This window comes from Pogoniulus pusillus, chromosome 7 (assembly GCF_015220805.1).
Source record: "Pogoniulus pusillus isolate bPogPus1 chromosome 7, bPogPus1.pri, whole genome shotgun sequence".
NCBI lineage: Eukaryota > Metazoa > Chordata > Aves > Piciformes > Lybiidae > Pogoniulus > Pogoniulus pusillus.
Genome location: NC_087270.1, coordinates 34386254 through 34458342, shown reverse-complemented (window position 1 = coordinate 34458342; position 72089 = coordinate 34386254). Strand labels below are relative to the sequence as shown.

The following is a 72089-nucleotide window of genomic DNA, read 5'->3' as shown; positions in this document are numbered from 1 at the left end:
GGGTGGTTGAGAGCCCTTCCTGGGCACTCAGGTTTCTGGGAGGCGAGTTGTGTTTCTGTATTACCTTTTTACCTTGTCTATTTCTGTCTATAACTGTACATACTGTAAATAGCTGCTTGTATATTGTGCCAGCTGTAAATATAAGCTTCATTCACATTTCCAGAGCCAGCTGAATCTAATCTGGGTGATTTCTAAAGTGTGGGAGGGCAGGGAACACCCAAACCATCACATCTATTAAAGCTTTCATTCATAATATCTGATCTAAATCTGAAAACTAAGGTCATTTTTTGCATAAGTTAAGTGAAATAAAAACAAATGAAGGAATGTGGCCTTTTCAAATGTTGTCCCTTTCTGAAGAGCTAAAACACTTAAATTAAAGAGAATTTTGAACAGTGTTTCAACTTCCTGAATTTTATCCGCTTCTATAGTTATGGGCTCAGGCCACTGATAATAATATTATGTTAAAGTCATTAAGAGTCAGTTTTACCTTGTGCAAATTAAATACAGATTATGCCATATCTCTGTGAGGGGAAAGGTATTCACTGGGAAATATCTCATCATGAATTTAGGAAATTTAATCAGGTTCACAATCTGTTACAATCTAATTCTCCTAACTGAAGAGCTTATTCATGAAATGGTGAAACCTAGATCATTTTAGCTTCTCAAATTACCTAGATTTAGCCCTATGCAATCACCAAGATTTTAAGGTCAACTGAAATAACAAAACAGTTGCACTTTTATCACTTAGTTTCACAATGGGTTAAAAAATGAAGCCTTATCAATCATGCTAACCTCATATTATTGCTATCTAAAAGAAAAGAAAGAGACCTAGATGCTCAGTGCCTTCATTGCTTCGGTCTTTACTGGCAAAGTTTGCTTTAAGCATTGCCAGATTGAAGTGGTCAAACACCGAAATAAGCTGCCTAGAAAAGCAAAATATTCACCCCTAGAGTAATTTAAACAAGGCTCTAAGCAACCTATTCTAGTTTTAAAGTCAGTCCTGATTGGAGCAAGGTTTTGGATCAGTCTTCATAACATCCCAGGCTTGAAGAAGTAAATTCATTCCAATTCCTTCAGAGAAAATAGTATAAGGACTGTTAAGGGCTAAGCTAATGACACAGGAAGGCAACAGGTCATAGAATACAGGTCATAGAATCAATTAAGTTGGAAGAGACCTCCATGATCATCCAGTCCAACCTATCCCCCAGCCCTATCCCATCAACTAGACCATGGCACTAAGTGCCTCATCCAGGCTTTTGTTGAACACCTCCAGGGACAGTGATTAACTTGGAAATGAAGCCTGTAGACATGAACAGCCAAAACTTCCCGATTAATTGTCCTTATTTTCAACATCATTGCTCTCAGAGTTAGAGTCATAAGCATAATGTAAACCAAACTGACAAGCACCAACCAGAGGACAGTGAGTAATTTTATAAGAAATGAAAGAAGGGGAATCATCCAAAAGAAAGGGGACAATATGACAAAAAGTGAGATGCAAGTTGAAGAGGATGAAAAAAGCGAGGGGATTTGACAGACAGAAAGGGAAAGGAATATGAAACTGCAAATAAATGATAAATAGTGCTCAGCTAGAAAAGAAGAATATACTGAGTTGAATGAAACTGCTTACTGTTATCACCTTTGCATTCTAATCTTTGTAGCTGCAGAACTCAGAATTACAGCACATTTCCCTACTGTCTCTATTATCATCATTCGTTTTTAATTCACCCTCTGCCTGCCTATCTTATTACCCTGTCATTCAAAAACTTGGCCTTTGACTGGCTAATCTAGCTCTGCCTCACTTAATGTGCGCCTCTATGCAGTTCTTTTTTCATCTTTTCCCATGGATCAGGTATGTCAATATATTTCTGTACATAGGAAAGCATGTATATAGTTACTGGCTTTTACCATTACCTGCCTGTTTTAAATTTACCATGAATATTTCAGAGTCTGAAATACCTATGACACCTTTATCACTGCAGTCTGGATCCTTAATGTATTCACAGAACACATATGAGATGAGATTTAGGCTGTTACTGTTCAACTAGCTGAAATATTACAAATCCTAGCATGCACTACACTAATATTCCTTACCTTGATCTCTTTGTTTTGGTCATTGAAAAGTACCAAATGCATTCCTCAGGTATATCTCCACTTGCTTGAGGATTAATCACAGTAGAAGAATATTTATTTTCTTAATAAATGTATTACTAATATGATAGAACATGCATAGAAGTAAAAAAAAAAAAAAGATATTAGGTCATGTATCTATCTGAGTAATATCTGTCATACAAGAAGCCATTTATCAGTATTACTGATATAACATATGACATCCTGACCTCAAAGAGACTTACTCATTGCACCTAATCATAAATATTTACTTGCAAAATCAGAGCTCATTAACAATATGTCTAATCACTTGAATTCTGCTTAAGAAGATGAAGTTAGTATGACTGCTACTAGAAGAGAGAGACTCATAGTAAAATTTATTTATAACTTCAAAGATACAGTACTGAGGATTTGTTGCTGCCATGTTTCTACTTGGCTCCAGCTAAGGAAGTTCCTGCACAGAATCATAGAACTAACCAGGTTGGAAAAGACCTCTGAGATCATTGAGTCAAACTTATCACATAACCCTTCTAATTAACTAAACCATGGCACTAAGTGCCTCATCCAGTCTCCTTTGATTCATCTCCAGAGATGGTGGCTCCACCACCTCCCTGGGCAGCCCATTCCAATGCCAATTACTCTCTCTGACAAGAACTTCCTAATGTCTAGCCTAAATCCACCCCGGCACGACTTGTGACTGTGTCCTCTTGTTTTGTCACTGGGTGCCTGGGAGAAGAGACCTACCCCCACCTGCCTACAGCCTCCCCTCAGGTAGTTGTAGACAGCAATGAAGTCACCCCTGAGACTCCTTTTGTCCGGGCTGCACACCCCCAGTTCCCTCAGCCTCTCCTCACAGGGCTGTACTCCAGCCCCCTCACCAGCCTTGGTGCCCTTCTCTAGACACGTTCAAGCACCTCAACATCTTTCTTAAATTCAGTGGCCTAGAACTGGACACAGTGCTCAAGATGTGGCCTGACCAGTGCTGAGTACAGGGGCAGAATGACTTCCCTGGTCCTGCTGGCCAGATTATTCCTGATACAGGCCAGTATGCCTTTGTCATCCTTGGCCACCTGGGCATACTGCTGGCTCGTGTTCAGTTGGCTATCAACCAGTACCCCTAGGTCCCATAGCTCTAATATAGTGAATATGTATGTGTCCATTGTTATCAATTTAGCAACAAATTGGGACATTATGAGCAGATGTGCCTTTTTCTGTCTGAATTAGTTGTCCTGAGTTTCTCATAGTGAGGCAGGAAATAAAAATTTCTAGGTGTTTTCTATCTCATCTGGAATTGGATATCCTAAAATGATAGATAGACTGAGTTCTAAAATGCTTGCACTTAGAAAGGGAGATGAAGTTGGTTGTTGGAAATGAAGTTGGTTGTCAGAGATTTCAAAGCATGCACACTAGATTTCTATACTTCAGTACAATTAATCTCATTCTGGCTACTTATGGGTGATATCACACATGTTTCAGCTTATCCAGAGTTGGAAAGAAATTGCATGAGATTATGAACATTTGTTGCTAATTCTGGAAAGTTTGAAGCAAAAGCTTCATTTATTGACATTGTTTAATGTCTTGCTGACTTCAGATAAGCTGTTTGTTGAGGACACATCAGTGTGAGAAGTATCACTTTGTTCTGTCATGATGGGGTTGAAAGAAACTGGAAATAGGGGTAATAATTACTGTATTTTAAGATGTACTTATTGGTGTATCCCTTCTATTCCTATTGACTGAGGTATACCACATTTGCAATGGTACATCACTGTAAAAAGGGTAGTTTATGGTCTCACTTTATATTTCAGTGAAAACAGTTGTGCAGCAAATAACTGCTGGTAACTGTTGGTAACTACATCAACAAAATGTTTCTATAGAGATTTGTTGTTTATCACAGTATCACAGTATCACCAAGGTTGGAAGAGACCTCACAGATCATCAAGTCCAACCCTTTACCACAGAGCTCAAGGCTAGACCATGGCACCAAGTGCCACGTCCAACCTTGCCTTGAACAGCCCCAGGGACGGCGACTCCACCACCTCCCCGGGCAGCCCATTCCAGTGTCCAATGACTCTCTCAGTGAAGAACTTTCTCCTCACCTCCAGCCTAAATTTCCCCTGGCGCAGCCTGAGGCTGTGTCCTCTTGTTCTGGTGCTGGCCACCTGAGAGAAGAGAGCAACCTCCTCCTGGCCACAACCACCCCTCAGGTAGTTGTAGACAGCAATAAGGTCACCCCTGAGCCTCCTCTTCTCCAGGCTAACCAATCCCAGCTCCCTCAGCCTCTCCTCGTAGGGCTGTGCTCAAGGCCTCTCACCAGCCTCGTTGCCCTTCTCTGGACACGCTCAAGCATTTCAATGTCCTTCCTAAACTGGGGAGCCCAGAACTGAACACAGCACTCAAGGTGTGGTCTAACCAGTGCAGAGTACAGGGGCAGAATGACCTCCCTGCTCCTGCTGACCACACCATTCCTGATGCAGGCCAGGATGCCACTGGCTCTCTTGGCCACCTGGGCACACTGCTGGCTCATGTTCAGGTGGGTATCAATCAGCACCCCCAGATCCCTCTCTGTCTGGCTGCTCTCCAGCCACTCCGACCCCAGCCTGTATCTCTGCATGGGGTTGTTGTGGCCAAAGTGCAGCACCCTGCACTTGGAGCTATTGAATGCCATCCCATTGGCCTCTGCCCATCTGTCCAGGCGGTCTTTATATTCACAACTGTTATATGAACAGCATCTAAATAAACTTCAGAGTGAAAAGCAGAATGTTATTCGGTGTGGGTAGGTATATTCACTCTGATGTCCGCACTCTATTTTGACAGTCACAGAGTCTTTTTCCTCAAATTATGTTTTCCTCTCAGGAAAGAGATGGATAGGGAGTCTACACAGCAAAAGCAAAATTAGGATCATAGGAAATTAAATCCATCTCTCATGTTAAATGGATTATGAAAAAATGGCCATAGGATTTGATGAATCAGAAACCGATTTTGCTCCTATCACTCTTCCAGCTTAAACAAAGCAGTTCAGAGACCAGGTAAACATTACATAAATTATTTCAAATTTTATTTTCCAACTGCCTAAAAAGTCACAGCAATTATTGTAGTCTATGTTTTTCAACATCGAAGTGGAAACATAAAGGGCACAAAATGAAACAGTTGGAAGCAAGGGAATATCAATATTACAGTTTTCAAAGCAAATATATTGAGATGCCTTTTTTCTATCCACAATTTGATGCAGTCTTTAATTATAGGTTCATATAGTATTTTTTATTTCATGGTTGCTGCAAGTGCAGAGAATGGCAACTGTCCATGTAATGAACAACTATTCAATAGCTGTTTTCTTGCTTATGTTCAATGAGTGGTTCAATGCAATACTGCACATTATTTAAACCCTGCTCTGAATACAGAGTTATTCATTTCCTATGGCTTTTCTTCTGGTACTCATCAGTGCTCTGCTTAGACTAATGACTTTACTACTACAACCATCTGATGAAATTATCATCCCCATTTTACAGATTGAGAACTGAGACACGCAGATACAAATATCCAAAGTGCCCACTAATTTTCTCATTCAGTCAGAGATACACAGAACCTGATTTTGTGGAGTACTAAGAATTACACAGAAGATTAGACGTCCAACACAGCAACCCACAGACAGCTGTGGCAGCTGTGAGGGTACACAATTTCTGCAAACCAGACCCTAGAGCTGCAGTGCAGGCAGTTAGAAAGTAAGGATCACACAATCGTGTGCGTGTCTATGCGGTATATTGCAGATCCATGAGAGATATCTGGGCCAGCAATGAATGATTTGGATACAAGAGGCAGCATAGCTGTGCTAATGTGACATCCTGAGTTAACTATTTAGCTTTGAGAAGAAAGATACTTCAAGCTTCCTGCGTGATTTTGTTGCTTTCCTTCAAAAACTTTCTCACACCAACTTGTGACCTCCTGACTCACTCACTGTACACCCAACACCAGGGTTGCAAATGATTCTGGAGAGCCAAGGAAAATGACAAACTGGGCTTTTTGTAACTGCTCAGTCCTGATCTATTTCCTGAAAGGCATCTCTTCTAGAGCCTCAATGAAGAAATTCCCAGTAGAGAAAAAAGCAAACAAACAAACAAACCACCAACAAAAAAAAAAAAAACAACAAGCCAAATATTGAAAAAGCTGTATCAAAAAGCCTATGAGGAAGGAAGGAAGGAAGGAAGGAAGGAAGGAAGGAAGGAAGGAAGGAAGGAAGGAAGGAAGGAAGAAAGAAAGGAAGAAAGGAAGAAAGGAAGAAAGGAAGAAAGAAAGAAAGAAAGAAAGAAAGAAAGAAAGAAAGAAAGAAAGAAAGAAAGAAAGAAAGAAAGAAAGAAAGAAAGAAAGAAAGAAAGAAAGAAAGAAGAAAGGAAGCTTTTCATTCTTATGTATCTTAGAGTCTCATGAAATACGAACACAAAGTTTTCAATCTTGTTTCTTTTTTTCTCCCCAATCTTATATCAGGAAGCAGGCAAATGTGGGAAGCAAAACCATGAATTTTAAACATGAGAATGACCTGGAGTTTAGCTAAGGTGTTGGCCTTTTCGATGATTGAAATTCATCAGGTATCTGTTCTAGAGAAGTTTTAGGCAGGAGGATCATAGAGATTATCTAACTCTACAGAACATTAATAAACCAGAGGGATTTTCAGCACTTAATGGCACTGTTAGCTTCAGAGATCAGGATCATTAAGGAGAAATAATTCAAATACCTGTCAAAGTACTGTTGATTGTCATAACAAATGAAAGCAGCATCAAATAAACACATTTTTAAGGATGAAAGGAATAAAAGGTAATACCATAGGTTTAAAAAAAAAAAAAAAAAAAAAAAAAAAAAAAAAAAGCCTATTTATATTAAAATCTACCACACTAAAAAATGAAAATAAATGCCTTTGGGTAGAATTTAGCCTCTGAAAGCCAGACATCTGACCTCTAATGCAGTATTTAAAACACAGAACCTAGATGTGGTCACGCTTTCCTCCCTGGGAAGTGGTGTGGCTAGCAGCTAACTACCTACTCAGGGGATGACCCCCAAGCACAGAACAAATACAAGATTTGCTCCAAAAGGATTTTTCAGCCTATTAAAAAAGCCATCCAATTAATTAAGCTGCCTACGAGGTTTAGCAATTATGTGCAGCAGGTAGACTATATTATTGCCTGGACACACAGAGAATCACAGAATCATAGAATCAACCGGGCTGGAAGAGACCTCCAAAATCCAATTTAGCACACAGCCTTGTCCAATCAACTAGACCATGGCACTAAGTGCCTCGTCCAGGCTTTTCTTCAACACCTCCAAGGATGGTGATTCCACTACCTCCCTGGGCATCCCATTCCAATGCCAATCACTCTCTCTGGCAACAACTTCTTCCTAACATCCAACAACTTCCTCCTAACATCCAGACTAGACCTCCCCCGACACAACTTAAGACTGTGTCCCCTTGTTCTGCTGCTGGTTGACTGGCAGAAGAGATCAACCCCCACCTGGCTACAGCCTCCCTTCAGGTAGTTGTAGACAGCAGTGAGGTCACTCCTGAGCCTCCTCTTCTCTAAGCTAAACACCCCCAGCTCCCTCAGCCTCTCCTCATAGAGCTTGTGACACTGAATGGTTTTCACAACTCTGACTCACCATTTTGTCAGAGTTCAGGAGACACAACATGTATTTGCAATTAGAAATATTTATTGATAGCCAAAATGCAGTTTGATAAATAATGAAAAATATTATGAAATACAGTTACAATAATAACTAACTGAATCAAAAAGGTTTTCATCAACATACATAAAGAGATACTTACAACTCCTTACTGCTTCCTGTCAGTCTTCTTGTTAATTCTTTGCTCCAACTCATGGGGATGTATTGTGAAATAGCTACTATTCCATGTTTTAATTTCTTACTCCTGGGAGATAAGGAAGTTAGCAGCTGGAAACTGAGCTGGAGTTAGGAACAGGTCTTGACCTACTGCCTGGATCAGGAGGGGAAACAGATAAAAGTGTTGGGGAAGTTTTATCAGCTCTAAAGGAAATTGGGAAACTGGATGTGTACTGTAAGAAAAATACATTAGAGAATGTTACAGAGGAGCTATAATTTGAGTTTTTGAAAGGCTACTGTGTCTGAAGGTGCAAGGCAGGTGTCAGAAAAGGTGTACTCTTCCCCTCCTTACATCCCTGATTATGCCTTGTTGCTAGTGCTCTCCTGTGGCAACAAAAAAAAATCTTAAAGATGCAGACTGCTAACTGCAAATGCAGCCTCATGGATTAGTTGTTCCATAGAGCAAAGTGCTTTTAAGAACTAAATTCTCCTGGCTCCTGGCTGTAGAAAATTACTCCCACACATGGAGAATATTCTGGAAACCTGCCTTCCAACCATTTTTTATGACACTGAAAATTCTAAGGAATTGCTCATTTAAAACTGATATACCTGTGAGCTCATATTTGGCATGTTGCAATGCTGAAACAAATTCATTCACTGATATTAAATATACTGAGATAAGGAATATATGAGGTGTACCATATGACATATTAATCAGATGGAAGAGGCATGATTAAAAGAAGAGAGATACTTAGAGAATCATAGAATCATAGAATCAACCAGGTTGGAAGAGACCTCCAACATCATCCAGTCCAACCTAGCACCCAGCCCCCTACAATCAACTAGACCATGGCACTAAGTGCCTCATCCAGGCTTTTCCTCAACACCTCCAGGGACAGCAACTCCACCACCTCCCCGGGCAGCCCATTCCAATGGCAAATCACTCCCTCTGGGAAGAACTCCCTCCTAACATCCAGACTATACTTCCTCCAGCACAACTTGAGACTGTGTCCCCTTGTTATGTTGCTGATTGCCTGGCAGAAGAGATCAACCCACACCTGGCTACAGCCTCCCTTTCAGATAGTTGTAGACAGCAATGAGATCACCTTTGAGCCTCCTCTTTTCCAGGCTAAACAACCCCCAGCTCCCTCAGCCTCTCCTCACAGTGCTGTGCTCCAGGCCCCTCACCAGCTTCATTGCCCTTCTCTGGACACGTTCCAGTATCTCAACATCTCTCTTGAATTGAGGATCCCAGAACTGGACACAGGACTCAATATGTGACCTGACCAGTGTTGAATACAGCAGAAGAATAACCTCCCTTGTCCTACTGGCCACACTCTTTCTGATACAGGCCAAGATGCCATTTGCTCTCCTGGCCACCTGGGCACACTGCTGGCTCATCTTCAGCTACTATCTACCAGTACTCCCAGGTTGCTCTCTGCCTGGCTGCTCTCCAGCCACTCTGTTCCCAGCCTGTAACGCTGCTTAGGCTTGTTGTGTTCAAAGTGTAGGACCCTGCACTTGGCCTTGTTAAATCTCATCCCATTGGCCTCTGCCCACCCATCCAGCCTGGCAAGGTCCCACTGCAGGGCTTTCCTACCCTCCGACAGATCCACACCTGCTCCTATCTTGGTGTCATCTGCAAACTTACTGATGATGGACTCAATCCCCTTGTCCAGATCACCAATAAAGATAATGAAGAGGATGTAAATTGAGCTCTTTCCTATTTCTGTAGGGTTTTTTTGTGTTTTGTAGATTCTAACCATCTATTTTATGTAATATAAATCACTGTAAGTAAACATTCACTCTGAGTTCTTTGGGACATATCAAATTTTTTCTGTAGTTCATGTGCTAATGAAAACATGGCTAAGTAACCTGCAGATGACAAAAAAAAAAAGGCCAAGTGTTAACCTAAACCCCCAAATGGCAGTATATTAGAATAAATGCAATTTTAGTTTGAGATTCTTTAGATGTTGTGTAGTGGAATTCCAGCAGGGTGGTCATTACAGGTGTCAACAGTGTCACCTGTTATGCTCCACCTTTCCTTTATTTCTTTAATCTGTAGGAGTTTTCCTCCACACAATCTGTGCTACAGTTAAAAAAAGCACTGTCTTCTTGCAGTTTTTAAGTAGATAGTTGGTGGTTTTAAGTAGATAGTTGTTTACTGTGCAGCTTTTCTACAAAAACAGTCCAAGGCATGAACTGAAATTTTTCAACTTTAAAATCTCCACAAAAATATTTCCTTTAGTCTTTTCTGACATTCCACACTGCCTTTGTCACAGGAGCTACCTTTCTTGAAGGCCAGCCAACTTTCATGTTGAGTTCAACTCTAGGAACTTAGAAGTGAAACACAACATGTATCAAAGTCTTGGTTTGTGTTTGGCCAGTAGGTCTACTAGTCTCAGGGCATACTTAGAAAACATCTCTCTCTGAAATGGAAGAGAGAAATATTTTTATAAAAGAATCATTTCTTATCTGGCTATAGTATAAAATGAGCTCAAAAGCTCCCTGACATTGCTAGATTAACAGGGTTTTTTTGGTTTTTTTGGTTGGTGTTATGAAGAGGAAATTAATTAATGTGAGATGATATTTTCCCAAAATTAATATTGTTTATTAATTTTGATATACAGAACTTTTGCCACCCCTAACCACTAATTTTAATAATAATCAGTTCTTCACACGGTCATGGAAACATTGTACAGATAATAACTAGGTGTAGTAATAACCAGCAAAATATATAAACATTAATTGAACTGGAAGAGAAGATTCTCACAGTTAAATGATGCTTGCAGTCAATATACTGCTTGCCCACTAGATGGACTCAAGGAGTTCTTTTCTGCTTATGGCAGAAGGCAACGGAGAATTACAAAGAGGCTTTTAAGCATTTACTCACAAAACTATTATTACCTGACTCATGGGGCTAGCTACAGTCCCAGACAGTACCCAAATGCTTTCAGGGGACTCTGTCCTGTTGGCCACTGAGACTTGGTTCTTCCCAGGATTCTGGGAAAAGGAGACAGACAATCTCTGACCTTGTCTCCTGGCTCCTCTGGACAATCTGTGTATCTCCAAGACTTATTGTCTTGGCAGGAGACTTCTTGTCTAGGCAGGATGTCTTGCCAGGTGCAATCTCAGCACAATGTCATGTGGGCTATGCAGGCCAATTGCGTGGCACTTAGTGCCATGGTCTAGTTGATTGGATAGGGCTGTGTGCTAGGTTGGACTGGATGATCTTGGAGGTCTCTCCAAACCTGGTTGATTCTATGGTTCTAAATTAGTCTAATGGCCCATGATACAATTTGAATTTTGCAACAGAACACCCCTGGTATTTATTAAAGTAACATAAAATTTAAGAAAAAAGGAGAGAAATTGTCAGTGGATTCATGCTAGACATATATGTACAGGTAATAATATAAACCTAAGTGTACATGCATGTATATGTACCTGTAGGTATACATAACTGTTGGTGTATTTATCTGTACATGTATATATGGATGTATATCTGTTATATGTGTTCCTGAATACTTCATATTGCTTTATAACTCTAAAATAGTAGTCTCAGAAAGTAGCTGAAGAAGAATTCTGGAAAGTGAAAGGGCATAACAGGAAATCATTACGGTGTGCTCACTCTATCCTTACAATCTTTTACTACACATCTGCTTCTGGCTGTTCTCAAAGACAGGAAATTGGTAGATACTGAGTCTGACCTCGCCCTGCTCTTCTTACAGTCTCATGTAAATCATGGGTTTTTTTTTTCATTTTTAATACCTCAAAGTAAGATCCTGTCTTAGAGTAATAACTATTTATTATTTGGTCCCTAGGCCCTTCAAGAGCTGTCTCAACATGAGACTGACATTTCGCATCGGGGTCTTACACTTCAGTTCCTGAAAAAAACAGATTGTCCCTTATGAAGGTATTCAAACAAGGATGATCTCACTTTGTGGCTTTAATCACTATGTGATATTGATTCAGTCATGTATCAAGAGTAGTTAAAAGTTATTCCATGCAGCTATGGGGTTTGCCCTTTTTTTCTCAATGATATTCTTGCCACAATTGTATTCCCTTGTGATCAAGGCAGGCTACCATTCATTCTCACAAAATGGGTCTACAGCAAGACTTCATTTTCTCTGACTTCAAGTGAAGATTGTTTTTTTCCAGTTTGTCCATTTGTTTGCTATTTTAGTACTTCTGAGATTTTTTTTTTGTTGGGCTTTGTTCATTATTTTAAATATATAATGCTGCATCTCTGAGAAAATTAATTGCAATTTCAATATAATCAAGTATTTTTCCAGACTGACTTTTATAACTTCTTTTTGGGTTCATTTTGTTTTTTTCTTCCTTCCTCCATCGACTAAAACTTAGAATACTAATCATAAAATCATAGAATCAAGCAGGTTGGAAGAGATCTCCAAGATCATCCAGTTCAACCTATCACCCAGCCCTCTCCAATAAACTAGACCATGGCACTAAGTGTCTCATCCAGTCTTTTTTTGAACACCTCCAGGGATGGCAATCTTCTTAGTGTAGAATCATAGTAGACTCTTGTGAGAACCTTGCTAGACTGATCTCTCTGTCTTCAACACTTGAGAACAAACAGATGAATCTCAGACCCATGTTACCTAGTCATTGTTATGTCCAAGATGAAGAATAATTTCCCCCTTATGTTACAGAATCACAACATCAAGAGAACAGCTGTGTTTAGAAGGTAGCTCTGGAGATAGTCAAGTCCAGCTCAAAGCTGGAGTTGTTAATTAGCCGGATTTTGACATTACCTGACCAAGATAAATACCTCACATTCATTATTTTTTTTCTCTTTATTTACATTATTTCAATCTTATTGCTTTATAAGTCATGCTTGGCATAGAATCATAGAATCAACGAGGTTGGAAGAGACCTCCAAGATCATCCAGCCCAACCTATCTCCCAGCCCTGTCCAATCAACTAGACCATGGCATTAAGTGTCTCGTCCAGTCTTTTTTTGAACACATCCAGCGACACAGCCCACCTCCCTGGGCAGCCCACTCATCTTATCTTTCATAAGCCAATGCTGGCCTATCTTCCTTGCACTGTATGCATATTAGATGTTTGTTTTATTTCAACTTGTCTGTTTTTAAAATGTTGATTTTTTAAAGTTGGTATTTACATATGTAGAAATAGAGTTAGCAGCTGTTCTAAACAGGGCTGTGATCTCTCCACCAGCACCACTCAGAGCAGAGTGCAGGTTGTAAATACTGTGACATTTCTGGCTAGCTGTGGAATGCTCAGGAAGCACCATCACTAGGGAAACCGAGGAACTGGAAAAGTATTAAAGAACCACAGTACCTTATTTTAACCTCATCTTCTTTTCATGTGAGGTAGTTCATAGAATCATAGAATCAGAATGAACCATGTTGGAAGGGACATCCAAGATCATCCTGTGCAACCTATCACCCAGCCCTGTCCAATCAATTAGACCATGGCACTAAGTATCACAGTATCACAGTATCACCAAGGTTGGAAGAGACCTCATAAATCATCCAATCCAACCCTTTACCACAGAGCTCAAGGTTAGACCATGGCACCAAGTGCCACATCCAATCCTGCCTTGAACAGCTCCAGGGACAGTGACTCCACCACCTCCCTGAGCAGCCCATTCCAGTGTCCAATGACTCTCTCAGTGAAGAACTTTCTCCTCACCTTGAGCCTAAATTTCCCCTGGTGTAGCTTGAGGCTGTGTCCTCTTGTTCTGGTGCTGGCTGCCTAAGAGAGCAACCTTCTCCTGGCCACAACCACCCCTCAGGTAGTTGTAGACAGCAATAAGGTCACCGCTGAGCCTCCTCCTCTCCAGGCTAACCAATCCCAGTTCCCTCAGCCTCTCCTCGTAGGGCTTCTGCTCAAGGCCTCTCACCAGCCTCGTTGCCCTTCTCTGGACATGCTCAAGCATCTCAATGTCCCTCCTAAACTGGGGGCCCAGAACTGAACACAGTACTCAAGGTGTGGTCTAACCAGTGCAGAGTACAGGGGCAGAATGGCCTCCCTGCTCCTGCTGACCACACCATTCCTGATGCAGGCCAGGATGCCACTGGCTCTCTTGGCCACCTGGGCACACTGCTGGCTCATGTTCAGGTGGGTATTCATAAAATGCTTTGAGGAAAGAAAAATATTACACCTTGTATCCATCTGCCAACTTCAGAAGAGAAATACCAGCACACTAGCCATTAAAAAAAAAGGTAAGAAAATGTAAAGGTTTCCTTGTTTTGTAGTATCTGCTGCCTTTCAGTTTACAGTGCTACTTTTTCCTGTATTTTCCAGAAGATGATAAAAATTGGCTCTCTAAGAAGGTGTCCCTCCTTATTTACCCATATCAAATCAATATAGAATAAATTAAAATAACCAGTCTCACTGATGTATGAAAACACAAAGAGATGCTATTGACAGAAAGTCTAATCCTTGTTAGGCAGAAGGAATGCAAAATCTCTCATCTGTGTTCTCTGGGTCGTATCTAGCTTAGTTTTACAGTGATCTTGAGCCATTATCACCTGGCAGGTGCCTTGCAACCTGTAGGAAATCAGTTTGCTTTCAAACTCCACCTCCAATCAGATGCTAAGTATCCTACATATCTATATCCCAGATTCAAGCTAAGCAGACATGGTGAGAACTGAGTGAGCACAGGGACACTGAACTACACCTTTACTCTGTTAGAAGTGGCTTCATCTCAGTTGAGATGAAACACAGTGATGTAAGCTACATACAGAAAGCTCACCGAAAACTTAGGACAGTCCTTTTCTTTTGCATAGGCAAGAGAGGCAGATTTCTAGTGCTGTCATTAAAAATGATCCAAAAAGTGTCACTAAATGAAGGAATGAAAATGTGGGGCTTGAGGGGAGAAGGGAGAGCTAATAGCCTTTATGTTTGTTTTATACCCAGTTTGAAAATGTGAGGGAAATGCTTCAGAATTAAATTGCCCCCTCTTAAAAAAGCTAATAATCACCAACTGCTATTGAAGCACTTAATTCTTATTAATTCCTCATTAACACTCAATTAGGATGCCACTCCACATATACCCAATAGGAAAAAATAAATGAGATTAACAATTGGTATTCTAGGCTACTGTACAGGCTTTTATCCATGAAGCTGTGTTCAGAATCAAGAATGTCTCATCAGAATGTGTCTGAAATCACCTCAATGTCCTCTCGGTGTTGATCAGGATGAATTTTTGCCTCTGTGATGGTTTGGGTGTTACCCGTCCTCCCCCCCCTCCCCCCCTTAAGAAAATCACCCAGACTAGACTCAGCAGCTGGAAATTAAAGACTGAAGCTTTATATTTACAACTTAGCACAATACACAAGCAGATATTTACAGTATCTACAGCTATAGACAGAAATAGACAAGTTAAAAAGTAATACAGAAACTCAACAGCTCTCCCAGAAATCGGAGTCCCCAGGAGGGGCTCCCAACCACCCTGCCACCCCCTGTCCACCCCTCTACCTTATCCTAGACTTTGCCTTACGTTCAAGGTGCATTTGGCGAATCAGCCAGGGGGGTTAGAAAGCAGAAGGATTAGTCACACAGACAGCAGGTTAGAGAGAGAGAAGGGAGGCAACCAGAGCCAGAGAGCAACTCTGTTATCTATGTTTGTGTTCTTGCTCTTATACATCTAAGCAATCCTATGAGTGAAGTAGACATCACCATTGTGCCCTTTTCACAGCCTATCATCTAATTCCCCTCACTAAAATATCCCAGCTAGGCTCAAACCAGCACAGCTTCTTTGCTTATGTAGTTTCTGAAAAGGTCATTTATCTCAATGACTACTGTAAGCCAAAGATAAACTTAGAATTGTTCATGATCCATCATAAAATGTTAAATTAACCATTGGTTTCTAGCTGTAGACATTTTGCATGCCATCAGCATACCAGAACCATAAAACAAACAAACAAACAAAACCAAATAACCAAACAAACAAACAAAAAAAACCAAAACAAAACTAAAGAAACAAACAGGAAAAAAAAAATAGTACAACAGCAACAACAAAAAAAAACCAACCCCCAAAAACCCACACCCAACCATGTAAGAACATCTGGTTAGTTTTCTTTTTTAACAGAGGATATACCGTACATGGAGTCTCAGAGATGTGGTGCATGCAATAAAAAAAGGAAAAGGTCTCATTTTCTGTCAGTTTTCTTGTCACTCTCCAGCACAACTCTCTGTGCCCTGTTTTAAATACTCTAGTAGAATTTAATAGAAATGGACCTTTTCACAACAGTTCCCATCATAAGGACAAACTTTCTAAACAAATGAAACATAGAATCATAGAATGAGTCAGGGTTGGAAGGCACCACAAGGATCACCTAGTTCCAACCTCCCTAACATGACCAGGGACACTCTACCCTAGAGCAGGCTGGCCAGAGCCTCATCCAGCCTGGCCTTAAACACCTCCAGGAATGAGCCCTCAACCACCTCCCTGGGCAACCCACTCCAGCCTCTCACCACTCTCATGCTGAACAATTTCCTCCTCATGTCCATTCTGAACCTACCCATCTCCAGCTTTGCTCCATTCCCCCTAGTCCTGTCACTCCCTGAGAGCCTAAAAAGTCCCTGCCCAGCTTTTTTGTAGGCCCTCTTCAGATGCTGGAAGGCCACAAGAAGGTCACCTGGGAGCCTCCTCTTCTCCAGACTGAGCAGCCCCAACTCTTTCAGTCTGTCCTCATAGCAGAGCTGCTGCAGCCCTCTGAGCATCCTTGTGGTCCTTCTCTGGACACGTTCCTTCATTTCCACATCCCTCCTTTAATGGGGGCTCCAGAACTGGCTGCAGTACTCCAGGTGGGATTTCACCAGAGTGGAGTAGAGGGGGAGAATCACCTCCCTTGCCCTGTTTGCCACACTTCTCTTGATGCAGCCTAGGATCTGGTTGGCCCTCCAGGCTGCAAGTGCACAAGTGCAAATGGATGTCCAACAGGCTAGAACCACATTTTACAAGTACTATTAATCAATCAGGTCTGTTATGACTAGACAATTTATACAAGTACTTGACAAAAAAGGGTGGATTTTAAATTTTTAATGATGCATCATTAATTAATTAGCACAATTTAATAAGAAGCTCAGCTTCCTACTGTCCGTATTTCTTGATGGAAAAGAAAATGACTATCCAAAGGTTTTCAGTGGCTGTTAGGAACATCTAAATGTGCAATTTCCTGGTCTTAATTTGAAGCATAATGTAATATTTTCATGGGGCATCAAATATGGAAATGCATTAGTTCCCTTAGCAGATATGGGCTTATATCAAAAGAAAAAAACAACATTAAATTCTGTCAGATGGTACATTTTTCACAGCTGCAGAAATCTTTCAGTCTTATAGATTTCTCTTCTTCTTCATAACCATTTGAAGCTCATTTACCTATGAATTGCTCCATCTGAATTCCAGTAGTTGGAGTTAGCTACAGTGGTGCAGATCTGGAGAATGATGAGAAATTGGCTTCTGTCAGCTATTTTTTGCTAAGCAATTCCTCTGACAGCAGCCTAGATTTGGTCAAGTAATTGGCCAGCCCTAGAGCTGTGACTGAAATATCTGCCCAAAGACAATAGCAAATGGAAAGATCCCTGAAACCTCTCAATTCTCAAAGAACTATGAATTTGAAACTTTGGTGTATTAAACTGTATGCTTACTATATTTTTGCTTGATTTGAAATATTTACTTCTTCAGACATTATAAGATTATTGTTATATATGTTGAGATACTGGAACGTGTCCAGAGAAGGGCGATAGAGCTGGAGACAGGCCTGGAACACAGCCCTGTGAGGAGAGGATGAGGGAGCTGGGGTTATTTAGGCTAGAGAAGAGGAGGCTCAGGGGTGACCTCATTGCTGTCTACAACTACCTGAAGGGAGGCTGTAGCCAGGTGGGGGTTGGTCTCTTTTCCCAGGCAAGCAGCAAGAGAAGAAGGGGACACAGTCTCAAGTTGTGGCAGGGGAAGTATAGGCTGGATGTTGGGAGGGAGTTCTTCACAGAGAGAGTGATTGGCATTGGAATGGGCTGCTCAGCGAGGTGGTGGAGTCTCCGTTCCTGGAGGTGTTGAAGAGAAGTCTGGATGAGGCACTTAAAGCCATGGTCTAGTTGATTGTCTAGGGCTGAGTGCTAGGTTGGACTGGATGATCTTGGAGGTCTCTTCCAACCTGGCTGATTCTATGATTCTATACAATATATATATAATATATATATACATATATAAACAAATCCTGGAAGCTATTAAAATGATAATTTGCCTACCATTATACCTTTGTAAGGTATACATTTATGACACAAAAGTCTGTAGTTTCCATTACTCCACAGTCTGATGTCACTATTTCCGAATGGACCAGTCGAGGCAGCAATTTTATAATCCCAGACTTATGTCATTTCAGGGTTTTTTTGTTTGTTGTTTGGGTTTTTTTAAATTTACTCATTAGAATTTATAATCCAAAGTCTTGTCTATGTAGCAGGGGAAAACTGGCCTGGTACCAATTGAAAGCTGGTAGATGGCAAAGTGAAAGGATCCGATATTTTTCTTGAGGTCTTACAAGATATGCAGACTAGACTGTTGGGGCATTCCAGAGTGTCAAGTGTTCTCTGGAAGCACAGCATGCCCATTTGTTTAGATTAGATCAGATAGTTCTTAGCAATACTCTGAGCGAAGTAGACAGGGGTGGATTGTGCTAGTTTGAAGCAGGGTAGAATGTTTTGTTGAGAGAAAGTAGATAATTGGTTGAAAAAGGAAAACAATGGTGATGTCTCCTTCCCTCAGAGTCTTGCTGAAGAAGAATGTAAACATTAGATAACACTCTCACCATTTTGTCTTCACTTTCTGGCTGGCTTCGGACTGAGCTACATCTCCCTAACCTCACTGCCACTAACCTTGCTTCTTAACCTCTTGGCTGAACCTCTATTCTTCCTTAGGACTGGGGTAAGGTTGAGAGGGGCATGGGGAAGGTGAAGGGATGGTTGAGAGCCCCTTCTGGGGACTCAGGTTTCTGGGAGGGGAGTTGTGTTTCTGTATTACTTTTACCTTGTATATTTCTGTCTATAACTGTATATACTGTAAATATCTGCTTGTATATTGTGCTAGCTGTAAATAAATAGCTTCACTTATATTCCCAGAACTGGCTGAGTCTAGTTTGGGTACCTTCTTTAGTGTGGGGGGGCAGGTTACATCCAAACCACCACATCATCCCTCCTAAACTACCACATTGTCTCGTTGTTTGTTTATGTTATTCTTGAATGTTACAGCTCAGCTCCCAGTCCAGGTTATTGACCTGTGTGAATTAATGACTAAGCAGGCACAGAATCAATGTACACAAGAGCATGAAAACACATAGAGCCTCTGAAAGATTCTCAGCCCTTTTCAGAGACAAACTACATTTCTGATTTTGCTGTCTGTGGTACATTGGAACTTGCAAAGTCTAATTAAAGTCCACAATTTTATTGACATGACAGAATGGCAATACTATTGCATTTCTATATGTAAATTATGGCATGAATTTACCATGTGGTCAAGCTTATGATGTCAGATTGCCCTTTCCTTCCTGAACAAGGTACAAACATATTCTAATGCATGTGAGACTGCCATCAATGTCAATGCAAGACAATAAGAGAGAGCATGTGGTGCCAAACACTTGCAAAGTAAAACAGGGGGTGAAAGTCCTCTGAGAACTGTCATCCACTAAGGGCTGCTCAAAGAGAAACATGTATGAATTAAGGCACCTGTTCTCCTTTCTCCTCCAAACATGGTCTCCAACAGCATGTGCTGGTTTTAGTTGGCTGGCCTCACTAAGAGGGATGGGAGGCTATGTATTGGTTTTAGTCTCACGTTGCCCCTAGTGAGGCCAGCCAGCCAAAACCAATACACAGTATAAATTGTCCACTGAACTGGTTGGACACAACTCCCTCTCTCCAGCAACCTTGGAGTGGGATCTCAGCAGCTGCTTTCCCATGGTCCATCAGCAGATAAAGTACTTTAGGGAGCCAGCTTATGAGAACAAAAGTAGGTCCATTTCTCCTTATCACAGGTCTGAAGCCCCTCTTTGGGACTGAAGAGAATGCAGTTTATCCATGTGGAAAGTTTGTATTTCACTGCTCTTTATTGCACAGAGGTTTTATGCTTTAGACCCACTAATGACATATGGCGCAGGATCATAATTTCCTCTTACCTGACACTTAGCTTGGAGAGTTTGGGGGGAACTGACAGATCCCTTCTGGGGCTTCCACACACAGTGGAGTTTTCAGGGATTCATGGCTCTTTGCCTGTGAATCATGTTTATTTGCTCTGTGCATTGCTTCCGTGGCATTCCAAGCTTCACAGTGAATATGTTACCTTTCCTCTGAGTCAGAAACACATTCCTGTTGGGGCTTGCACTACAGCAATGTTATCTGTGCCAACACACTTACTCAGTTGTTCAGGAATCTGCAATTGCTACATCTGCATAATTTTGACCTATTCTCCTCGTTCAACAACCAAGTGAAGTTTCCAGGACCACAGGAAATCTTAGAAGGCTCCATTCCAAAACATACTCTGACAAAACAAATGCCAATTAAAAAACAACCCAAAACACCATAAAACTGAAAAGTTGATTTAAAATTTTTAGTTAATATGTCACCAGTAAGTTTTCTATGCTAATTTCTTGGTCTGTATCCAAGTCAGGTAGTAATCATAGCAGCTACTGCTTTTCTCACTAATGCCATTATGCATCTAATACTTGAAATACCTTCAGTTTTCACTAACCTCAGGATAAATCTGTGATTTAAGTGAGCTTACTTTGAGATTCATTTAGCAGGATAAAATCCTAGCGTGGTTCCTGTGGGGCTTTTGGCAGTGGTAGTGTTCTCTGTGATCTGTGTCAGATGGTATTGTTCTGCTCTGGCAGGGGGGTTGAATTCAACGATCTCCTCAGGTCCCTTCCAACCCCTAACATTCTGGTAGCCTGTGGTGGGATTTTTTTCCTGTAAGTTTTGAAAATAAGGTTTAAAATTAAGAAAAATGGGAAGAGAAATAATTTTGGAGACAGCAAAAATGCCTCAGGTTGCTTAAATGTAGGCAAAATATGGAGTAGCTTTCATTTGCAGTTTTATTTCGTTACTTAAAATAACTGGAACTACAAAAGAAAATGAAAACTAAGTTTGCAGGGAACTTGGGATCCATTCAATTGCAGAGAAAACAACACAAATCAAACCTATTGATTTTATTTTTCATTTAAAATTGTGGAATAATTTTAACCTACTGTCACTATCAAATGTGTGCTTCTCTTCTCCCAATGAAAGCTGAGCTACATGTCTTAACAGGAATCTTGACAAAAAAACATATAGTTAGCTGTTGCTTAACACAGAGTAGCTGTGCCCTTGTCCATCACTAACTTACCTTCACAGAGTTGCATAACTATGTCTGGGAAAATGCAAGAGCACAAGGCATGCCCAAGCAAGAAATGAAAACTCAGTGAGCAAATTAGCTTCTGCTAATCATTGTGTAAGAGCAAATATAGAAAGCATAATGATTTGAACTCACCAAAGGATATCTCTGAAACTCTGTTTCCTCAGTGAGAAGAGTGAGGTGGAGCAAAACCATTATGTGGAAAAAATACTTAGAAGCCTGCTTCCATATTATTCTTCACTTAGTGCCACAAATAATGCTGGGAAACACATACCTTCTCTAGGTCACTTTGTCCAGATGTGACTGACCACAAAGGCAGTCAGTGCACGTGTGCTGGTTTGAGCCTAGCTGGGATATTTTAGTGAGAGGAATTAGATTATAGGATGAGAAAAGGAAACAATGCTGATGTCTACTTCACTCAGAGGCTTGCTGAGATGTATCGGAAACAAGAACACAACTATAGGCAACAGCTGCTCTCTGGTTCTGGCTGCATGCACTTCTCTCTCTCTAAACTGCTGTGTAACCAATCTGGCTGCTTTCTAACCCCTCTGGCCAATTCTCCAAAATCATCTTGAAAATAAGGCAAAGTCTGGAATAAGGTAGAGGGGTGGAAAGGAGGTGGAAGGGTGGTTGGGAGCTCCTCCTGGGGACTCAGGTTTCTGGGAGAGCTGTTGTGTTTCTGTATTACTTTTTAACTTGTCTATTTCTGTATATAGCTGCAGATATTGTAAATACCTGCTTGTGCATTGTGCTAAGCTGTAAACATAAAGCTTCATTCTTTAATTTCCAGCTGCTGAGTCTAGACTGGGTGATTTCATAAGAGTTGGGGGATGGGCAACACCCAAACCGTCACAGCACTTCAGAGAAGTGGAACTTTGCATGTACCTCAAACTTCCTAAGCTGGAAGGACTGACTGGTGTCAGACTCATACAATCAGCTGAGGACTGGCCCTGTCTCCCTGCTACCTATTACCTCAGGCTTTCTGCAGCCAGAAACTTCAGGGTTAGAAAGATTCCAGGCATTCACTTCACACTGAAGGCTGAGGAGGAGCTGCCATTGGGTCTGACTTACTGGTAGCCAGCTCAACATCTGCATGCAAGACTGTGGACAGTAGCTCAGAACTAGGGATGTTTTCACACAAAGTGTTTCTCTTACCAAGGTAATAAGGACATGCACGCTTTTCATACTTCTTGGAAGCTACTTTAATATTCTATAGTTCAGATCCTTATAACTTAACCAAGAAAGCTAACCAGGAAAACTAAAACACCTTCTGGAAATGAATCTAAGTCATGTACTTCTGAGTAACTGCAGACATTTACAGACTAGGAGCTGACAGCTGAACTACTAGTCTAGACTCCCCTGAGAGTGAAGAGGAATGGGTATTTCTAGGTGCCATTTATTATTTCCTATTGTAGATTTATAAAACAGACACAAGAACTTATTAATTGTCCCTGTCTGTTCCTCTCATAAACTCTGTGTTTGTTTCTCCCATAGCCTACACCAGAAAACTAAGGCTGCTTGATGAAAGGTGTTTCTGCAAACAGGTAACGTTAGGTGATAATGGATTCCATCTCATCCATCTCTAGTGGATGGTAGTTTGCTTACCTTGTTATTTTCTTTGTTGCATAGACCTAGTGCACTACCTGGGGGTTGTTCACTGCCTTCTTTTATTTTAGATGGCATGTTAAAATATAGAATGTTTCAGGACAGCATGACTTATGCTGGGAAAACAGCTGAAACACTCATTTTAGTCATCTCACATTAACTGAGGTAGAGATTATATTTGCAAGTCAAGAGAGATGTTGAGATACTGGAACATGTCCAGAGAAGGGTGACAAAGCTGGTGAGGGGCCTGGAGCACAGCCCTGTGAAGAGAGGCTGAGGGAGCTGGGGGTGTGCAGCCTGCAGAAGAGGAGGCTCAGGGCTGACCTCATTGCTGTCTACAACTACCTGAAGGGAGGCTGCAACCAGGTGGGGGTTGGTCTCTTCTGCCAGGCAAGCAGCAAGAGAAGAAGGGGACACAGTCCCAAGTTGTGCTGGGAGAGGTCTAGGCTGGATATTAGGTAGAAGTTCTTCACAGAGAGAGTGATTTGCCATTGGAATGGGCTGCTCAGGGAGGTGGTGGAGTTGCCATTCCTGGAGGTGTTGAAGAAAAGCCTGGCTAAGGCACTTAGTGCCATGGTCTAGTTGATTGTCTAGGGCTGAGTGATAGGTTGGACTGGATGATCTTGGAGGTCTCTTCCAACCTGGCTGATTCTGTGATTCTGTGTGCAAGATGTGACTATTGAAATACTTTGAGCTGTGCAGTCCTCCTGTTTTACTTACACATGTATTAAAAAGTGAAAAAAATAAGATGTTTACAACACATCAGGAGTTGCCTTATTATTAAAAGTACATTTTATAAAATAGTAATAAAAAAGGCCAAAAGACACCAAACAAAACAAAGCCAAAAATCAACCCTGCACTTCTCCACATACTTAAGAGAACCATACAAACTCAAAAGTTCAGTATTATTCATTTTTTTATGACTGCAAACCAGTAGCATAGAAGGTTTTTTTCTGCTAATTTATCCAGCAATGAACAAATCTTTTCCCAGTTAAGCTTTTCAAAACCAAACATCCAGCTCCAGTGAATTTTCACAACCAAGTGAAAACCAAGAAAGCAAGTTTTAAAAAGGAAAGATGACATGCACTGCCTGGCACTGCTATTAAAATTTTGTAGCATATTTTAAGATAAATTACTTCATCATTTCATTTTTTTCCTCCTTTTTATATCTTTGAACTGAGTTTTTGACAGACTTATTAACATTTCTTTTGTTCATGTTTGAGTGCTGAATTATCTTTAATTGCCATGAACATTCTGCCTGCATAAAAGAATTAATAAACCACTACTGTCAACTTTTGCATGTATATGTTCTGCTTACACATGAGGTATCAAAGACTGAGAAGAGAAAAAAAAATTAATGTGAGTAAATTAATATAAATGGACCCAGGAGCTCTTTTAGAATATAGAATGAAATTCAACTTAAGAAAAAAATATTCATTTTCCCTTTGGGCTTTTCAGAGTTTTCCACATCTTTTATCACATCTAAGGAAAGAAACAAATTTAAGATTTCCACTCATCAAACAAAATGCTATATGAAACTTCCTCTAGGACAGAGAATGTTTTTCAAGCTGGATACTGGAGGGGAAGAAAAATCATCTTACAAATCTCCTTCTGTGGTCATTGTGATGGTTTGGGTGTTACCCACCTCCCCATACTTAAGAAAATCACCCAGACCAGACTCAGTCAAGATGGGAATTAAGAAATGAAGATTTATCTTTACAGCTTAGCACAATATATGAGTAGATACTTATAATATAGGTTGGACTGGATGATCTTGGAGGTCTCTTCCAACCTGGTTGATTCTATGATTCCATGATTCTATATAAACAAGTGATAAAGGTAATACAGAAACACAACATCCCTCCCAGAAATCACAGTCCCCAAGAGGGGCTCCCAACCACCCTTCCACCTCCTTTCCACCACTCTACTACCTTATCCCAGACTTTGCCTTATGTTCAAGGTGAGTTTGGAGAATCGGCCAGAGGGGTTAGAAAGCAAACAGATTAGTCAGACAGCAGGTTAGAGAGAGAGAAGTGCAGGCAGCCAGAGCCAGAGAGCAACTCTGTTATCTATATTTGTGTTCTTGTTTTTATACATCTCAGCAAGTCTATGAGTGCAGTAGACATCAGCATTGTTTCCTTTTCACAGCCTATCATCTAATTCCTCTCACTAAAATATCCCAGCTAGGCTTAAACTACCACAGTCATGAGTAAAATATTTTAAATAACATTTCTCTTGATCTACCTGAAAACCCAACAACTCTCTTATTGTTTATAAAAATTGCCAATATCAATATTATTCAAATACTGGTTACCTATTATTCAAAATAATTACAGATTATCATATTAATATTAGTTAAATTGTTACAGATCTAACCATGCCATGAGAGGAGGCCCTCACATGGAAATGATGTGAAACTATAAACCTGCTTACAGGATAGTCTGGCTGTGTTGATCTGTTTCAGTAATACACCACTTTCACAAGTTGCCTGAAAGGACAAATTTTAGCCCTTGTAAGCCTGAGCTCAAACCCATTCCTTACTTCATGACACAGCAGAAGTGAAACTGCAGGCAGCCACTCTTCTGCATCTGCATGTAGGAGGGTTCAGTAGCCACACACTGCACAGGGTAGGAAGCTGAATGATAGTTGAAATCTCTAAGTCTATTTTTAATGTTCCAAAACCAAATGAACTTTGGTAATAGCTTTCACATTGTGCCTACTACTTTGAGTGCTGACAGACTGTGTAACTCTGTTCAGCTTTGCTGGCATGTCATAATTTTCCTTAAGTCCAAATGCATGATTTTTTGGTTACAAAATTTGTGACAAATTGTTCTTTTAAGAGAAGGGGAAGTGTTTATCAATTTTGCTGAATTACAACTGAAAGTTTCACCTGAGAAATTTAAAACTTCAGAAGTAGAAGTCGCTCTTTAATTTGTTTTGCTGAAGGCTTATTATGCTGAATGCATTACTTGTGCATTTTAAAGTAGTTGCGTCTGAAATAATTAATAAATAGCAAAAAAAAACCCCAAAACAATCTTAATAACTCTGAAAAGGCAGGCCAACACTATGCTACTTCTCTGACCAATCTTTCAATTCAACTACTAAACCAAAGTAAATCACAACTGGTCGCAGATACATGCAGAATAAACAACAGCACACCATGCAGAAATGCCTTTCCTGTTGGAAATTACATCTGTGTCTCCCAAAATGATTGATTACAAAATTTCTTTTCTTCCTCCCTTCATCCTCCTCTTCATGCCATCATCAGGCCATACATACTGGCCTGCATCAGGAACAGTGTGGCCAGTAGGACAAGGGAGGTTATTCTTCCCCTGTACTCAGCACTGCTCAGGCCACACCTTGAGTACTGTGTCCAGTTCTGGGCCCCTCAATTCAAGAGAGATGTTGAGGTGCTGGAACATGTCCAGAGAAGGGCAACAAAGCTGGTGAGGGGCCTGGAGCACAAATCCTATGAGGAGAGGTTGAGAGAGCTGGGCCTCTTTAGCCTGGAGAAGAGGAGGCTCAGGAGTGATCTTATTACTGTCTACAACTACCTGAAGGGGCATTGTAGCCACGTGGGGGGTGGCCTCTTCTCCCAGGTAACCAGCAACAGAACAAGGGGACACAGTCTCAAGTTGTTCCAGGGTAGGAATAGGCTGGATATTAGGAAGAAGTTCTTCACAGAGAGACTGATTTGCCATTGGAATGGGCTGCCCAGGGAGGTGGTGGAGGCACCGTCCCTGGGGGTCTTCAAGAAAAGACTGGATGAGGCACTTAGTGCCATGGTCTAGTTGATTGGTTAGGGCTGGGTGCTAGGTTGGACTGGAAGATCTTGGAGGTCTCTTCCAACCTGGTTGATTCTATGACTCTATGATTCTATAGCCTGCACAACTTGTTCAAGCTGTGCTTCAAGCCAGTGCTTCAGAGGACAGGCTGTGTTATAGTTGCCATTATCATTCATTTGATGGAAGTCTAGCTAGCATATGTGAGAGCATGATGGATCATGGTCTTCCATGATCCTCTTCTTTGAAGAGGAGTCCCAGCAAGATATGTCCCATCAGGCAGAAAACTGATTGAGAAATGTCATGAACACAATCTCTGGGGACAGAGTGGCTGGAGAGCAGCCAGGCAGAAAGGGACCTGGGGGTGCCAGTAGATAGTAGGCTGAAGATGAGCCAGCAGTGTGCCCAGGTGGCCAAGAGAGCCACTGGCATCTTGGCCTGGATCAGGAGCAGTGTGGCCAGTAGCACAAGGGAGGTTATTCTGCCCCTATACTCAACACTGGTCAGGCCACACCTTGAATACTGTGTCCAGTTCTGGGCTCCTCAATTCAAAAGAGATATTGAGATACTGGAACACGTCCGGAGAAGGGCAACGAAGCTGGTGAGAGGTCTGGAACACAGCCCTGTGAGGAGAGGCTGAGGGAGCTGGGGTTATTTAGCCTGGGGAGGAGGAGGCTCAGGGGGGACCTCATTGCTGTCTACAACTACCTGAAGGGAGCCTGTAGCCAGGTGGGAGTCTGTCTCTTCTGCCAGGCAACCAGCAATAGAACAAAGGGACACAGTCTCAAGTTGTACCAGGAGAGGTCTAAGCTGGACATTAGGAGGAAGTTGTTACCAGAGAGAGTGATTGGAATTGGAATAGGCTGCCCAGGGAGGGGAGGAATCACCGTCCCTGGAGATGTTGAAGAAAAGCCTGGATGAGGCACTTAGTGTCATGATCTAGTTGACTGGACAGGTGTGGGTGCTAGGTTGGACTGGATGATTTTGGAGGTCACTTCCAACCTGGTTGATTCCGTGATCTCATGGTCTATGATCTGTGATCTTCCTTTTTTGTTTAGTCCCCATTTACAAAGCAGGGGCTGTCTTTTCTCTCAGCATACTGTTCCAGTGTGCTGGTTAACAACTAGGAAAGTCCCTCTGATTTGCCACTCTTCTGTGAAGTACAAAGGTGACTTCAAGGACTATGCATATATGACTGGGGGGGAAAAAAAAAAAAAAAAAAAAAAAAAAAAAAAAAAAAGAAGAAGAAGGAAAAAACCCCAACCAAACCAAAACAAACCATCAAAGCAAACAAATCCAAAACCAAACAAACAAGAAAAAAACCCAAATGAAAACCAAACAACCAAACAAAAAAAAACCACAGCGGAAAGACAGAAACTGGTACTGGATTGTTGTAATCTGTGTTAATTTTCAATCTCTCACTAGCACAGCTTTGGTCCTGGATACCCAGCATAGAATCATAGAATCAACCAGGTTGGAAGATATCTCCAAGATCATCCGGTCCAAACTAGCACCCAGCCCTATCCAGTCATCTAGACCTTAGACACACTCAGTAGGGATGGTAGCACAAAGAAGGGGACATTTCCAGCAAATTAAAGCCATTCTAGCTGGACCAGGAGATTTACACACACACAAACATATATATACACACATATGTATATATAGGTATATACACATATAGGTATGTATTAATCCACATATACACACAAGTCTATGCCCTGCTATTTGCCCTCTGAACACAGTGCAGACTCTAGACTGCCAAGTTCAGTAACCCCAGCTGAGAGGCTGAGTACTTTTCCACCCACAAAACAAAATGTGCTTTTAGACTCATTCACAGTGAAAGCCAGTGTAACGCTTTGGAGTGTTTTCAAGTAGCAAGTTCTGTAATAAACACAGGATAAATTGGGTTTTTTTTGCTTCATTTTCTTGTCATACACTAAAGCCTTTCTCCATTCTGCCCTGATCCAGGCCAGGATGCCAGTGGCTCTCCTGGCCACCTGGCCACACTGCTGGCTTATGTTCTACTATCTACCGGTACCCCCAGGTCCCTTTCTGCCTGGCTGCTCTCCAACCACTCTGCTCCCAGCCTGTAGTGCTGCTTGGGGTTGTTGTGGCCAAAGTGTAGAACCTTGCACTTAGCCTTGTTAAATCTCATCCCTTTGGCCTCTGCCCACCCAGCCAGCCTGTCAAGGTCCCTCAGCAGGGCTCTCCTACCCTCCAACAGATCTACAGCTGCTTCTAGCTTGATGTCATCTGCAAACTCACTGATGGTGAACTCAATTCCCAGGTCCTGTTCATCAATAAAGATATTGAACAGGATTTGCCATTGTAATGGGCTGCCCAGGGAGGTGGTGGAGTTGCCGTCCCTGGAGGTGTTCAATACAAGACTGGATGCCAGTCAAAACAAGATCATCCAAAACAAGGCTGGAAGACTTACTGCTGTGGTCTAGATGATTAGACAGGGCTGAGTGATAGGTTGGACTGGATGATATTGAAGTCTCTTCTAACCTTGTTGATTCTATGATTCTTTTTTGCCCTAAAAATACAAATTCTTGAATGGTATTCACTTTTCCCTTTATTTAGTACTCTTTTTTCTAAGTGTAAGTCTCACACCAATGTTTTCTATTCAATAATTTTATTAATGATTGTAATAGGAGCAGAAGAGGGCCCTGGGTAGAAAAAAAAAGATGAATACATTCATTCAACTCAGAATGAAACCTGGCAGGTTCACATATTTTAAAGAATAGAACATTTAATTAAATAATTATCGTAGAAGCTTGCATTAAATGTAGTCACTTCTGAGAGTGGGAGACAAGAAAGCACAAAATATTACCACTGCAGTCTGGAAAATGGAGTATTCCATAGTTATATTTTGCTTGCCTCTGTGTTTTGATGCTTCTCTTTATTTTGCATTATTACTTAGATTTGCATTTCCCTGCATCCCTCCTCTTCTCTGACTATTCATTTATTTCCAGTTCTCTTTTGAACACATATATTGTCTCCCTAGTCAGAACCTCTCAATTTCTTTGAATCACTGTTATATTAAACGCTCTAACTGATTAGTTTAGTTCCCCAAAAGCATTCTGTTATGTGGCGTGGATGAAAAGTACCACTGAGACCAAAAACAAAGCCAAATAGCAGCAAACTCATAGCCAATCATTACTTTTGAGTAGTTAAAATGCTCTGCACAATAACTCAATAGCTTCAAGACACCAGCAAGGATACAACTTTTGATCCCAGTTTTGAACTGCTATTAAGCTCAAAGGGAATAATCAATTTGGGTTAGAGAAATGGTATCTTTGAAACATATTTACTTCCTGAGGCATATAATTCTGCACATTAATTAACTTTTTTACTCTATTATTTGTCAGATTATCAGTTATTTATGACAATATCAACACTGACATTATTCTGCAGTACAAGTCACCATTGTTTAATTATGCATTATCAAATCTGAGATTGATTTCTACACAGCCAAATAAAGCCTTCAGAGCAGATGCACAAATGTCTTTGAGCTTAATGTAAATACAGATATTTGGGGCAGATTGGGCATGGCAATTTTGGAAGATATCCACCCTGGGCTAAGAGCAACCTAATTCACAGTAAGCACCTCTTTTGTAGTTCTGTGGTTTTAATGAAGTTACTCTATTTTAGTCTGCAGAAGAGAAGACTGAGAGGGGATTTAATAAACGTCTCTAAATATCTGAGGGCCGGGTGTTAGGAGTTAGTAGTGGGGGGACAGGCTCTTCTCCCTTGCTCCCTGGGATAGGACAAGGAGCAATGGGTGTAAGCTGCAGCACAGGAGGTTCCACCTCAACACAAGAGGCAACTTCTTTACTGTAAGGGTCACAGAACAATGGAAGAGGCTCCCCAGAGAGGTTGGCTCCTTCTCTGGAGACCTTCATGGCCTGTCTGGATGTGTTCTTCTGTGACTTGAGCTAGACTGTATGGTCCTGCTCTGGCATGGGGGTTGGACTTGATGATCTCTTTGAGTCCCTTCCAACCCCTGACATCCTGTGATCCTGTGATTTAAGTTCTTTAACCATTTTCTATAGTGCAGTGTAACTGATCTGCCTGCTACTTTATTCATGTTGCTATCATGGACAAATTCCAGGAAATCTCAGCTTGTAAATTCTTCTTTTGATGGTATTCCAAGCTAAAATGTGTCCTAAATTTGTGGCAGGTGCCCTAGACTCCTAAAACACATGTACACAAACACGACTTTACACACAATCAACTGTCCAAAATGACCCACTATGAATCAAAAATATATATGCCCTTGAATGCCTCTTTTGTTTCTTTCATGTAAAGTGTTTATTCCATATGCTGTTTTTTTTTCTTTACTCTTCAGGTCTTAAGAACTTGGAAACTTTAATTTGTGTCTGCTTCTGGGTTGCCTGCCAAAAGAGGTCAGCATATTAAATGTGTCTTTCTGCAAAAGCACCTAACACCTAACAGCCAGGTGAGTCAGCATTACAGCTCTGCAGCTCTGGGTGATATACTCAGACTTCACTGCTGCTCTACTGAATATTGCACCTCCACGTGGAACAGAAAAAAATGAAACTTTTTTCTTCCTTTCATAAACTGAAGATAAACACCAAAGAAGATAGTGATAAAACATAAAAGCTTTTATCTAAGCACTGTAAGAGTAAGAAAAGAGAATAAGTACTGAGACAGAGGAAGTAGTTAAAACGCCTAATGAAGGTTTGCGTTATTTTTGGCTCTGCTAGCATAAGCCAATCCCAGAGGTAGACACCAACTCTAGTGCAGCCTGTAATACCAGTTATGCAGCCCTGGATTACCACTGATTCTGTGTAGAATGCACAGAGCTTACTATAACATCTTGCTGTGTCTTTGTGTGATGTGCTCCAGCAGTTCTAGTAGCATTACTATCGTTATTAGTTCGAACACATGCTAAACATTTTCACTGCCTCATCTATTTTATGACTCTTATAGTGAATATATTCCATTATTATCCATAAAACAGAGGTATTTAGAGAAGTATTTAAGAATTAAATTCTATTAACATTTTTAGAAGAGGATATTTTTAACAGTGTTTGTTTGTTGTATGAGAAACAGCAGCCACAACAACAAAACCAACAACAGAATGCACCAGCTCCAATTGTGCCATGCTTGTCTTTCTAATTAAAACTTTAATAATAACTCTGATGAATTACAATATAAATACACAGAAATAAGGCTTAAGGCATGCACACACAAGAGATAAAAAATGGAGCTACAGTCATTTACACCATTTCAGCACTGATCTCACATTATCTTAACATGTCTCCTAGTGTTTTTTAATCCCAACTTGCAACAGCAGGTGTTGTTCCATGAATTACACCCAATTAGATTTGCTTTCAGTCATGTACTATTTTTCACTGAGAAGTACAATGAGAGTAAATCTAAAGGAAACCTTAATAGACAATAATCATCTCAGCTAGAATGGCTTCAGTCAGAGGTAGCTTCAGTGAAACCAACAGCACTGATCTCCACTGCCTTGTAGGGTAAGTCATATCTGTTCAAAGCAGAACACAGACATTTTGTACTCATTTAGTATTGTTCAATGAAACAAGTTCATAACAAGGCAGGTATGACACAATCTTTCTGCATAATTCTTTTGTGCTAACCCTGGTGGGCAGCTCAGCATTGCTTCCCCAAGTCATAGAGATGAGGAATGGAAGAATAAGAGCAAGAAAACTTAAGGGTCATTATAATAGGAAGGAAGGAAGGAAGGAAGGAAGGAAGGAAGGAAGGAAGGAAGGAAGGAAGGAAGGAAGGAAGGAAGGAAGGAAGGAAGGAAGGAAGGAAGGAAGGAAGGGAAGGAAGGAAGGAAGGAAGGAAGGAAGGAAGGAAGGAAGGAAGGAAGGAAGGAAGGAAGGAAGGAAGGAAGGAAGGAAGGAAGGAGAGAGAGAGAAAGAAAGAAAGAAAGGAGAAAGAGAGAAAGAGAAAGAGAGAAAGAGAAAGAGAGAAAGAGAGAAAGAAAGAAAGAAAAAAAGAAAGAAAGAAAGAAAGAAAAGTTTAAGTGAAGGGTAAGTGGAAGAAGGGAGAAGATAAAAAAACCCAGGTGTCTAACCTCCATGAAGGTTTTTAGGCACCCCTAAAATCTCCACTAAGGTTTTCCTTTTTACTGCTATGCATGATGTAATGAATATCACTTTGGCTGTTTAGGATCATCTTACATGTTCTCTCTCCACCTGGTGCACACCTCTCCATCTATTATCTGGGGTCGGGCAGAGTGAGACCAGAGAAGGCTTTGGTGTTGTGTAAACATAATTTATCAAAAGCTAGAATATTTTTGTGTTATCAGGACCTTTTGGGCCACAAAACCTAAAACAGAACACCATATATAACCTATGAAGAAAACTAGCTCTATCCTAACTAGATCCAGTAAATCTGCCTTACAATAAATAGAAATAATTCTTCTGATTTCATTGAATTTAAGATGGAATCATAACATCTGCTGGCTGCAATAAGAATGTACTTTACAAACTTCAGTTCTTCCCTCTGTGTTGTTTGAAAGTGTTGCTTAAAGTATGTATTTTTAAAATAATCATGGTTTATTCTCTCTTCTCAGTTTAAACTGTTTACCAGTTTCTAACCAAACTGTGGAAGAATTCCCACTTTCATGTGTCTTCAAAATCATCTTGGCACTTTTTCTGGGGAGAAAAAACCCAAACTGTCAAATACCTATGGTGATATATTACAGGCATACAACAAATGAAACATATTGCACAGAAATTGATGTATGCTTTAGTATTGCTAAAGAAAACTCAGATGAACATACATGTTTACTAAGAGTATGCTTTATGTTATTGTATTTTTGGAACATGGAACACATTTGAGAGTTCTACGCTTTGCTCTGAAGCACCAGCGAGTGGTTCACTCTGGAGGGCAATCTAGACACATGGACCCACCCCAGCAGACTCCAGAGACCTTGGGACATAAGCCATGCTGAGAAAAGAGGAACTACACTGCTAATACTGCCACTTGCCATTTCTAGCTATGAACACAACATGAGGATGAATTCCTTTCCTGTGAGGGTGACAGAGCATTGGAACAGACTATCCAGAGGTTGCCTCCTCTGGAGACTTTCAAAGCCAACCTGGATGTGTTCCCATGTGACCTGTCTCAGGTAATTCTGCTTTGGCAGGGTGTGTGGACTCAATGATCTTTGGAGGTCCATTCCAACCCCTAACATTCTATGATTCTATGATTCTGTGAACCAAATATTCATAATTAGAAAAACAGACCCAGAACCTTAGATGGATTGTTAGTGTGGGTGCAGTGCTTTGAAGAGGTGGCAGTTCTGCTTCTACATCCTAACTGAGTTGTGTGGTGAGTGGAGTGCTTTCAGGAGGTGGCAGTTCTGCTTCTACATCCTGAGTTGTGTGGAAAGACATTGTTCAAAGAACAACAATCTACACCATATATTCTAGTACTTCCATCTTCAGAGCTAACTCAAACAGGAGTAACTGCATTGCTGTGACGGCTACAGCAGCATCACATTGCTGCCCTTGTGGGAGGCCAGGGGGAGAACTTCTTTAGCACTGCTGTAAATGAGAGATTTCAAATAAATAGATTTCCAAATAAATAGATTTCCAATCACTTACAGATTTTTAGGAATCATTGACCTTTGCAGTGATCATTGTTCCTAATAGAAGAAAATAGGTCAGGTCTAAAGGTACTATGTTACCTTACACAGAAACCTTTAGCCAGTAGATTTTCGGGGTCCAAATTACTCCTTAAATATTGATTTTCTGTTTAAATGGATTATTGTTGTTGCTCTCTGGGTTGAATTGGGTGATTTTGCTAATTGTGATCAACACTGTAAAAGCCTTTTGACTTCCCTTTTTGTTATAGAAATGTAGAAATGGTATAGGCAGACTCACTAGTGTAAACTGCTCCTTTTCCTTCGACCAGTTTGTTGACTGTGCAGTTGTGATACTGTCTGCAGAACAAATGCAACCAAAGTGGAACAGAACTTGTAAACAACTTCTCCTTTGCTAAACAATAAAAAACAGTCAGCTCCAAACCAGTAGCTCTTTCAGTAGCCATTCAAAATCCTTTGTGGTCCTTCTTCCTGCCTCTCCCTCTCAGTCACAGGCATCGTAACTGTACCAGTCACATTTCAAAACACATTTTCTAATGAGTCCCATTAACCATAATCAGTCGTACATTTAATTGCTTCTTTTGCTGTTCATCAACATGTTGGAATTGCATTTCATTATTCTATGTCAAAACCCTAGAGAAAGTCCAGTTTCTATACTTCACTTTTCTGTTTGTTTTCCAGTGCTGTATGTATTATAATGGGCTGCACGCTGAGAATTCTCAGGTTATAAAGTATACCACCAAAATCATTGCTTAAAAGCTTCTGGCGATTACTCATGCCTCTCAGCCCTAATGCATCAGTGAAATCTTTGAAAGAGAATTACAATACATGAAGAGTTTAGAAAATACACATTGGTTATTTGTTTATTCACATATTAAATATAGGGAAAAAATCACTATTATTTCTATTGAAGACAGAAACCTCTCGTACTGTGCAGAAAAAGGGAAGGCAGTGTTACAAAGATTAATAATGCATCTAATATGAATCTCTTGGTAAAATTAAAGATGAAAGAAACAACATAAAAATAGCATGAAAGCCAAGACATCAAAACACAAAAGCATGGGCACTCTGAATTCAGACTGCTATTTCACTTTTATTACAGATCTTTTGTGCCTAGGTGTTGTAACAAAGAACTACACAAATCCAAAGTACTTTTGAATCAAATTCCTGCACCCATTTATAGGGAAAAAAATGCATATATATACTAAGATATTTATTAAATATCCAGTCACATATTGTTAACTTACTGATGCAGGAAAGTAGTAGCATAATGTACTACTGAAGTTCCCTGACACTTCATATTACAGATGTCTTTTTTCATAGCTTGTAATTTTGCAAAATATTAATTATTTGGCCTGAAATTTTTTATGACAGATGCTTGCCTGAGGCTGCTTCTTTAGTGGGCAACATTTAATCAAACAACTCAACCATTTGGAGGAATTGAACTAGGGAAAAATTAACATAAGAAAGTGTTAGCAGCATCATTTTAAAAAGCTGCAGCAGGCTTTGAAGCCCAGATATCACAACTGCCATCAGGGTGCTTTTCACCACATTTAAAAATAAAGAAAGAAATAAATACAACCAGTTCTAAACACTTTAAAAGTAAATTTAGCAGTCATGTCTGAATATTTTGGAAAGAAGCTTGCTAAGACTTGTTTTGACCTAACATTGTTCTCAGTGCTGTGCACAAAATCGCACATGTCGCAGGCCTGAGAGTGACTGAGGATGCTGCACATCACTTACATATGCATGTATCATCTCGACTGAATGAATAAACATCCTTTGTCTCCTGTGGCTCCTGCACATCATTGGTCTGCACGACATTAGCTATAGCTTGCCTGTGGCAAAAGAGGAAAAACTGGACCGGGACAATGTTAACCAAATGGCAAACTAGAAGGCAAGGAACCAGACTCTCCTGTGTGGTTAATAAATAGCCTACTAGGAAAAAGAGGCTCCTTAGAGACTCAGCATCAAAAGTATCCAGTAAACTCAGTTACCTAGACTGAAACACCAAGCCCTTTCTTTGTTTCTGGAATGCTGGGTGACATAAAGCTTACTGATCCTATGCCTGTTCCACAGAATAATGCAGTAGCAGGGTCACTTTTACAGCTAGCAAATCCACTGGTGGTAAGGAGATGCCACCTTATTCCTAAGTAGTAGTGCAGCATTCAGTGTGCTTAGGCATCTATCTTAATGAGAGAGTAACAGAGAAAAAATAAGGTAGCAATCAAATGAATGAATTCTGATGGGTAAGACAGATAACTTGCAATGAATGACAAGGAAAACTGAAACACTTTTGGTTTGGTCATACCTTTACAGGCAAGACTGATCCCAGTCCTCTGTTCATACCAGCATGGCTTGGAAAGAAGAATGATTGAGTAGCAACAGTCAAGAAAAAACTTATTATTTGATCTATAGAGCCTGAAAAGATAACCAAGTCTGTAGGCCAATGTAAATATAAAGCTGTTTAATAGGCATTAAAAATCATGGCAATGACAGATCAGATCCATATTTAGGGAAGAAGGACAACCCAGGGAACTATCTGGTGGGCACACTAAGCACAGTCCATGGTGGTAAGGACATATATCTTCCTATCATCCCTTGAGTAGGCAATTAAAATTAGTGGTCAGGGGTGGAGAGAGTTTTGAATACCAAAATGAATAAACAATATTAATTTTGGAAAACTATCATCTTGTATTAATTAATTAATTACCCCTTCATAACAGAAGTCTAAAGAAGTATGATGGGCTAGTGTTTTGACTGGGCTGAGGCATTTAGTTCCATGGTCTAGTTGACTGGATAGGTTGGACTGGATGATCTTGGAGGTCTCTTCCAACCTGGTTGATTCTATGATACAAGGCAGTATTCAATGGCTTGATATTTAAAGGTTGATACTGAAAGAATTATTCCAGGGTTTGAAAGCAGTGGCAGTGCAGATCAGTACCTTACACTGGGTGATTAGGCAGAATGCTTCCTCAGGAAATATTTTAAAGAAGTATTTGGCCCATGAGATGATATAGATTCAATTCTAGAGGCCTTGAGAAACCAGAACGCTGAGCCAAAGGAAGATTTGTGAAGCTCAAGAGGGAAATGCAAAGTTCTGCAGTCAAAGTGGAATAACCTTACACAGCAGTACAGGCTGAGTGGCAACCCCATAATAGGACCTGGGTTTACAGTACATATCAATCTTCACCAAAAGGGTTGTAAGGCATTGGAATAGGCTGCTCAGGGAAGCAGTTGAGTCACCATCTCTAGAGGTATTAAAAAGGTATGTAGATGTTGTGTTTCGTGACATTGTTTAGTGGCAGACCTGGCAGTGCTGGGTTTACAGTTGGGCTCAATGGTCTTGAAGGTCTTTTACACACAAATGATTCTATAATTCAAGCTGAAAACAAGCAAAAGTGCACTGTCAACATGGATGAGATAAAGTGTATATTGGGCTGCACATTCACACTACAGAGTATAGACAAAGCTGCAACTGGAGTATCATGTCCAGCTTTAGACTCTGCAGCTCCAGATGAATGTAGGGAAACTGGAAAGGGTCCATCAGGGAAAAAAAAGATGCTGTTCAGGAGCATATGGCATACAAAAAAATTGAGAGACCTCTAAGTGTTCAATATCACAAAGCTCAGGCTAAGGGACAATTCATAAAGCAGCATACTTCCAGAAGAAGGGCAGTTACCAGGATGGTGTGGTCAAACTCTTCTTTGTAATGGGGGCAGATGTGATTGAGTTGGAGGGCAGAAGGGCTCTGCAGCAGGACCTTGACTGCCTGGACAGATGGGCAGAGGCCAATGGGATGGGGTTCAATAGCTCCAAGTGCAGGGTGCTGCACTTTGGCCACAACAACCCCATGCAGAGATACAGGCTAGGGTCAGAGTGGCTGGAGAGCAGCCAGACAGAGAGGGATCTGGGGGTGCTGATTGATACCCGCCTGAACATGAGCCAGCAGTGTGCCCAGGTGGCCAAGAGAGCCAGTGGCATCCTGGCCTGCATCAGGAATGGTGTGGTCAGCAGGAGCAGGGAGGTCATTCTGTCCCTGTACTCTGCACTGGTTAGACCACACCTTGAGTCCTGTGTTCAGTTCTGGGCCCCCCAGTTTAGGAGGGACATCGAAATGCTTCAGCATGTCCAGAGAAGGGCGACGAGGCTGGGGAGAGGCCTTGAGCAGAAGCCCTAAAAGGAGAGGCTGAGGGAGCTGGGATTGGTTAGCCTGGAGAAGAGGAGGCTCAGGGGTGACCTTGTTGCTGTCTACAACTACCTGAGGGGTGGTTGTGGCCAGGGGGAGGTTGCTCTCTTCTCTCAGGTGGCCAGCACCAGAACGAGAGGACACAGCCTCAGGCTGCGCCAGGGGAGATTTAGGCTGGAGGTGAGGAGAAAGTTCTTCCCTGAGAGAGTCATTGGACACTGGAATGGGCTGCCCGGGGAGGTGGTGGAGTCGCCGTCCCTGGAGCTGTTCAAGGCAGGATTGGACGTGGCACTTGGTGCCATGGTCTAGCCTTGAGCTCTGTGGTAAAGGGTTGGACTTGATGATCTGTGAGGTCTCTTCCAACCTTGATGATACTATGATACTGTGATACTGTGATGGCTGAAAATTTAACAAGAAGAACTTAACAGGAAGTAGTTGTGACAAGTTGCAGCTTCAGAAATTCAAACTGAAAAACTTTCTTACTATGTAGATAGCATTGGAGCAGTCTGCAAATCAGTGAAATCTCCATCCTTTGAGGTTTACAAGACATGGTTAGAAAAGTCCACAGCTGATATAGACCCAGAATTGATATTAGCCTCACTTTGATGAAGGGGTGCAATAAATGAAATGTCAGATACTGCTTCCAACTTCTGTGAGTCTAGGATGAATAAAAACCCTGCTGCTAAACCATAGTCCTCCCAAACAGTGTACTTCAGAAAACCTGAATTGCCTAAAAAAAGAAACCCACAGATGAGCAACTGTTACTAATAACTTCCATGAGTGCATGTCCCATTCTTGTAAGTTTTCATGCTATCCCATTCTCATAAGTTTTTAGGCTATTTGTGTTCCAACCTCCTTTTTCACACCATTTTAGCAAAATGGAAAAAGATTCAAAGGATTCTAACTACTGGACATCATTATGGCAAGCAACTTGTTCCTCTGTAGAGGGTCATCTGCTACTTAAATCTTCTTCAAACTCACTCCATGGAATTTGACTTCTTTTCAGAGTCTTTTAGTTCTTAAAGATGAACTGCTCTGTCAACAAGAGATTTATTGATACAGCGTTCTGCTAAGATGAGAGAATTTGTAAATACAGTCACCAGGGTAATAAGCAAGTTGTAGTAATTTGCAAGAGTCACAGAGAAATAGGGAAATAATTGGACAATGGTTTCACAGAAAAAGTTATAGTTGGATGTCAATCTAAATGTGAATTAAAATGTGAACTCAACAATGCCACTCTGTTGCAAAAAGACATAGACTATACAAAAGTACATAAATAGATAGACAGCCTGTAAACAATTCTTCTGCTCTGTTCTGTTCTCTTAAAGCCTCAGTTGGGTTTCTTTTTCCAATTTTGGGCACCACAGTTTGTGAAGCTGTAAAAATGAAGAGAGCTCTGCAGAATAATAGGAACAACTGGATTTTAGAAAACATAGCTGCAGATAAAATGCCTGAATGAATTATGATTCTTTAACCTGTGAGAAAAGAAAAAATAAAGAAAAGAAAAAAAAGAGAAATCCTTCAGGTGTATAAAAGGTTGCAAGCAGTAGAGGAGCAGTAAATTATTCTCCATGACCTAAGAAATAGAACAAGAAATGAGGAGTTTAAAACTCCAACAGAGTCTGAAATAAGGATTAGAATATTAGAAAACAGTAATATAATGTTAAGAATAGTGAAGTACTGCAATAGCTCTTCTGAGAGATTTTGGACTCTAGAATTGTAGAGACTTTCAAAACAATGTATGTGAGCTACCAGAATTCACAGAGATAAGCTGAAGAAAGGGGTAGATTAGAAAACGAATCTATGAATTGCTTTGGGTTAGTTAGTTGGTTTTTCCCTTTGACTATAAGTAAAGCAAATGCTTTTGAGCATTACAAGCATTGCCTTACTCTCAGGTTTGGTTGTTTGTTGTGTTATTGCTGCTTTTTTCTAAGGGCTAGTAATGTTTTGGGTTTTTTTTTATAGTGTTTTATTTCTCCTTTGGATTCATTTGCCTTTATCTTTCCTCCAGCTTATTGGGCTTTATCCTGGAACCATGGAAGTTCCCTACTTTTTAATTTACACAGGTGACTTAAGAGAGGATTTTGTTTTGTGCGCCCCAAACTTTTTCACACCACAAGTATTGTTTTACAACCTTCTGTTCATAAGCAGAAATAACAGTTTTAAAAAAAAAAATTAATATGAATAGAAGAAGCAATTTCTGCTCATGGAAATTATTCAACAAAATAATTTTGCTCAGTCAACACATTTCATTAAATAATATTTATACGACAATTGCAAACAAAGATATTGACAAATACTCTGTGTACCTAGTGTCCCAAGGGACCCCAAATTCCTTTCTTCTTCCCTCACCGTGGGTTTAAGTGTGAGAAGAAGGCATGAAAACTGCTTTCCCCCAACCCCTGCCCTGTGGGCTTGAAGTGGAACAGCAAAATGTGCCTTTAAACACATGGGTTGACCTGTGTGGAAGCTTGTGCTGGAGTTGTGCTGGTGGTTGGCTGAGTTTTCATGCCCAGTATAAAATGATAAATGGTCACTTTGTCTAGAAAAGAATAAATAGAGCAAGGGAGAAGGTGAAAAGGTTCCCACCTTGAGAGTTCCCATCTTGAAAGTTCCCCACCTTGAAAGAGCTCCTGACAGAGTACCCACAGGTTCCTGCTGTGACTTGACTGTCCCTGCTTTTGGAATGTCTCCTACCTTTCTGTACAGCTTTCAGTTTTACACCGTCCCTGCTTATGCACCCTTCTCTGCAAACTTGCAGGCTTGACAAGCCCTGCGGTCCTTTGAGAGAGCTGCTGATGGCACTCAGTCAGGCTACCCTTGGACCACAACAGCAGCCAACTTCCTGGCTGCACAGTCTGGCTCTCCCCTATCAGTGCAAAGGCAGCATCATTCCACAATCATCCCACTCGTGGAAGAAGTGCTTGAGACATTTCTGAGTTTGGCAGCTTTGTCATTCGCCTTAGAATTCTGCTGTGTGGACATACACTATTGGATATTGCCTGCAGTGTTAGAAGGCTGTTCCTGTAGAGAAATACAGCAAGGGACCACTGCTGAATACCTATCTCACCTCTGTGAGGTAAGACCTGCTGTTCCCTTAATTTTCTGCACAGCCTGATTGATAGTAGGGTAAAGCTGTCTTTATAGCTTACCCTTTTCCATTTCCTGACTTCCTAAATCTCTAAATTTGTCTATAATATCCTTTTTGAAGAATTTCCTGATCAAACTGAATCTGTAAATAAACCAAACTAATTTTTGTGTATGATTTGGGGGTGGAGGTTCCAGGAAAATAAAATAATTCTGTTTTTATAATTTCTGACTCAGCCACATTGATTCTCTGCTTCCACAACACCTATTTATATTACTCAGTCAACAAAAACATTTTTTCAAGCCCGAGTTAAATTCAGCACCCAAAAGTTTCATCATTAAAAAAAAAAAAAAATCTAAATAGTTTCTTTGGAGATTAGCATTTGGTGTTTCCAACTGAGGGAGAAAAAGGCCCTCATCTTTCAAAAGAAAATTTCAGTTCCCAGCTATTTGCATTTAATATTCAATTATCTCTCTTTTCTCCAAATAAAAAAGTGCACATTTGAAAACCTTCACTCTTCAGGTCAAAGATGTTTCACTCATTACTTTTTTTTCATAGGTGTATATATTTTTTTTGTGTATGTGTTTCTTTTTCAGTGTCTGGTAAGGTTTTGAATGCAGTACAAGTTAAAAGCACCTTCCTTTGGCTGAGCTAAAAGAATCAGTGGCCACACCAGGGCTTTGCAGCTGTAAATGTCATCGTACCCTGGACACTGATGTACCATCTCAACCTAGGGTGAATATCTCCTTATGACACAGCCACAGAAAACACATTTCTACAAGTTTGTCCTGTGGATCAGAGTCTTCAAAGGCCTTTTATCATTACCAATTCCCTTACACTTCACAAAAAACAACACAGGGGCTCTATGTGCTGTTCTTTCACACCTAGAATTTAATCCATATTGTGGATTGTTACCCTGCAAACTCAATTGCATCCAAAAAGAAAATGATTCTTATAGCACTGTATGGGAAATGTCACTGATGGTCTAGGGAACAAGTAAGTGAAATCAAATGAACATGTAGTCACATTATTTAAATTCATTTCTTTTTGACAGTACATCCATATCCCATGTTTGTTGCATTTCACTTGCATGTCCCCTGCAGAGATGTATTAACATCATTCGTTTCATTAACAGTGCTACATTGTCTCCCCAGACCAATACTGACATTGTAGCTCCACTTGTTTCTCATGTCCTAAATTACCATATCACATTGTTACAGACTTTTTTTTTTTTCCTAGTTAGGAAGAGCTATGTTCACTATATTATTTAGCATCTAATTCTTCTAGTACAAATTAATTTTCCAGTAAATGTCTGAACAGTCTCCAAAAGAAAAAGACTTGAGAGAATTAAAGTGAACAGACAGCCTTGGTCCTACGTAACTGCAATCAGACAACACAGAAGGTAGAGTGTGTATAAGTACAAATATTCCTATTTACATACAGGAAGATAAGCAGTATGCAGAATAAGAATTACAAAAAGCTGGATGAGGCACTTAGGGCCATGGTCTAGTTGACTGGATAGGGCTGGGTACTAGGTTGGACTGGATGATCTTGGAGGTCTCTTCCAACCTGGTTGATTCTATGATTCTATGATTCTGTGATAAGAGACAGAACCAATAATGAGTTTAAACATCTAAAGCAGGATTTGGAGAAAATGGAGATGCTCAGGCAGAAAATTGCAATCTGAGAAGTAAAGCAATAGCTGCTGCCTCAATGTGAGGGCACTTAAACCCAAGAAAGACTGCAGATTTGAGTTTACAGGAGGTTAGTGTTTCTCACTATATGCAAGCTTAAAGTTTCCTGAGTGTTAGCAATACAGCACCCAACAACAGTGGCCTGCTGTGAACTCATGCTAAATCCCATGGGGTCTGTACTGTGCTCTGCAATACCAACCATCCACAGAAGCCCTGAGCACAGCATAAAACCATGCTTTTTTAAGACAAGTCTGCCACAAATGAAGATGCACTTGACCATACATTCTGTAATCAGCAGGCAAATCAGAATGCAGTTATCTGGGAAGTAGGATCCAGTTACTTTTTCTGCTTTGCAGGAAAGAATGAAGCACACACTTTTGCAGGGACGTTCTCATCTCAAGGCTATTTCCATTTTTACATTAAGTATTCTTTGAACTGTGGGAACAGAAATAGGAACACAGGTTTCTTTGCCTCCGAGTGAGTACTCTAATCACTTGGTTAAAAATTTTGTTCTTTAATCTTTGAATCATTTTCTTAATAAGGGTAAGGTGAAAAGATGACTAACTGAAGAATAGCTAGATAGCTTGTACTGTGTCTAAACAGTAGATAAACTGAATGAGAGATTTAAACTACTGCAGCTACAAAAGGAGCTGAGCCTAGACTTTTCACACCTATGATGAGTAACAGTAGGGTATGATAAAACTTTTTCCGTGTTGAAGCAGTGAAGATTGAGGGCAGCTCTGGCTGCAGTAGGCATGAGATGGTGGAGTACAGGATCTTGTGTGGTAGGAAGAGAATAGCAGGATCACAACTGGATTTCAGCAAGGCCAGCTTAAAGCACTTCCTAGGGGAAATAACATGGGACAGAGTACTACAAGGCAAAGGGACTCATGAGATAGTTGGTTTATATTCAAGAAATACTTCTTCCAAGCTCAGGATCAGAGCATTGCAGTGAGTAGTAAATCAAGGAGGGGAGTCAGGACACCTGCATGGTTAAGTAGGGAGCTGCTGAACAAAATCAAGTGGAAGAAGTCCACAGATCAAGCAAGGAGGGACTGGCCACCTGGGAGGAGTATAAGATGGTGGTCAAAGGATGTAGGAACATACTAGGAAGAATAACATCTCCTTCGAATTGAATCTTGCAAGGCAGGCCAAAGACAACAGAAAGGGCTTCTTCAAATACATTACAGGCAGAAGCAACACTAGAGGCAATATAGGCTCACTGCTGAACGGGATGGGTGCCTTGGTGACGGAGGATGCAGATAAGGCAGAGTTGCTGAATGCCTTTGTCTCCATCTATACTCAGGATCCCCACACTCCTGAGGCCACAGAGGAAGACAAGGTTTAGGAGGAGGCTTCCTTGGTTGATGGGGACTGGGTTAGTGAGGACTGGGTTACAGAACAGTTAAGTAAACTGAACATGGATAAGTCCAGGGGTCCTGATGGCATGTACCAGTGAGCGCTGAGGGAGGTGGCAAAGGTCACTGCCAGATCACTCTCCATCATCTTTGGTAAGTCATGGTGGACAGGAGAGGAGTCTGGGGATTGGAGGAGCGAAAACATTACTCCAGGTACTCCAGTCTTCAAAAAGGGTAAGAAAGAGGACCCAGGTAACCACAGACCAGTCAGACTCACCTCCATCCCTGGAAAGATAATGGAGTGGCTTTTCCTCAGCTCTGTACTTAGCCATATCAAGGACAAGAAGGTCATTGGAAGTAGTCAGCATGGTTTTACAAAGGGGAAGTCATGTTTGACCAAACTGATAGACTTCTACAAGAACATAACCAGGTGGATAGATGATGGAAGAGCAGTGGATGTGCTTTACCTTGATTTCAGTAAGGCATTTGACACTGTCTCCCACAGCATCCTCATAGCTAAACTGAGGAGATGTGGTCTGGGTGATGGAGTAGTGAGGTGGATTGGGAATTGGTTAAAGGAAAGAAGTCAGAGAGTTGTGGTCAATGGGGCAGAGTCTAGCTGGAAGCCTGTAACTAGTGGAGTTCCCCAAGGGTCGGTACTGGGACCAGTATTATTAAATGTATTCACCAATGACCTGGATGCGGGCATGGAGTGCACTGTCAGCAAGTTTGCTGGTGACACCAAGCTGGGTGGAGTGGCTGCCACACCAGAGAGTTGTGCTGGCATTCAGAGAGACTTAGATGAAGCTGGTGAGAGGCCTGGAACACAAGCCCTATGAGGAGAGGCTGAGGCAGCTGGGATTGTTTAGCCTGGAGAAGAGGAGGCTCAGGGATGACCTCATTGCTGTCTACAACTACCTGAAGGGAGGCTGTAGCCAGGTGGGCTTGGTCACTTCTGCCAGGCAAGCAGCAACAGAACAAGGGGACACAGTCTCAAGTTGTGCTGGGGAAGGTCTAAGCTGGATGTTAGGAGGAAGTTGGTGGCAGAGAGAGTGATTGGCATTGGAATGGGCTGCCCAGGGAGGTGGTGGAGTCCCCGTCCCTGGAGGTGTTGAAGAAAAGCCTGGATGAGGCACTTAGTGCCATGGTCTAGTTGACTGAGGCATAGCAGGTTCCATGTGAACCTGAGGAAGAATTTTTTTCACTGTGAGGGTGACAGAGCACTGGAACCAGCTGCCCAGGGAGGTTGTGATCTCCTTCTCTGGAGCTATTCAAGAAGCACCTGGATGCATTCCATCTCTAGGTGATCCTTCTCTGGCAGGGAGGGCTGGACCAGATGACCTTTCAAGGTCCCTTCCAGCCCCTGACATTCTATGATTCTATGTTTTGACACAGAAATGTGCTTCTGTTTCTTTCACTTTAAATAATAATAGAAGGTGCCAGCATAGACCTTAGTGGCATGAGCAAGTGGCACAGATAGACATTGTAGTACAGCTGAGAATAAACCAGATACAAAACTAGCCTTGTCTCAAAGCAGATTTTTTTTAAACTTCCTTTTCAGTACATTTTCCTCTTTACCAAAATCACTTTTTTTTTTTTTTTTTTAATCCCCAGGAGAGAGGAGGATGTTAAGGACATAACTTATGCAACTTGTCCTGAGTATATTCAAGTTAGACTGCATCTTCTAAACTGAGGGCTAAATGTGAATTTTGCATGACTTTTCACTTCCCTATCACTGAAGGAATCACACAACTAAATAAAATTAGCTGCAGTTTACACTCAGTTATGTATTACACATAAATTATTTGGTTCAAGTTTAGTACTCTGAAACTCTAAAAAGGCTTTTGAAAAGAGGTTTGTATGGACATGATCACAAAAAGAATTATGAAGACAACAGGGTTAACCTTCAAGTCTAATTAGGTTAGCAAGACTTCTAGCTGGAAGAATGATCACAGATATACACGAATAGGCACTACTTCCACCTGTGAGTCAAGGATGAGTTTAGAGGCTGGGAAAATGTTTAGAAATCTTTACAGGAAATAGTAGTGAATTTACCATCTGGAGTAGTTGAACTAATTTTTGCTAAGGAGAACCATTTTTAAAAGCACCACAGTGCAGTCTCGATGGTTGCATTCAACACTTATACACCTTGGCAACCTGAATTAATTCAGATTGCATACATTTGTCATTTGTAAGCTTCTAAGGCTGTATTGAATGTGTGCAGAAAGCTCTCACTGGCTTCAAAGGAAATTGTGTGCATGTATCTGGTGATAGGGTTTTCTGTATTATAGTCACGACAGCACTGGCCTGGTACTAAAATTGGTAGGAATTTTGAATGATGCCAGGATTGGGCTCTGTATTTCAAAAAATAGAACTAGAGGTTAATTCCAAAAGGTATTTATCTATATCAAGGTATGATTCCCCTACTGAATCTACTTCTGTAACTCATTCAAAAGAGTTCAGCTAACATCATAAGCCATCAGAGTGAAGCCTGAGCAGTTTATGAATAGCAACTGTCACACAGATTGAATTTCTCCTTTGCTATTCTGTCAAGGGATATTTGTTATTGCTTATAATATTTAGAAAGTAATTTTGGAGTTGAGGAATTAAAAGCCTCACAGATAAAAATATTTTATAAAATATTAACTAGCCCACTAGAAAGAAACATTGGTGGCTCTCTTTATTTAAACATTTAATTTACATGGAAGTCCTTCAGGGCAGCAGAAGTATCATACACATTATTAAAAATGAGCAAAATTATAATGGAATGCAGTTACAGAACAATGACTTAATAAAGGATTTAAAAGCACATATGAGAAAAGAAAGAGCTAAGCAAATAACCATGTTATAATACATGCAAGCAAATTTTAGTTTGCCAATAGCTTTTAACAATATATATGTGTATATGATGAACAATCTCTAGCTTTCAAGAGAAAACCCAACAAAATTCCATGTCTTTTACTGGAGACATGATTTTGCCTTTTCTCTTTCAAGAGCTTGAAAAGTAGCTAATAAGATAATAATGATTAAGTAACCAATATGAACTTAGATGCATATTTATTACAGAAATTGGGTCATTTAGGGACAGAGTTAACACATCATTAGCATGGAGTCATACACTGAAAATGTCATTTTTGTGCAAAATCACTACTTTATTCTTTATAGTCAAGAATTTCTAAACACATTTCCAATCTACAAAATAGATTAGGAAGCCACTGCCTGCAGTTGCAGGAAAAGCAAGAGAATTCCATGTCTTATATTGGAGACATGATTTCACCTTTAATGGCCCTTAATAATATATATGTGTATATGATGAACAATCTCTCTAGTTTTCATGAGGAAAAACAATAGAATCCCATGTCTTACAGTGGAGAAATGATTTTGCCTTTTCTCTTTCAAGAGCTTGAAAAGTAGCTAATAAGATAATAATGATTAAGTAACCAATATGAACTTAGATGCATATTTATTACAGAAATTGGGTCATTCAGGGACAGAGTTAACACATCATTAGCATGGAGTCATACACTGAAAATGTCATTTTTGTGCAAAATCACTACTTTATTCCTTATGGTCAAGAATTTCTAAACACATTTCCAACCTACAAAATAGATTAGGAAGCCACTGCCTGCAGTTGCAAAATGTTGCTTAAAGAAATATATCCAAAAGTTGATTTTCTGTGTGACAGCAGACTCCCATTAAAAGACAGCAGCAAATACTTCCTTTTAAAATTATTATTATTATTATTATTATTATTATTATTATTATTATTATTTTTCTTCCCTGTCTGTTGATTTTCTGAGGCTGCACTAGTTTCTGAAGGTATTTCTTCCTGTACAAACATTATCATGTCTTTTTTGGTTCAGATTTATTTCTAGCTAGAGATAGAGGAGACTATGAGAAATTTTGTTCTAGGTGGCCATTATGATCCTCATTTTACAGAAGGAACAATGTAACTGCTTTTATTAAAGCCCTTGCAAAATCATATATATTCAGAAGGGACCAATACTCACTTTCATAGTACCAGCTATACAATGCCAACACCTTTAAAAAAGATGTTTTTCATCTGGCACATTTCCAACATCTTGTTACAGCAGTGCTGTAAATTTAAACTCACTCTGGAACTACATGATCACAAGATCAGCTGTAAAAGAAGTTGAAGGAGTAGGTACCTGGGGTTGAATTTCACTGTCAGTTGGAATCTTCTTATTCATGATTCAATATAATGTCAAACTGTATTTTTTACTGCAAGAAAGCAAACAACAGCAAAACCAAACAAACACAAAGCCAACAACAACCAAGAAAATAATTTAAAAAAAAAAAGCCCCACCAAACTAAACCCAAACCTTGAATAACTCTAAAAGGTCTTTCATTATATTGAACTCACTTGGATCAATATACGATTGAATTAGCAAATTTACAACCAAAAGCTTTCAAACACATAGCTACTGAAAAACAGATTTTGTGGATGGTGAGAAAACTAGACTCTATTTTATTTCCTAACAGAGAGAAAAAGTAAAACTAAATGCATGTAAACAGTATGAACTTTTAGTCTATGTTCACGAACTAAACAACAGCTTGAGTAAGTGTAAATACTCTGCTATGCATAAGCAAATTTTCCCTATTCAGCCGTGGGCTTGTCTGCTTAGAGGGTGTTGTTTTCATTTTGGGTTGTTTTTTTATCCTTTTGTCTCTGTACAGAAATTGTGGCACGGTAGATGTTCAAAATAACATCGAGAAGAAGATAATCCTGGAAATATAAGGATCAAGAAAGAAGATTCACCGTTAATTGATCTAACATTGTGCTCAGCAATATCTAATTCTTCAGAAGTCCATAGAGCATATTGTTGTAATCCTGGGGAAGGTTTCTTTGCATATCATATCAAGTGATTTAAGACTAGCCTCCCTCTCCAAACAAACCCAAACAAACCCAAAACCTATGTATTCAGTTTCCATTTAGTGTACAGAGACAGACATCTAAATGAAAATCTAGTCTCTCAGCTATTTTTCTTTCATACTCTAGTGAATGAATGTGATGCTACTGTCAGGGCCCTGAGTGCACCAGCAAGATCTACAAGCTCTTCCTTCGCTTCCTCAGAATTTGCTGCATGTGCTCAAGATCAGCTCTGATAAGATGAACCTTGGATAAGAAATCTGGGAGAAAAGAAAACTTAATGATGAAGAGCTTTGAGGGGACTTGGATAGGGCTTCGGCCCCTGATTTGGGAGCTGCATCAAAGCTCTGGGCCATGCCTAGGCTAGGGTGCCTGTATTGGAGTGGCCTTGTATGTCTGCTGCTACCTGGGGTCTGAGACAGCCTTGGTACCCCACTTCTGTTCTGCTTCCTTTTCCAGGGCACTGGGGTGCTGCCCTTGGGAATAAGGACAATCCCAGCTCCCCACACCTCACCCCTGTCCTGCTGCTCCCTGACAACTGAAAAGCTATGAGGCATCCCCGTTTTGGATCCTGTCTTCATAACAGCCCTATAAAGATAAGCATGTTTAAAAGAAAGGTACCTTCCCTCTATTCCTCCTCCAAATACTTTCTATTACAGTATCTTTTCAGTTATACCACTTGATCAGGAAACAGAAATTCAGTCTGAGGTCTCTGCAAGACTTATCTGATGAAGAAGGGAAAAAAAAGGCATTTGGTCATGCTTCTCCTCTCCTTTAGGAGATAGTTTAAATCCAAACATCTGCTAAGCAGGGCTGGGTCACAGGTCCAGGGATCAGCACAGCATTATTCATGCTATTAATTTTCAGAATGGCCTTTTGAACAGCTTTGGCATAAGACAGCTACTATTCTTCCATACATGTGAGAGATTAAAATGGTTTAGGAATAATTCCTAATAGGCAATTTGGATGCAGCAACCCAGCTTTGGAGTTTAGAGAGTTCAGATAGATAATTTTATCATTATGGCATACCTCAGGGCCAGAGAACAGTCCCTGGCCAATTCTACTTACAAGTGACCCTATGAATGCAAGAATCATGAAGCCACTAGAAGTCAGTAGAAAGCAGAAAAGAGACAAATAGTGTGGCCACAGTTACTTTCCTAGGGGAGTTTCCATATTCTAAATTGCTCCATCACTGCATAAAATGGACAGAAACTATCCAAAACTCAAGGATCAAAATCTCAGGACTCTCCCAGTTAGGAGTCTGTAATTTGGTATGTATTGTGCCTGGCAGGGCATACATTTACTTGGAATATCCTAGATATGTGCATTAAGGTCTTGCCTTGGTATGTCGACAATGTGCATGCAAGGCTGTTTGCAAAAAGGGAGCAACTCTACCATCTACATCAGTTGTGGGATTGAAAAGAAACTGAAGGAGAAAGTTCTTTAAGGGATGAAGGTAGAGCATGAAGCACTCATGAGACAGAATGTGCAGCCAGGACTGAAATGAAATTAGAAAATGCATGTTAGAGGTGTGCTGTATAGGTCATGCAGATTGTAAGGGATTGTAAACATTCCAGCAAAAGACAGAATATCCACATTGAGCAGACTTCAAAAAGCAAGGAAGACACAATAAAAATGGTTACAATGCAGCAGCACTTGTTCTACTTAGTTAGAAATGCAGAGCCTCCCTTAAACCCAGACTCCTTTTTGCACTTTCAGTTTACTGAAGCAGTCTGTTCTCCACTATTTAGCAAGCAAAGATGAAATAATGTTTTGTTTGTTTAGAACTATCTAAAAATTACTCTGAATAGCCTTGATGATTGGCAAATGTGGGAAGTGTGAACTGTGTGACTGCAGCCTAAAAAGATGCAGACTTTAAATGGGAAAAACGTAGTGTTTAGAAAACAGAAACCGTTGATGAAAGCTTACAGAAAGTGGCCTTCAGCTTGGACTAGCTTTAACAACAAAGCACATAAACAGTTATTATTAAAATATATATATATATTTAAGCACTGGTTTACAGCCTTAACTCTAAACCTATTAGGGTGTTCTCATAATTTAATTTAAAATGTTGCAGTTGGTATAAAAAGAACTGTGGTGAGTTGAAATTACCCCCTGAATAAAATTACCAGACCAGCTCAGACAGCTTAGAAGCAATTGCTACAAACAGTTGTTAGAAAAACATGCACACAGTTCCAGAGATTACTAAGGTTCATCTATTATGGCTAGCCCTGTGAAACTTTTAAATGCATAGATTAGAATAGGATCCTTTGTCTATAGATTTGTTGTGTGTTTGTTGTTTGTTTTTCAAGTTCATTTTTGGATTCTGCAGATTCTGAATGCTACACCCTTAACTGCTGTAAATCAGCCTAATTTCTCTGACTCTCAGGCTCTGGCCCCCGGGTTTATGAGACATGGAAAGTCTGCAGCCGTCAACAGATTAGTGTAATTGCCACAGCGAAAAAGAACTGATGTCAGTCTTTTAAAGTCATATTGCTAAACACACCCTTTCCCCTCTTACATTTATGCTGCAATTTGTATGGTTTTAAAAATATGTTTTAAAAAATTGTGAAAAAAAGAAAAAAGGCAACCCCCCCCCTGCTGTTTTAGAAAGACAGTTACATAAATACTAGAATGGAAAAAGAATTATAGAATCAGTCAGGGTTGGAAGGGGCCACAAGGATCACCTAGTTCAAACCCCACTACCATGGGTAGGGACACCCTAGCCTTGATCAGGCTGGCCACAGCCTCATCCAGCCTGGCCTTAAATACCTCCAAGCACATGGCCTCAACCACCTCCCTGGGCAACCCATTCCAGGCTCTCACCACTCTCATGCTCAACAACTTCTTCCTCATATTGAGTCTGAACTTACCCATCTCCACCTTTGCTCCATTCGCCCCAGTGCTGTCACTACCTAAGAGCCTAAAAAGTCCCTCCTCAGCTTTTTTGTAGGCCCCCTTCAGATACTGGAAGGCCACAAGAAGGTCACCTCGAAGCCTCCTCTTCTCCAGACTGAACAGCCCCAACTCTTCCAGTCTGTCCAGCCCTCTGATCATCAAAAGAAAAAGGCCATTCAGATGAAGCACTTCTAGAAAACACTATTTCACTCATATAAACCTAGGTATACAATTTGTACCCTCAGAAACTGAAATTCACTAAAACTTATTTAAGGATGTATGTCTCTATCACGAGAATAATGTGATGGCCTTATTGTTCTCAGTTAATTAAACCTGAAGAGTGGATAAAAGCCAGCAATGAAGACAGACATTAACCACAAACAGTGAAAGCAGAAATAGTTAGGTCTTAGAAGGCAAAACCTATTTCCACTGTGAAGTAGTCAAATCTACTTCTAGACAAAAATCAGACTTTCATATAATTCATATATGAACCAAAGAATATAATTAGGGTTTTTTTTTTTCTTAAAATATGAAAATTCTCACTTCTCTGAAGTTCACACTATTACAGCACAGGACTAAGAACTCAGAAGAACTAGTTTACAGTCCCATCATTGACATTGCCTCATAGGGAAGTGGTGGTCAAATGAACTAGTAATTTTTGAGTTTCATTTCCATAATGTGAAAAATTAGGTGTAAAATCGTGTATTGGTTATTACCTAGGAGAGACAACAGATTTTACATGTCATCTACTTCAGGAAGGAACGGATTGCTACTGTCAAGCAGTCTCATTCTATACTCTCAGCACATCTTCTAGTCACATCTGAGGAAAACTCGGCTGCTGCTTCAGCCAGACATGGAAAGACAAGCACAAAGTCATCTCAGCTAACGTCAACCATCTAACATTTATTCGTTCCATCTAGGCAATGGCATGTGCTTAGGGCAGTTCAGATCCTTCCTAAAATGGGTCGTGTCACAGGTTAAGAGGTGAAAAAAAAACTCTAGGAATGCGTGTCTGGTCCTCCTGATAGTAGGGATAGATAAAGGATCGGCTTGGGCTGCACAGGTACAGCCTAAGGTTTGCAAAGTTAGGTGAGGGTCATCCCACCTGCAGCCTGGAAGGACGGAACAACTCTCAGACTCCAGTTGCAGCCTGGGCTGGATTTTTGATGGAAGTTCCTTTTTTTTCTTCTTTTTCTCTCTTCTCTTCTCTTCTCTTCTCTTCTCTTCTCTTCTCTTCTCTTCTCTTCTCTTCTCTTCTCTTCTCTTCTCTTCTCTTCTCTTCTCTTCTCTTCTCTTCTCTTCTCTTCTCTTCTCTTCTCTTCTCTTCTCTTCTCTTCTCTTCTCTTCTCTTCTCTTCTCTTCTCTTCTCTTCTCTTCTCTTCTCGGTGAAGAGGCTTTGGTCGCCGCATAACTGCTGCGGGTACGGTCTTCTACCCCTTGGAAGCCCCGCCTCCCCGCACCGAGCCACCGGTGAGCCGCAGCCCTGGCGGCGGCGGCGGCGACGGCGGCGGCGGCGGCGGCGGCGAGTGGCCCGGACGGGCAGTGACGCCGCGGAGACTCGCTACTGCCGCCGCCGCCGCCGGGCGCAGCGCGGCGCGGCCAATGAGCGGAGCCGGGGCGGGCTCGGGAGTGGCACCGCCGGTACTTAGACTCGCCGGAGGGGCCGGGCAGCCCACAGCGAGCGGGGCGACGCGGGTAGAGAAGGCAAGGGCGGAGCAGGGAGGACGGAGCTCACCTCCTCTTCAGCGCCCATGGGGACAGGACGACTTTAAAGGAGCTTGGGAGGGTTTTCTGACGCTGGGCGACTACGGGTACGGACAGAGGCGAGAGGGAGCCCTTGTGTGGGGAGGGTGTAGACCGCCTGCTCATTGCGTGTTCCTTGAGAGGTCCCGGCTGGGCTGCGGGTCTCGGCGGAGCAGGCAGAGGTGCTAGCTCCGAAGCTGTGTGCTGCTCTCAGCCGCTTTCCCTCGTGCAGCGCTGTCCAGCGCGGCTCGGCTGCGCGCACGCGGAGGTAAAGGTTCCGAGCCTCCGGGACAGATGCTCCTCCTGTCCCCATAGCCTTCTGCCCTCACAGAACGGGGAGTGGAGGATCCCAGGACAACTCCGTCCGCTCCTAGAGCTGACAGTCGGCTGGGGGCTACCTTCTCCCACAGCGGTGGTAGCCAGGTTCTCCAGGACCGTGGGTCTCAGGAGCCCCGCACGGCGTGGCCCGGAGAGAGACGGGAAGACGGAGCTCTGCTTTGCTCTGCCCCGCACCGCCGAGGGCAGAGGGAAGGACCTGTGCACGGAGAAAAGGGAAGGAGCTGGGCAGGGATGGGGATTTAGGGCGGAATCACTGAAATCTCTTTTATGTGCCTTATTTTTTCATTTCTCCCTTCTTTCCTTCCTTTTTTTTTCCGTGTGCACTCTCCTTCCTTCTCTTGTTCTCTCTGTCCCTGCTCACCCCACCCTTCCTTCAGATCCAGCGATTCCTGCCCTCGCCTCGCCCTGTCATTGATGGGAAATCAACTGGATCGCATCACCCACCTGAATTACAGCGAGCTGCCGACTGGGGACCCCTCGGGGATCGAGAAAGACGAGCTGCGCGTCGGAGTGGCTTACTTCTTTTCGGATGAGGAGGAAGACCTGGACGAGCGAGGCCAACCGGACAAGTACAGCGTGAAGGGCTCCGGCAGCCCTGGCCAGGAGACGCCCACCCACCATCTCCATCACCAGCTGGTTCTGAACGAGACCCAGTTCTCCGCTTTCCGCGGCCAGGAATGCATCTTCTCCAAGGTCAGCAGCGGTCCCCAGGCTGGGGACCTCAGCGTCTACTCGGTATCAGCCCTGCCTGCCCTTTGCAAGCCGGGGGATCTGCTGGAGCTGCTCTACCTGGGGCCGTCGGAGCACCCGCCGCCGCACTGGGCAGTGTACGTGGGCAGCGGGCAGATCATCCACCTGCACCAGGGGCAGATCCGCCAGGACAGCTTGTACGAGGCTGCCGCGGGCAACGTGGGCCGGGTGGTGAATAGCTGGTACCGCTTTCGCCCGCTGGTGGCTGAGCTCGTGGTGCAAAACGCCTGCGGGCACCTGGGCTTAAAAAGCGACGAGATCTGCTGGACTAACTCCGAGAGCTTCGCCGCCTGGTGCCGCTTCGGGAAACGGGAGTTCAAAGCCGGGGGAGAGCTGCAAGCTGCTGCCGGCACCCAGCATCAGCAGCAATACTATCTCAAGATCCACTTGGCGGAGAACAAGGTGCACACGGTGAGGTTCCACAGTCTGGAGGATTTAATACGCGAGAAACGCAGGATCGATGCCAGTGGCAAACTGCGGGTGATCAAAGACCTGGCTATAGTGGATGGGAAAGAATAGGGAGTAGCAGCGGTACGTGGTTATCTTCCTTCTGCCCTGCCCAGGGCGACCAGACTCCCACAGAGCCAGGAGGCTGCACCCTCTTTCCGTGGGACGCGACTGAAAGCAGGATCCATGGCAACATTCTAGAAAACCAGCATCGTTTAAATTTATTTGGCTTTTAATAGCATTAATGCTTGAAAGAGCGAGAGAGAGGAAGAAAAGAGGGGGGGGAGGTGCAGGGAGGCTGTTCTCCGAGTATGTGGACAAAGTCTCTCCTGTTGATCAATGTTGAGCATCCTAGCAACATGCCAATAAAATTTCAAATTGAAATTTAATTTTTTTAATTTTTATTTCATGGCTTTAATCCATGATAAGTTATAAACATCTGGGGCCATGGATGTGGAGCTAGCTAAATGAGTTTCTAGCCAATATTTGCCTTGCAGCCAACCAAAAGCATCTGTCGGATTTTGCTAACGGGAAGGGGAAGGAGGGGTCGCAGGAGGCAAATGCCTGCTTTGTTGCCCAACACTATTGCTTCTGCCTGTAGCTGCAACCCAAATTTTGTCCCAACCAACTCCGGTGAGATGATAACAAGAGAAAATGCTTTCACGTTTCTGGTTGGAATCTATCACATTTAAAATATTCTGCTTTGCTTTTTTGTTTGCAGCTGTCTGCTAAATGTCATCATAATGCATAAGCTCTTTCCACCTCTTCCCACCCTCCCTGCCTTTTTTTCCCTTTTAGAAAAAAAAAAAAGTTGGTGAGCAGCTGTTCTCTTGAAGTTAAATTCACTGGTTAAACGAAGCAGTGTGTTTCAGAGAACAGTATACTCAGTGTTGCTCCTCAGAGATCCAACCTCTAGGATCTCATGCTTGAGCTGTGGATTTGTATTGCTGTAATGATTCTCACTGTACCACTGCTTCAGTGCTTCTTCATGCACAGGTCAACAGAATCCTGCAAGAAAGAAATGGGCTTGAATTCTGCATGGTGCCTCTTCAAAACAGCAATTTCTTGCATATTTAGAATTCCACTTAAAATAGATATAATGTGGCCAAGTTCATCTTGCATTTCAAATTTCAAGTAACTAAAAATCCTATTCAACCTAAGTTCAGAAATACACGTGCATTTAAAAGATGCATTTTAGTGTGGTGTGAGCAATACCTTGTCTGTATTTCAGGTCCCATTCACTCATTGCTTAATTCTAAGTTTTGAAGTGAAAAATCAGAGTATGAAATATATATTTTAAAAAATGAAACAAGTATATTGGGGCATTTCCAGAACTATTTTTTTAATTATTGGGGTTTTGGGTTTTTTTTTCCTGTTGTTTCTATTTTTCTTTTGTTGTTTCTTTTTTGTGTTTGGGTTGGTTTTTTTTTAAACTATTCTGAGCTGCATAGAACTTGTAATGGACATCTTGTCTTTGCATGTTTCAGTACTGGAAAGAAAATACATTTGTTTTTGTCCCCTCTTTTCACATCTGTGTCAGATGGCAGAACAGAAGTAACACCCCTCTTCTGTATATAAAATACACTCCACCCCCTGTCACTGTACTGTGTCCTGGCTCCTTTTTATATTAAACAATGTCATAAGCAACCTTGTTGCAACTGTAATTTCATTTTTACAAAGCGTTTGCCTCCCATAGCTGAAGCTGTGTGGGTGGAGTGTACTTCATTATAATAAACATGTCAGCAGAAATAGCTCTTTAAAAAGAAAAACAAACAAACATACAAACCCAATACCACAATCAAAACTGCACCTCTTCAGTGAAGGTAGATAAACTGGCTTTGTGTTTGCTGATACACTCAGCAAAGTTGTGTGGCAATAGGTAGTGTTACTATTATGCCCTTCCCTAATGTACTTTAGTTTGTACAATAAAGGGTAAAGGTGTGAATTATGTGAATTGTCATTATTGACAAATTACTGCTGAAATGGCCTCAAATCCCAACATACCTTTTAATAAATGTGTCATATTTTAGCTTTGAATTGACAGTAGTTTGCTGTCTGATAATGATGGATTTTTCCATAATGTGAACAGTTCTCTGTAAAGCATTATTGTATATGAATTATTATACTGCATTAGATCTCCCAAATTGTCTGTTAGAACTGATTTCCTTTTGTCACTTGGTGGCAGCACTATGGGACTGCAGAAAACACTGGCTTTGCATCCAAAGCACTTTAAAATAAAACTTAAGTAGTAGGAGAAGGTAGGGTAAGTAAAAGTGATCCACCTTAATTTCCTCCTATTAAAAATATACATTAGAGAAATGAGGTTGCAAGAGGCAGGGGGAATTGCACAGAGGGAATAACTAAGAGAATGTTTATCAAGAGGAATGGAGTCACATTGTTATTTGTGATTTCTGGAATGATTTTTCTGCAAATTGTTCTAAGATTAATGATACAGGATGAGAGAGAATCCTTGCAAGAAGAAGCATTGCACGTCCTCACGAGTGAGAGTTTAAAACACATTGGCTTTAAACTTTTCATTGTGCTTTCCAAATAAGCCATCATTCTGTCAAAACAGCCATTTTAAGTCTGAGGAGGGTTTACAATGATTTACTAACCTGGTTCATAAACATGACAGTTTTCCTTTTCTACTTAGCTGGGTGTAGAATGGCATTTTGTAGTGTATAAAGGAAATGGTAGGATCTAGTGTATGCATATTTATTCAAGCTCTGATAGACATCTTTGGCATCACTCTTTATGTGTACAGGTAAAAGAAACAACAAAATTAAGGCCTCAGTCCTTTACATAAGGTCTGGAAAAAATGCACTGGAAACATTCACAGATGGTATTAACCTAGAATGTAGTATTGCCATGACTCCATTCAAGTAGCAGCTTGTTAACAGTGAAGATAGCCATCCTTTTGTTTGCATCTTTTTCACTAGCTATCAGTCCAAAGTTACTGACAGCAGTCTGGTCCTGATTCATAGTCCACTGAAGTTAATGAAAAGGCTCTCACTGACTTCACTGAGCTTTGGATCAGGTTTTATTGTTTAGGAGGTGGTTAAAATTTGTAGACCTTGAGAAGTGAGATTTAAGATGGCATTACGGAGATGAGAAGGGCTGCTTTTCTGAGATGGGGGACAATGGAAAGAAGCAATACCTGTGAAAATAAGGGAAGACCACAGACTAATTCTAAAACAAGCAGTTGTAATCTGGGATGGCAGAGGGAAAATAGTGAAAAAGACCAATTGAGAAATAGATTAAAAAGTTTAGTGCCTTGAAACAAGAAATGAAAGTCAGGAGAGCAGTCAGCTGCAAGAAAGACAATGATGTGAATGACTGACAGGTAAAACATGTAATTGATAATACTCAACTTTCAAGATCAATGACTTGCCTGAGTTAACATTTCCACTTCCAACTGCAAAGATATTGACAAATTATGTGTGGAATCTGTTTACATTCTTCAGTCAAGCTACTTAAGGTAAATATTTGTATATCATTCATTGGTCTGGCTTGTAGTATGACTGCAGTGTTAAAATATTTGACACGTCTTTCTTCTGTGTCAGGTTTCAAGCTTTCCGCTACCTATTTGGGAAGCAATTTTACAGCACTTCTTGCTTGGATATGATTTTATTTGTTCTTTCAAAATGCAGTCTTCTGGGTTGCTTTGAGGCTACCATTTCATGAAAAATTCAGTTCATGTGCTCTTGAAACATAGAAAGCCTTTGAGAAATGTTTTATGGTCATGACCAAAATGTTTACTGGTTATTGACTGTGCATATAGGCCACTGTAAGGTTGGGAGCAAAACAGATTTTGTCTCCATCCTATGTTTTCAGGTTATTTTGTTTACACTTATGTTTTCAAGTTACTTTGTTTACACTTTCTAGGAGTTCTTTTCCCCTCTCAAGTCATCATGGTTGTGTAAAGTGAAAAAAATCCAACCAATCAAAACCATACCGTATTTTTAGGGCAATATGCTATTGCTCTCTATGTGGATTTAAGATTAAAAACAGAGTGTAACAAGATATGGCCTTCTGGGTGTGACAAGCTTGTTCTGTGCTGTAGTCTGCACAGTTTTTATTATCCTGTCTTATTTCATTTTAGTGACTTTATTCAGGTAAGTGATGTGTAAAAATATGCCAGAGTTTATAAACTTGTTTAAGTGATGTGTCAAGCATCTGTAACTCCAGCCAGTGTTTGCTGATATTGAGATACCACTAGATCTTGCTTAAGATATGCAGCAGCTTGTGGGAACGGGTGCCTCAGCTTGTCTCTAGAAAATAAGTAAATCTCAAAGCTAGCAAAAGGTAGTGCAGACTGCTGGTTCCTCTGTAGCTGCAGGCAGAGAGGTGGGATAGAATCATAGAATCTATATATAGATAGATAAATCATAGGATTCTATAGATAGATATAGACATAGAAGTCATTAGATAGATAATCATAGAATTCTATCTATAGATATAGATATAGACAGAAATCTATAGATAGATCATAGAATTCTATAGATAGATACAGATATAGATAGAAATCTATAGATAGATAGATCATAGAATTCTGTCATTCTTTCCCAACTCTCTGCCTGCAGCTACAGAGGAACCAGTGGTCTGCACTACCTTTTGCTGGCTTTGAGATTTACTTATTTTCTATGAAAGATTTCTGATAGAATAGTTTAACAGTGTTCTGTCTGTAATTATACTTGCCAGTGACTAAAACGTTGTATGTGTTGCTACTTATACTGTGCAAAGAGTGTGTTTTCTATTTCACAATGCAGGAGAAAGGCAAAAATCCTGCTTCCAAAGAATTAACCCAGAAATATGTAAGGTGCTATAATTGGTCTGCCATGGCAAAGGCAGGTTCATTGCACTGTTAGGGTCTACAGGACAATAATATACAACTAGAATGTGATCAAGTGCTGCTGTTAGTTCATTAATGTCAGTTTTTCCATGGCAAGCCTGAGATTTATTTGCTTACTTTATTGTCCTGAAATACTTAACTTCTTTGTACTGAGTTCAAATGTTCCCTATTCTTATGGACCTTCTGACACAACACTGGTTTAATCTGTCAGATCTTTTTACAGTTTTATTGTAAAGAAAATTAATGAATACTGGGATCAGATACTTTACTGAACTGCTTGTAAATCAGAAAAAAATGATAGTGGAGATGCTAGTCTGGGAAAAGGCGATGGACTGAGCTACTTGGCATGTCATGGATTTACTTCAGATTATATAGATATAATCTCTATGATATAAACTACCAGCCTTGTAGGTTTTGTGTAAAGTGGTTGTGGCACTCTCCATTATCTCTTTTACAAAATATTATTATCATGTCTGAATCATACAAATCCCCTGTCAAGTTCTATTTTTTTTTTTTTTTGTATGTTGAAAAGCCACTGTGCTATTAAAATTAATGGTTATTTTAACCATATTTACCTCTGAGAAATAAATTGGAAGCTATCTGATAGGACTTATATTTGAGCAGCCAATAATGTGCACTTTCATAATTTTTAGTATTTTGCATCAAACACAGATTTATTTAGGTGGATATGGCTAGAGAAAAAAAAAAAACCCTTCCATTAGAAGAAACCATTCAGATTGACATTATGCTTGTATATGTTTTTTTCTCTTTGTAATTTTGAGGCTTTGGGACATTCTGAATCTGCAGACGATCCATGCATGTAAAACTGCTTGCCTTTTCAGTTTGTAGGATTAGGATCTTTAAAATGGAAGATCTGTCCCTCTCATGTGGCATTTACTTTGTGTGAAAATCAAGAAGCAGGACTAGCTAGGATCAAGACTTCACCAACAACTTATCATAGAATTCAATGGAAGATTTACATGTGTAGTATCTACCAGAAGGGCCTTAAATGCATATTCTTGCTTATATATATATATATATATATATAAATAGCAAATTGCTATTTTCCTTGGTAAAGTGAGTTAACGCTATTCAAACATCCCTTTGACTTTCTCTTGTGTGGCTTTGTGGGTACAGGTGTTGGGCACAGATGGAAAACTGGAGTTTAGTGTATGGCCTTAAACCTCTGCAGCACTGCAGAGCCACTATCTGCAGTGATTTTGACAGGAACTCAGGTGGTGTTTAAAACCAATGTGAGTACAACAAAAAGAATGGGCGAGTTAGAAATTAAACTTCTAGCTGTTCAAGATCTTCAGAGCTAAGTTTGAAATTCTATTCTTTCTTTTTCTTCTGCAAGGTGCATGGGTGTGAGTAACTGTGCACCTCACATACATAAAACCATTCACAGTTTGGAGATCCATGCTACTGCCTAGGCAAAAGAGGGTGAGTAAAATATACAGTGTCTTATCATCCTTAAGTAGGAAATAATTCTTCACAGTTTAAACACTATTCAGATACACTGGCATTGGTGATTTATTTTGAAAAGTTCTGTATTTAATTTGATAAAATAAGCAGCCTAATGTTTATAAATGGGACACCTCAATAATCCTTCTTGGTAATTTCCTTATTGTAGAGGTAAGATCTTTGCATTTTGTGTAAATAAGAGGATAAAGTGGAGTCAAGCAAATTATTATGGAGTAGAATTTGCAAATAAATGGAACAAACCCCAAATTTAGTTCTGACATGACACAATAGCTGCTTCCAGGAAATAGACAAGCCAAGTATCTAACTGTGACTAAATACCTCCTGCTGCTTTGTGACCCTTCCTACAGCAGAATATTTTGTGCCACAGAAGGAATACTTATTGTATGTTATTCAACATGAGTAAACACATCAGTCTGGTCTTAAAACAAATCTTTTTCCCCTGTATCTTCCTATTATTTTCATATGTCCTTGAAATCAGCTGAAAGCAATATAAAAACTGAGCCTGAAAAATATTCTGTTTGTAAATATTTAAGCAGAAATGTTTCTATGTATTGATACATAACTATATGTATATACATAACATATGTATATACATATATTCCCGATTACAAGAAGGATGTGGTCATGCTGGAGCGTGTTCAGAGTAAGGCCATGAGGATGCTCAGAGGGCTGGAGCAGCTCTGCTATGAGGACAGACTGAAAGACTTGTGGCTGTTCAGTCTGCAGAAGAGGAAGCTTTGAGGTGACCTTCTTGTGGCCTTCCAGTACCTGAAGGGTACAAAAAAGCTGAGGAGGGACTTTTTAGGCTATCAGGTAGTGACAGCACTGGGGTGAATGGAGCAAAGCTGGAGATAGGTAAGTTCAGACTGGATGTGAGGAGGAAGTTGTTGAGCATGAGAATGGTGAGAGGCTGGAATGGGACACCCAGGGAGGTGGTTGAGGCTGCATGCCTGGAGGTATTTAAGGCCAGGCTGGATGAGGTTTTGCCCAGCCTGATCTAGGGTAGGGTGTCCCTACCCATGGCAGTGGAGTTTGAACTAGATGATCCTTGTGGTCTGTTACAACCCTGAGTAACTCTATGATTCTATGATATACATATGCATACTGTGTGTGTATATATATTACAAGCATACAGAGCAGAAGTCTTAGTATTGGTAACAAATAACAGTCGTTTCAGTATAAGTATTATTTGCACAACAGATGGATGCCCAAGACTTCACTGACAGGATTTTAACACTGTTCAAATATTTGTTCTTTAGGCTATGCCATGGTCTTCTGACATCAAGAGAAGTGAGCTAAATATGTGGGGTTTGACATATTGCTGCTTACTGGAGGAAAAAATATCAAGGAGCACTACATTTTGAAATAATTAAGTACCTTTTAAAAATGAACTATGCTGCTACTGACTTATGTATTTATAAATAAAAGAATGCTCCAGTGAAGTATCCATTCATCTCTCTCTGGCATATTTTAATGGGTAGTGCTACAAAAGTCATTTTCATAATTTAATTTTTTTCCCTTGCTGTAGTATTTTTGAAACATAACACTGAAATTAGCTGTGTTCTGCTTTTCAGGTGTGCTTGACTGCTGTTATATAGCTGTTTTTAAGTGAAGAGACAGCTGGCATTGATATTTCTTGACATATCTGTCTTTGAACTGCATGTTTATTTCAAAAGCTAAATGGTAGGACTTTGAAAAGCACTTACTATTGATTTGATTCTCCCAGTTGAACTTGCTGGTCAAGTTTCACCAAAGTTAATTGGGCTACAGTTAGGCTAACTTAACTCTCTGCTTTTAATAATGTTACCTAATGAATACAGAGTGAAAGTCAGCTGCATCGAGAACTGAGAGTGCTTCATGTGGACTAAATAGATGAGTTATGCTTTTGATTCCTTGTCAGGTTAATTTTTGTATCAAGAACTAGAGCAGGCTAGTTATTCTCTGTCCTCACCCATGAAGTTTTTATCTTACCTAAAAAAAAAAAAGTTAGATATTTTTACCTATGCAAAATTCTTCCTCCACTTGTGGGTGATGCAAAGCCCTTTTCCATAAATGAACTCATTGCTAGAAATCACTGTTACAGAGACCTCAAGAACTGAATCCTTTCCAAGAGAATACTGCCCCTTGCAGAGGCTGTGGAAGAAAAAGAATTCACTCACATATCCTGCTAAAGTCCCTTAGGAAAACAATTTTATTTAGTAAAAGAATAAATATTACTCCTGGAAGTAGATCAAATATACACATTAATGGACCACAATAATATTGCTGGTAATTAAAGCATCTGACTAAGCATCAGCAACAGTTACTTTTAAGAAACCTTGATTGTGTAGTAATCTAAAACATAATTGAACAAAGATGCCTTAGACTAATGGAAGAATCTGTTAATGTTTACCATAGAACTCTATGATGTAACACTGTTTATCTGCTCATGTGCCACAACTCTACACACTGTCTTTAAATGCAAATTTCATTGAATGATGTCTACCTGACATCCTCTCTGGTTTGTATTTTGAGGCCACGCTGACTTTATACTATTGATTCTTCAGTTAGGTGTAATTAAAGGCCATTAAGATTGAAAAGTTCACTTTATTTGACCCATCAACTCATTTTAATTATGGCAATATAAAATAGTATCAAGTAGTAGACCCCCCTACACAGAGGGTCAGTTAATATGGAGTTTCATCCTGGCAATAACACTGCCTGGGTTCCATTAGCATTAGGCAAAGGCTAGAAAACAGTTTCCTACTTCTTTATTACTTTCTCAAGTTGAAGGAATAGGGGAAGAAAGACCAGCATAAGAAAAAGGTTTTGTAAAAGAAGTCATACTTAGCAAAAATTTTGGGCTGTTCTTTTATATTCGTGCTTTGTATACAGATAAACTCGGGAACATGCAGATAAATCTTTCACTGTGTTAAGAGCACTGATTATAGAAATGATATCTTTTAAATTCGGGCATACTTGAAGTTTGCATACCTATGCTGAATAAGAGGATAATATTTTGCTCTTTCATTTCACAGCATGCCAGTAACTTTCCTTAATCTATAGGAACCCAAAGTTGGGTTCACTGTCTGCAGATAAAGGACCCCAACAGCAATAGAAATGTCAAATTTTGATACTGAAAACCTATCTTCAGTTTAATTCTTCTGAAATTCTTAATCTCATACATACCTTTGAGCTTTTAATGGCTTTCCTAAGGACATTGTCCAAGATAACAAGAATGGAAAGCAGGAACATAAAATGTCAGAGGAAGAGTTGTTTTGTGATCAGCTGTGGACTGTCATGTATTTATTTCCTTGAAGCAGGAATAAGATTTGTATCAGTATGTAGAAAGCCATTTGGTTTGCAAGATATTATTTTCAAAATTCAGATGTGCTTTACTGAAACAAACAATGCTAAGGAAAATAAATAGTTTTGAAGCTAATGGAGTTATCATTTTGGCAGTACTTCACTGAAGACCTCTCAAACAGTTGGGTTTTTTTCCCAAACAATGTCAAACTTCTACCTGCAAGTGAAGCTGACAGGCAGACTCTGCTCAGAAACTGAACACTGAAAACAGTTTGAGTGGAGCTTGGAAAATAACAAGCCCTATGAGGAGAGGCTGAGGGAGCTGGGATTGTTTAGCCTGGAGAAGAGGAGGCTCAGGGGTGACCTTATTGCTGTCTACAACTACCTGAGGGGTGGTTGTGGCCAGGAGGAGGTTGCTCTCTTCTCTCAGGTGGCCAGCGCCAGAACGAGAGGACACAGCCTCAGGCTGCGCCAGGGGAGATTTAGGCTTGAGGTGAGGAGAAAGTTCTTCACTGAGAGAGTCATTGGACACTGGAATGGGCTGCCCGGGGAGGTGGTGGAGTTGCCGTCCCTGGAGCTGTTCAAGGCAAGGTTGGACGTGGCACTTGGTGCCATGGTCTAGCCTTGAGCTCTGTGGTAAAGGGCTGGACTTGATGATCTGTGAGGTCTCTTCCAACCCTGATGATACTGTGTGATACTGTGTGAAAAAGCTATCATAGTTCTGAAATGAATCTTTCAAAATACAGAATTCAATATTGTATCCTACTAAACATTAAATGCATTAAGATTTTTAAACACAAGGGTTAGCACTAACGTATTACTTGTAAAAAATAGTACCTGCTAAGCAGTTTATCTTGAAAATGAACCCACTGAATCTTGGATGCAAGATGTAGAGGCTGAAAAAGTATTTCCTAAATCTAATTTATGAGTGAATTTATCCCTTCTTGGTGAGGTCTGCATTATCATTCAGACAAATGTGTCTATGCATATGAATGATCATGGGATCTCTCCTATTACTTTTGCTTGTGAGTATATATGTGTGAGAATGTCTGTGTGATTATAGGTAACCACCACAAGGATACTGGCATCTCTATTATCTGTGTGTTGAGTGTGATCATTAACTGTTAGCCAGGAAAAAGGTAGTAGAAAAATCAATGCAACTTTGGTCAGAGGGAGAATAAACCAGGGATGATACTAGCGGGAATAGTCCTTCTGCAAATGAGATTTCATCCAAAATATGAGTTGGGGGGAATGCATAACTCAAGTATGAAAATGAGACAGAGAACAAAGGTAAAAATCAATTCTAAGACTTTCCAGACATGCAAAATAGTGTGTTGGAGATGGCACAATGGAACACAAAGGTTTTCCTGCTAGGACCTATAGAATCATATGAGCTTGACAAATGTGGTCACCAATGAAATGATGTTTAGAAATGTCCTTGTGATTCCCATGGTGTTAGTGTCGTCAGGTAATGTAAGTATTAAATGTGTTATATAGACGATCAGCCTAGCTCCTTATCTCTTTGGGTTAGCTGAGAAGCATTCCATTTACTGTGAGACCTTGGCAAAAAGCAAAGCTTTTTTACATAAAGATCTGATTCACCTGACTGCAATTACCAATATAGACTTTGGCTTTTTGAGGACTTACTGTAAATGGAGTTTCTCTGAATCTGACTGAATCTTCATTGGCTAGAGGAGGTGTCTAGCATAGCAATGCTTAAGTGTTTAAATACAGTTTGCATAGTGTAAGTGGGACAAAAACGGATGGAAAGGTTCTGATTTCCTTCCTGCTCCATTTTTGTCACTTAAAAGTTGTACATGAAGTCTAAGTTACTTATCTAAAAAGCAGAAAGAAAGCCATGTTTTTTAGAAGACATCTAGTTCTATCTCAATATACATGTATAAAAGGACACTTCAAATGCTTTGCTCTCTCCCTGCTTAGAGTTTGCGTAACTAGGATTAGTCTAGTGCTGGAACAGCTAACAAAGCTGAGATTGACTGAGAAAACACATATCCTGAAATTACACACTTTCTTCTCTCCTAGCCTAATAAAAATTGCTTTATTGAATTGGAGAATGCTGTGTGATCCCAAAACAATGACAGTCCTAGATAGATTATAGATAACTGATAAACGCTAATATTTAACAGCCAGGCAATTACACAGAAATTATTTCACATCTGTAAACAATGTATTAATTCAAAGATAAGTTGCTTGGGTTTGTTTTGTTTACTGTTTTTTTTGTGTGTGTGTTTGTTTTTGTTTTGTTTTTGTGTGTGTGTCTTTTTGGGTGTGTTTTTGGTTTTCTTTTCTTAAATGATCTCCTGAATCATTCCCCCTAATTCTAATCACACATGGAGGAAAATCTGCTGCCCTCTAGTAAGTTTACAGAGCTCAGTCAATTATTTTAAAGATTTCCCAGGAACCCATTATCAGAGCATCTGTACGTCTTACAATAAATTAAAAACAAATATTAATTACACAACTATCCATTCAGATGGCTCAATGCACTTTAGCTGCCTTTTATTTGCCTCACAAAGGACCAACATACTGACAAGTTAGTTAATTGAATGCTTGATTGAACAAGCAAACCTTACACTACACTACAGCCTGCCAAATTTAAATACTGGTGGCCTGCCAGAGCAATAGGTTTCCACTGTGTGAATCCACCACTGATATCTTAGAAAAAAACCTGATGGCTCATTTTAGGAGACCTGCAATTGATTTTAACTTATATGAAAGTGTGAAAGATGTTCTAAGGCAAAGCTGTTTTTCACACCACTCAAAGTTTTCAACATTGCTAATGAAATCTTCATGGTTATTCAAGTGATTCTGTTCTTGTGGTCCAAAATGACCACATTCACCAGCTGGGGACTTGTCATTGAAAAGTGTTCTAAGAAACCCATCTTTCAGGATTTGAAACTGCTGGCTTCTATTAGTGGCAGTATTGAATTCATTTCCCCATTTGGGTCTAGTTCTTTCGAAATAATTGCTTTCCTGTCCTCAAATTTCAAAGTTAGTGTAGCTGTTGCTTTTCTTCAAAGGAGAGACAATCTTATATGTTTTGATGGTAATGCCATTTCATATTCCGTCAATGCAAATCTCTTTGACAAGACCAGTGACCTGCGGGTGAATGCTTGATTCAGGCAGCAGGGGGTAGACTGTTTGTCCTCCTTGTCATGTTCTCAGATCAGCACATTCCACTTACAAAAGTGAAGACACAAACTTTCAAAGACAGTCTTGCTTTCTAAAATCACAAAATTACTTAGTCACAGCTCTTCAGTTTTTCTAAAGCAGAAAAAGATGTTATTTTCTAGGTGTTTTCTAGGTACCTTGCTCTTGGTTTGATAGCTCCTTGTGATGCTTTCTGTACTGCCTTTTCCTGTAGCCAGACAGTCTTGTAATCTGGTGAAATGCAATGAAAACTCTTTTCTGTTATGACTTGATATGTGCAGTTTTGACTCAAGGCTGAATAGCTCCAGAAATAATTTTGATGTGGACTGTAATTCCTTTCTTCTTTTGTCCATAAGCATTCTATCTAAACTCACCTGTCCATTCTGCCCTGGCCTAATTCCAGACTGATGGAAGATATCCCTAACACACAATTTGTATTGCTGTTCATGAAATCACAGAAAATCCAATTATGTTAATTAAAAACAAAGAGGATTATCTTACATACACTGTTAAAGCATCATCTTGGAAGCCAAAAGTCCCATATCCCCAAACTTATTGCAACTACTGCTCATTACATATAAATAAGCAGCAATTGAGATCATTTGGAGCCATGATCGGAATTCAAGACTGCCTGCACAAGCTGGAAGAGTTCAAGCCAAAGTCCATCAAAGTCAATAGACACCCTTTCATCCATTTAAAATGATTTTGAATTAGGGCCAGGCTTGCTTCTGAAGCACTCTCTAAACTCAATTTGTCCATGGCTGTAGTCTGCCTGTAGCTGTCATATGAAAGAAACTACTCAAAGTAAGGAATATATTGAAGTGTTAATGTAGTATCAAAGGTGAATTTATGTAATAATAAAAAAAAATAAAAATAATAAAAATAAATAAACAAAAATAATTTAAAAAATTCTGTAATAATTTTTTAAAAATAACAATTGCCTTTTGCAGGTTCTCTTCTTGACCTCTTGATTTCCCAGTATTGAATTCCAGGTCTTAGCTGACAAATTTTACAACACAAACTGATGACAGGAATCACTTTCACATCCTTATCTGAATGCTCATCCATACTTTTTCAAGTTTGCTGTGATGGCACAAACTCTGATTGATTAGAAGCCATGAATCACTTTATCAAATTCCATCAAGTGACATTTCCTATCTAGAGGGACATAAATAAAGGGCACCCTGATTTAAAAATGAGTTGCAGAAATCTTCAAAGTTCTCTTGGTGAATTTCAGACTTGATTGAAAATTTTCTAATGAAAATGGCTGGCTGAGAAATTCCAGTGCTGCTCTGTGGTCCCCACTTAAGTCTTTCCTCATGAAGCGTGAAGTCAATCAGTGATAAAACAGGGAATGAAACATAAATGTTGTGCTGGGGGAGGTATAGGCTGGATTTTAGGAGAAGGTTCTTGCCAGACAGAGTGATTGGCATTGGAATGGGCTGCCCAGGGAGGTGGTGGAGTCACTGTCCTTGGAGGTGTTCAGGAGAAGACTGGATGAGGCACTTAGTGCCATGGTCTAGTTGATTGGATAGGGCTGGGTGCTAGGTTGAACTGGATGATCTTGGAGGTCTCTTCCAACCTGGTTGATGCTATTCTATTCTAGGAAATGCTATTTACAGGAGTATAATTGACACTGTGCCTTAACACTACATCTCAATTTTTTTACACTTTTATTTTTTTCATTTCTGGAAGAATTAATGAATACATTTAGATAATCTCATCTTGAAATAGAAAGTGATAATATCTAACCTCAGAAAGATGTAATAGTTAACATTTTTTTTTTAATTATATTGAACCACTTGTTCATTCACTCATTAAGAGTGCATTTCAGAATCAGTTTTGATAACACGTATGAGATTTCAAATACTTTTGAAATCCTCATCACTTTGATGAAAATGCTTTTTCATTTGTAAAGAATAGATATAATTATTGTTTATTTCCTGTTTGCAATTGAGGATTAGAACTCTGCAGTGGAGAACCAAAATAAATCTTTCAGATATAACAATAAATTGCTAATCAAATAATTCTCTTTTTGTAATGGCTTCTGAAAATATGATCTTCTCTAGAGCTGGATTTCTACCAAAGCTTGATTTGTTGATTTGCATCCATTTTAATAAGTAACAGTGAATAGCCTCCTACTTGGAGCATAGCAGTCTACTTAAGATTCTAAAACCAACTAGTATCCAGACCATGTGCCCTTTGATTCATCAGAAAATATCAGAGCAGACTGCATCTTGGCATTTATTCTAAGTCCTCATCCACTAGTTCTCTTCAGAGGACTGCAAAATCTACCTAGCCAGCTTATTCAAGCTCTAAAATGCTTTAGATGACAGCTCTGCAGTCAGCCTGTTGTGCAACACCAAATTAGAGTAGCATCCATGTCGTTATTGCTAGAAACTGAGCTATCTCTCTACTGAGGGGAAGAGAGTGGCAGGAGGGAGAAAAAGAGGAAGCAGGATAATTGTAACTTCTATGCTATACTATCTTCCTGAACTTTTGTGGTAGAAGTGGAGGAATATCAATCCCAGTTCTCCTGAGGAGTCAAACATTGCTGAAGGAAGGAACTGAAACTATATGGAGATTTTTAATTCAAGTAGCATCGATGGAATGATTCTCAAACACCATTTCCTACTGTCACCTATTTTTGAAGTCAAAACTGGAGCCTCAGCATTGCCTGTTAGGTTTCATAATGTTACTTATTTTCTCCTTTTGTGTCTGTGTGTGATTGTTTATGCCTTGGGAAACTCTTTGAGGGGAAAATCAAACAAGCAAAAGGGTTTATCTGTAAAATCACATAAGTTTGAATATTGTTCTTGATCTTGGGTAGATTCCTCTGTCCTAACAAATGGGAATCAGGCAACAGTGAGTGCCTGATAAACTAAAAGGGGAGAGAAAATCTATCATATGCTGCAGAAACAGAACCATGTACTCAGTCATGGCTATTTTACCACTAATAGCAGCTGAAAATTTAAGCATGACTGTGTCAGCCACTTCAAAGCACTGAGAGTTGAAGTCTTAGCTTGACCACACCAATATCCATGATTTGTTGATGCCAATATCTTAATCTAAATTTCATTTATCCATGTAAGTCAAAAGTAGATACTATTCAGGGCAGGGAAGTAAACACCCAAAGGATTCAATTTTTCAGTTTCCATTTGTAGGTTCAAAAAGTAAATCAACAACAACAAAGCACTAAGCAGCTCCCTAGGTTATTAGTTTTTATACTATTGTCCTACTGTATACCCTAAGCTGGGCATCCTCTTCCTTTGATTAATGAACTATTGAGTCTCCAAACTTCATTTACAGTTTCAAACCTTGGCAGACAGATTTTATATGCTTTACATGTAATTTTGGAAGCACTTTTGTTTCACTAGATAAGTCTGTGTAGTTTTCCAGCTTACTAACCCAGCTTTTTACAGTGACCAACACCAGAGGTTATAAAGGGATACACAGATTTTTATCTTCTTCTATTCTAATTTAAGAAAGGCACAATATCCTTTCCACAACATTTGCTGGAATTGATTATAATTTGGAACTTATAAACATTTCCTCCTATTTTTGTTTCCAATGAAACTCTTATCTCAGCATTTTCTGTG

The 72089-nt window shown here is 40.4% G+C and overlaps 1 protein-coding gene and 1 long non-coding RNA gene across 2 annotated transcripts; one reads left to right on the top strand and one right to left on the bottom strand.

Moving 5' to 3' along the window:
* Nucleotides 1-31881: 31881 nt before the first annotated feature.
* LOC135177155 (uncharacterized) lies at nucleotides 31882-53706 on the bottom strand. Its single transcript, XR_010302960.1, has 3 exons — nucleotides 53524-53706; nucleotides 48799-48871; nucleotides 31882-32206 (listed from the first exon to the last, which is right to left on the bottom strand). It is a non-coding gene; the product is annotated as an uncharacterized LOC135177155 (long non-coding RNA).
* A 310-nt stretch (nucleotides 53707-54016) lies between these two features.
* On the top strand, nucleotides 54017-57645 carry LRATD1 (LRAT domain containing 1). Its single transcript, XM_064146443.1, has 2 exons — nucleotides 54017-54229; nucleotides 54878-57645. The coding sequence occupies exons 1-2, from the start codon at nucleotides 54021-54023 to the stop codon at nucleotides 55767-55769; spliced, it is 1101 nt and encodes a 366-aa protein (XP_064002513.1). The 5' UTR covers nucleotides 54017-54020; the 3' UTR covers nucleotides 55770-57645.
* Nucleotides 57646-72089: the final 14444 nt, after the last annotated feature.

Excerpts from the sequence above, each read along its gene's own strand:
- LRATD1 (XM_064146443.1), top strand. The coding sequence starts at position 54,021 with ATGAGCGGAGCCGGGGCGGGCTCGGGAGTGGCACCGCCGGTACTTAGA. Across the intron at positions 54,230-54,877 it reads CTGACGCTGGGCGACTACGG|ATCCAGCGATTCCTGCCCTC; the intron begins GTACGGACAGAG and ends CCCTTCCTTCAG.